The sequence below is a fragment of the Crassostrea angulata genome, chromosome 8 (genome assembly GCF_025612915.1).
Source record: "Crassostrea angulata isolate pt1a10 chromosome 8, ASM2561291v2, whole genome shotgun sequence".
Lineage (NCBI taxonomy): Eukaryota > Metazoa > Mollusca > Bivalvia > Ostreida > Ostreidae > Magallana > Magallana angulata.
The window spans coordinates 1,010,188-1,063,182 of record NC_069118.1 but is presented as its reverse complement, the minus strand read 5'-3'; the positions used below and the strand labels follow the sequence as shown (position 1 = coordinate 1,063,182).

At 31.8% G+C, this 52,995-nt stretch overlaps 1 long non-coding RNA gene and 1 pseudogene across 2 annotated transcripts; one reads left to right on the top strand and one right to left on the bottom strand.

The window, feature by feature from the left end:
* The first annotated feature begins 18,502 nt into the window (after window positions 1–18,502).
* Window positions 18,503–22,475, top strand: LOC128161463 (uncharacterized). Of its 2 annotated transcripts, none has more exons than XR_008240375.1 (3): window positions 18,503–18,814; window positions 20,903–21,101; window positions 21,365–22,475. It is a non-coding gene; the product is annotated as an uncharacterized LOC128161463 (long non-coding RNA). The 2 variants fall into 2 exon arrangements; XR_008240374.1 differs by having other exon boundaries at window positions 20,734–21,101.
* Window positions 22,476–42,398: 19,923 nt separating this feature from the next.
* Window positions 42,399–49,306, bottom strand: LOC128158741 (uncharacterized; annotated as a pseudogene).
* Between the last annotated feature and the right edge of the window lie 3,689 nt (window positions 49,307–52,995).

The window sequence follows — 52,995 nt, the reverse complement described above, 5'->3', positions numbered from 1 at the left end:
CTCAAATTGTCGTTTAACTGTATTCCACCTGTTTCTCAAGCGACTGTGTAGTGCACGGCCAGCGCGCTAGGTTCCATTCGTCATCGAACGCAAGATTTTTGTCTTGCCGAGATGGCCGAGTAAGTGGCGCGGTGGCCGCTCACTGCTTTGAGAATTGGTTCCAGAGGTCGTGAGTACAAGCCTCTGTCGGGGAGGAGGTGGAGCTCCAACAAAAGTGAATTTCCCTGTGCTTTATATATATATAATTTAATTATGGTTGTAACGCGGCATTTGATTGGATAGAAAAATTTAGTTAAATTTGTATAACCTGGTTTGCACGTCACAAGACACGTCACAATGCACCAACGTACTAATTCACTTGACGTTACGTTTGAATTTTGAACAGATTTATATCATTTTTAAAAGTAAAACGGACTCAATTTGTACAGCAAATTCCAGAAAATTAAATTATAAGGAATGAACTCAATATCTACCCAAGTTATACTCGTATAACCTGGGTTGGGGCAATTTACGCTATTTTATAATCCGCTTCATATTTTCTGATTGTTCTAATATTGGAAAAACTGTTAAACCAATCATCTTTCATAAACAGCAGACGACAAGCGCCGAATCTGAGGAAAATTCTCTCCAAAGCAAAGTTCTCGTCCAGCAATACTATTTCCATCAAAAAGTGCGGCGACCCCCGATGTGGAACATGTGACCTTATACAGGAGGGAGAAGGAATAATATTAAAAAGCGGCCAAATTTTAAAACCTAATGCCCCAAATGAACTGCAAATCGTCTAATTTGATATATTGTGCGACTTGTCCAACATGTGGAGAAAATTATATTGGCCAGACTAACCAGCTCAACGCCCGAGTGAGAGTCCACAAACAACAAATAAAGGACGAAACAGTGAGAAACACTCCATGTTCGGAACATTTTGCGAAGTGCGGAAAGGGAACATTTAAAATATTTCCGTTTTACAAAATGTGGAATTCAAATGAAATCGCCCGAACCACAAAAGAGGACTATTTTATTAAAATATTTAACCCGAAACTTAATCGAAAATAGATTTATCATATATATAATTTTTATATGTATTGTATTATATGTCTATGCATTGCTTAACGGCGTTGATAAAGTTCACGCCATCGCTACCTTGATGTACATTGTGACATCATAATGAACTTTAAAAACACGACGTCATTGACAACGTTACAAACAACGTCTTTAATTTTGTATAACTGTCTGAAGAGCCGACATGGCTGAAAGCGCTAACAGTAAACAATTTATTTAATTTGGACTGTCGCATTCTGTTTTATTTATTTAAGTATTTTTGCTGTACCAAGGCTTTATTAATCTACATATATATATATATATATATATATATATATATATATATATATATATATATATATATATATATATGAGATGGTTGACGGTTTGTTATTGTCAATTTTTCATCAGCCAATCAGAGAGCTAGAACTTAATCAATCATAAAAAAGCAAGTAGGCAGGAGGAAATAATATGACCATTCGATAAACAATAACCACTAAAATGTTTCATTTTTACTTCCGAATGTTAGAACATTAAAAGTCCTAATCTTAAAAGTAGTCAAAAGCTTCACTTAATCGGGGTCTAATTTCTGCTCACCTAGAATCAAAACAAAGTTGCAAAGTATGAAGTATTTTTAAACACAAACTTGTAATATATTTAAAAATATCTTGGAACAGAGTTAAAATACATCATTTAAGCCTACAGACATTAATCAATTAATGGGTCACAAAATCTACATATCCGAACAGTTATGACGCCTCTTTTATCATGTTTGGCCATAAAATGAGAATTGTTTGAAAAGAAGTTTCTGGGTAAATAAGAGTCATACAGAGGAGCATTTGAATTTCACAATAATTGAACATGTCTTTGTGTTTCAGTTAACAACGTAGCTTTCTATGCACAACTGACGAAATCCGTGACGGATGATTACGTCATATTACAGTTTGAATGTGTTTTTTTAAAACGAAACTATCATCATTTTAATTTTAAGAAAAATAAATAGTTCGTTGTTATGTATTGAAAGGTTATTGATTGGTATACAACATATGATTTGTTGGACGGAAGGCCGAAGGCAACATTTTTGTCTTCAGTTCCAACAAATCTTAGGTTGCACTTTTACTCAGTGAATACCTCTATAATGTAAACACGAATACTGTATAACGTGTTTTGAATTCAATTTGGGAAACCTCTGCTCAGTTACAGATAAATGTTTATTATACTTTTTCATATTTAATCATCGACAAAGTACCCAGTTAAGATCACATTTAGTAGTTTAAGTCTACCATTCTCAGACTTTCATTTTATGTAATACCCAAATTTACTAGCGGATAAATGTGCTTTATTTAATATATGAAAAAACATTTTAAAATTACAATGAACAAATTTTATTTTTGTAATACTGTTAACACTTGTATTCGTAACAACATCTCATAACACATAAATGTCAACGTCGAATAACGTCAATTTCAGCACACTCGAAAGCCACTGTTATTTGAAATTGAATTAACAAAATTAATAATGCGTGTGACCACCATATGCGTTCACGCATGCTTGACACCGACGCCTCATTGATGCCACTAAAGTGTTCAGAAATGCTGGAGGGATATTGTTCCAGATGTTGTTTAAGCCTGGCCTAAATCAGCCAATGTCACTGGCTGATTTGGTAAACGGCGTAAACGTCTTTCCATTTCATCCCAGACGTGCTCGATTGGTGACAAATCGGGGGAAACAGCTGGCCATGGCAAAACATCGACATTCTGTTGAACAAACAAGTACCTGACTACACGTGCAACGTCTGGCCTTGCGTTGTCTTGCTGCAGAGTGCTGTGATTTTGATGTCTCTGTATGAAGGGTATCACATGACGCTGAAAAATTTCATCTTGATAGCGTACGCCGGTTAGATTTCCATTGACAATTTGTAGAGGGGTCCTTCCACGTGTTGATATTCCACCTCACACCATAACGCTACCTCCACCAAATTGTTGACGTTGCCCAACACAAGCGTCCTGGTAACGATCCCCAACGCGACGTTACATCCTACTACGACCGTCACTGCTATCCAAATGAAATCTGGATTCATCAGTGAACAGAATATTGGCCCTGTCCTGTATTCTGAATCGCAGATATCGTGTGCATCACGCTAGTCTGGCGATAAGATGACGTTGAAGCAGTACTGGGTGCACCGCTGGACGTCTTGGTCTGATGTTTTGCTCGCACAGACGATTACCCACCATTCTAGTCATTATATTAATAGTGCCTGTTTGGGAAGGTAACAGTTGAAATTGACACCCCGAGAAAGCCATTGTCAACCGACGCGAAGCGGAGGTTGACAATGGTTTTCGAGGGGTGTCAATTTCAACTGTTATCCTCCCAAACAGGCACTATTTATTCTATTATACTGAATGTCTTAATTCTAAAGAAAACTAGACTGCTTTAACATAGGAATAACGCGCATAATTTTCGCGCATGTAACAATTTGTAATGTTACCCGTTGCTTAGTGTGTTGCTAACGCTGAGGGTAATAGAACGGATTATAAACTGCGTCTAAACCAATCAGATTTCAGTATTTAACATGAAAGTATAACAATATCAATTGTTTAAATTTTATGAATACAAACAATAAATATAGAAAAATTATACTAAATTTTATAATGCACAGTATCTTTTTCCCCTAGTATATATAACCATGAAATATGAGATTAATTAATCAGTTGAGTTAAAGAAAAACAACTTTCTCAGTCACTGCCGCATCTTAAACTTGAACATATCTTATAAAAGTCCTTTCAAAGGCTCTGCACTCCTCATTTAAGGATCCAGTCCACATTTGTTCCATTATGGTATATTAAGTCCATTCGAAAAGTATTAAATTCATATTGAATCTTAAAATTATATTTCAGAATTGTAATGATTAAACAGTTTTTACGACTAAAATAACCATGGTGGGCTTTTAAAACTAAGAATTTATCAATGAAATAAAACAAATAATTGAAAAAGTTATATATTTCAATAAACAACGTAGCTTTCCTTGCAAAACTGATAATACGTGCTATACGTGCGTTATATATGCTGTCACTTATGAAAGAAATACTATATGTTTCCCGGTACCCCGTCTTTTTATGCCAGAGCCTCCTGATTTCCGTGACAGCGGCTACAAATTTAGACCGTGTTGACCAACAACGAGGACGTTTATAATGCAGAAAATGGCGTATTTACCATCCAAGAGTCGGGGGGAATTTCGGCCCTAACAATCTGTGTGGAAGTCACTTATAGGTTTGATAACATCTATATAGGACGAACTGCTCATCCAACGGTGTCTTCATTTGGACATACAGATACGTCCTCTTTTTTATTGGTTCAGGCTTTTTCGTACGAAGACCGAAAGCTCTGGTTTTTTAATAATGACTGTTTATTTTTAGCCAAAATTTTCAAACAAATTTTCGTCAAAGATTTCTCATCAGCTATTTATCGCAGATGCTTGAAATTTTTACACAGTGTTTGTTAAGAAATGCCATATCGTGGGATATATTTTTGTACCAATCGGACGTCAACTTCTTGTTAAATGAGTACTATGTTTATTTTAGCCAAAATTTTCAAACAAATTTTCCTCAAAGATTTCTCAGCAGCTATTCATCGTGGTGCTTGAAATTTAAAAAAACTATTTGTTTAGGCATGCCATATTGTGCGATATATTTCTGTACCAATCGGATGCCAGCTTTCTGTTAAATGTCGACTTTGCTTATTCAGAGCAGGGGCATTACTAGTGAGCATTGGCTCACAGATATCTTGTTAGACCAGGTAAGTTTACTTTTAACAAAGGATCCATTTATTAATTTATTACACAAACCGAGGTCGCTAAAGCTGAATCGTACAAATGAAAAAATGACAATAACAAACTGTCAACCATCTAAAAGAAAAATGAAATACAGTGCTAATTGAGGTGTAACATAATAAGGAAATGGATGAAATTGTGGTAAGATATTTTGGAGACATGCATTTCTTTTTTGTACTTAGAGCAAACTCAGGAACGATAGGGATGCGGTCTATATTTAAAAACATTTTTTTAAAACGCTGATGCTTATTAAAAGATCAACCATTCTATTTCAGTCAACGTGAGGCCGACATTTATGGCATTATTACATTATGTACTTATTCATTTGATGTTCAAATTCCAACTAAACGTTTAAGAATACATTTCTTTTAAAGGGGGATAGTAAATACTAGTAAAAAGATAATCACTTCCTTCTTCAAAAAGTGTTTACAAAATAAATTATGAGAATGCATTTGTGTTAATGTATCAAAAATGTATCAATATAAAAATATCACTGCCGCGACAGGGCGTCTAATCAATGACATGCCAGATGTAAATCGCATGGCGCAACTACTTGACCAAGTGTAACTGATTTTATTACAGGTTATGTGTATATGGGCCATAAGTCAGTCGATGATTTAAATCAAAAATATTTCCTCAATATTTTTCAAGCAAAACAAATTTGAATGATAAGGATAAGATACCTATATTTTTTTTATATATAAATATTTTTAACTGATTAAGTAATATCAGTTTTTTCTTAGTTCTAAACTTTCGGTCACAAAACGACAAAGCCAATTAAGAAAAATCAATTTTAAACATGATATCTCATTTTGTATAATACAGAATTGTAGTACTTGCTTAAATAGGATGAAAGAGTTATATATTAAATTTTATATCTATGGAGTTATTGCTAAATACGAATACCTTATAAATGGATATTTTCATACTTAACTAGTGATAAGTTTACATGAATGAAATATTATAATACTATATGTATAATTGCAATTGGGAACACATATGGTAATAGTAACAACACATTTCTTCATATGAATAGTTTCTAAGACGAAGCAAGCTGCTGACAAACAAGTCGATAAAACAGGACTATCTACAGTCTCACTTTAAGTCATCTTTTCGTAAGTTCTATGGTCGATACAACGACCTTGTCAGCAGATACAATCTTCCACTGGGTCGCATGCTGACTGATGGTTAGACCATAATTAATCACCTTATTGTCTACGGACTTTTTCAATTGTTTTTCCCGATTACGACAAAGAGCAGACGGCGGATGTGACCGGTCAGCAGAGGATGATCACTCCTCCTAGGCACCTGATCCTACCTCTGTCTATTTGGAGGTCCGTGTTGCTCTGCTTTGAATTTGTATTTCGTTTTATGGATTTTTGAGATGGTTCACGGTTCGTTTTTATCATTTTTTCATGTGGACAATATTTCCTGAAACTGTAAAATCTTGTTGTTTACTAAGCGAAAAAAAAATGTTTATAATACAAGACAAAATAGAAAAATCTTAAACAATGAAAGGTATACTTAATATTTTCCTCGAGTTACAGATGTGCAATTGGGTGTAACGAAACTGAAGGGTGTAACGAAACTGAAGGGTTTATACACATTAAACGTGTGAGAAAGTGACCATTAATGCTGAAACCCGCTTATAAATAGGCATCGTCACGCATCGCAGCACTGCTAGTGCTTGCTGTTAAATTATCAGCAGATTTAAACGTTCTCAAAACGATGCATCTATTATTACAAAATATGTATAAAATGTTGTTTTATTGATATAAATTTGATATTAAAAGAAAAAGAGTAATAAATGCCACTTTGAATGACACTTAATAAGGTCCCCTGAATTAACAGTCACGTGATATATGTTGATAAGTTTCCCAAATAAAGGTTATAAACGAATTTAAATACCGCAAGAACATACAGTTATTTAAATTTCAAATTTAAATGATAATTAATTTTTCTTATTTTGAAGATTTTGAAAAGTGTTGCTGCTTTTGTGGAAGAGTTCGTCTTTAAATGGAATGAATATTAAAGAAATAGCTCTGGTTGAAATGTTTTACCTTCGCTTGATATTTCACGTATTTAATTCATGCTATATATTTCATCAAAGCAGCAGCACTCTCTAATAAATTGAGCATTTCAACATCTACATAAGAATTTTGAGGCTCTATAGCTATCTTGAAGACATTTGATCAGTTTAACTAACTTTTTAGCAAAAAAAAAAAAAAAAAAAAAAAAAAAAAGAGAAAAAAAATTTCAGAAAATTATTGCGGGGAATGCCTTATCATTGAATATTTATTCATTTGATGAGATAATGGCGCTTCTGATTGGTCAAAAAATTTCTTTAATACATGCATCTCTAAACTGTTCTGATCTAACACTATTTTTAGAACGGGAATTTCCAAAATTAACACTGTCAACAAAATGTAAAGTTGTGTCTGTTTTATTTTCAGCAAACAAAATACAACTTTATAAACATAAAAACTTGAAAGTTTAACCTTCAAAAATAAACAAAACACATTATTTGATTCACGAAATAGAAAATTAAGCGTCTTCTCACGAGTTCGTCTGCTTGAGATCAATCAACATTACTGCGAGGCTGGCTGTTCCTTTTCCAGAATGATTAAAACGAACATATAAGCGTTTTACACTTTCACGATAACACTGCTGTTCAAATTTGGTAACGATGATTTTTTATTTACACACGTACATGATCGGTCATCAGATTAAGCATCATTAAGCAAAGCTATGAGTAATGCATCAACTCCTTCGGCGCATTCCAAGCAGCAGATATACCATTTACTGTTGAAGTACATTACTGGCTATTTAGTTACCACAACGTTTACAAAAGTCGATTATACATACTATTCTTTGTCGACATATCAAATATTATCGTCCACGATCGCCTCTCCATGGATGGTTTTGTCCAGTTGCATATTCCATCTCACATGAAAACTAGATTTATTAAGAGTTTTTCTGCACAGTGAATAATATCAGAAGCTATCGCGTGTATTTTCCTTTCGTTTTAAATTCAGTCGGTTCAGATTTTAACTCACTAATCCATTAAATCCATTAAATTCAGCTCAAAAGCTCTGCATTAGCTGAAGGCGCTTCCATTTTGCGCCATAACTATATTGTTGCTGTTGTTGTTTTGTATTCATACGCGCCGCTTCATTTACATTATTTACATTTTTGACCAATGACGCTTCACATTTTTTGATTTGAAAATGTTTTATTAAATGATAAGAAATGAAGATATTAATTTTTCTATCGATCGACGTATCATAGAATCAAAGTACTGAGAGTACTGAAAGACGGAGTCTTGAAATTGTCCACGTTTTCCTCGAGTATGTTCCAAAATTTATGAGTTTGAATTAGTTGTTTCAATATAGTATGTTAAAATTCGGCTTTTCGCAGTTGCCTGATACTTTGTCTAAATTTTACTAAATCCTGGCCGGGCTGTTCTTCATAATTGTAGAAAATTGACACAACGGTATTTTATGTAAAATAAGACCCCCAGGGAAAATATTAAAAACTACAACTAACCGGAAAATCAAAACAACTATATATAGGTAGATGATATAAATCATTAGATTTATCTCGTTTTGTGATCCAAGGGAAAATCCACAAGTCGGATGGTATCTGTTATACAAGATTTATGAAAACTCCGAAAACTCTCAAAGTGCTGAGTTAACATTTGTATGCCGATAACAAACACAGGCACCTGACGTTAAAAATATATTTTTTTTACAATAAGATTATTCCAAGTCTTTAACAACAAAAAAAGTTTGTCACGGTAGCTATTTTGATTTTTTAGATTTATTTGTCACGATTATCTTGCAGCGATTCATATAAAATTGATAGATAAAAATAAATTCGTTCGTGACTTACTACTTTTTTGTGTAAACTCGTGCATCATCTTCACGAATTACAACCGTTTCTTTCAATAGAAATCAACCCCGAATCCAGTCAACTGCTATTAAAATCGATAAAACTAGAAAATGGAGACCAAACGTTAATGAATTATGTCATATTTTGAAACAGACCTTTCCTGATTGGCTGTTATATATGTCGTTGAATATAAGGCAACAGAATAATAAAGACATTAACTGATAAATGAACAGAGATAAGTCAGTTAAAGGACTGGTTAAAAAAGTAAGGAAAATTTCCAGATCAGTACTTAGTGCTAATGAAGGAGAGTTGGTTTCATGTCTAGGGAAAAATATTCACTTGGCGGTAATATGTCTTACTGACAATTGATAAAGCATTGTTTATTGTATGATAATTGTAAATTGTTAATTTTAGCTATTGATTCAGAATTATTTGATTTTTAAATATCTAATATCATAAAAAGTTAACGCTTTAAACAGCAAAATTAACAAATGTTGTAGGACATTGTCATTTCAGGGATTTGTGTCTTTTCAATACACTCTCTTTTATTAAGCGCACATTTTCATGCGTGTCTTGGAAAAAATGAACTTAATTTCGAAAGCGATTTAATTTCAATTTTTTCGAAGAGCTACAATAAAGAAATTGTAAATCAGATTTTAAAACTACGATAAAAACTTTTTAATCCTTATGATTAAATTTTTAAAAGTTTTTATATCCTTTTAAAATTGAGAGAAGTTTTATCTATTTACATGTACTACCACACGGTAAATTAAAAATTTAAAACATAACAACCATGCATTATCTCCTAATTCATAGGTCTAATATTGGTGCTAGATATTTACCGATGGGAGAAAGAACAGCTGAGGTTCTGATGAGAGACAATAAGATATTGATGAAGAATTCTTTTAAATCATGAATATGACTGGTTTTGTCCTTTAAAAGTATAGAAAATAGAGTGAACTTTTGTCTTATAACATTTAAAAAAAAAATTACATGATTATACCTGTATATTCCAATCGATAAGATTGTATATTTTATTTGATCTATTGGTCACCAAAAATGTATAAACTATATAGATTTTGCTTACAATGCATTGTTCAAAATTTAAATTCAGTTTATTTAACTAAAGAGTCAATGAAATTCCTTTAGAGATTCACAGCAGTCATACTGCAAGTAGACTCGAAGCCAATGAAACACCTATTTAATATGTATAAGACATCTGTGTATAACCCGTCCAGATTTTCACCTCGGCTCGCGCATGAAGTTCGTTTTTTTCAGGTGATAGATTGTTAAAATAGAATTCACAACTTTTCAAAAATGGCATATTGCAATTGGGAACTTTACTTTCGATTCAAACTTCATTACTTCTATTGATTAATGAGCTCGTCCTCCAACTGAATCATCGACGGCGTTGTGCATTCAGTTACGTAAATCATTCCACAAATCACTACAACTATTAAACCCGAGCAAGAATATTTTGATCAATAAAGCTATATTTGTTTTTTTTTCTTTATAGAATTTGGTTTATACATAGAGGACTTATTACGATTTAATGCGTGTTTTATATTATTTTTTTTACTGAAATGCATGAAAAGCTTCTGCACTATTTTCTTTTGCGTAGACTCAATTCATGTGTTCTGTGCGTGCCTTCCGGTTTGAGACTTCGACTGACAGTAAACTAATAGACGGGGTCACCTGACCCCGTCTAAAAAATTGACCGGAAAACTTTTTCATCGATGTGCTATGCGCATACGTCGATTAATAGAAAAATTATATTCTTCATTTCTTAAATACTACATGTAGTAGTGTTAAGCTTTAATAAGCGGTGTTTGTCTTCATTCGACTAACAGTGGAATGGGATATAAGTTCCTCATAGGAATGACTTTTAAAAAAATCTATTGAAATTTCTCAAGAACTACGATATTCGTCTGGTTTGGTGTAATTTCAAAATTTGAAAAAGGAGTTCTCAAAAACCAAAAGTAAGGAACCATATTTCTACAAATTTTTTCTCAAGAAATATAAAGATACAATATGTGAAAAGATATGATATGCTTATATGCATATGTTATATATTACGTTTTCAAATTTTACAACTTTTTATTCACTTTTTATTTACGAAAGCGATATGGCCTTTGAGCATATTGTTTTGCAAGCATCTTTGTAGTTTATGATAGTGTGGTATATTAACAAACTTGGATTACTGTGTCTCAAGAAAGAGATAAACTTTTTCAGGACTCTGCGGTATATATTACAAAATTGTAGAAACTAATCATGAGTGCGACTACTTTTCTTTCTTATATTACTTTAAATAAAAAGAGGCCTAACAAAGCTGACCCAAAATGAATCAAACTGATTGCATTAAAATGCACACAAACTTTTGTTATGTTACCTGAGTGTTTGTCTAATGTATCAACCCATTTATATCTGCCTTTGAGATTTACTGCAACATTATCCATTTTCAACGATTTTATCTTTTGTAATACATTAATGAATGTACTTGTATAATATCTTGTATCATATAGTACTTTAGATGCACAAGGAGCATATGATGGTTCTTAATATGCCTACGGAGGTCTCGTGTTTCCCCGAAGTATTCTTTCTGACAAAATTTACATTTACAATTGATGATATACATAGTTACATGTATAAGTGCGACAAAATGTATTACCAAATATTTGGCATGTCCAACCTTTAATTTTGAAAGCACTCAACTCAGTCCTCAACTCAAATTCTTATATGAAAAGTAAATTAATTTGAGGTCAAAACTCAGACTCGAGGCTGAGTATTGATCTGAGTAAAGTTGGTGACGGTCGGGCCGGTAAGGACTAGGGATTCTGTCTGCATTAGATCTGCGTTTACCCATCAGATAAAGTGTGTAAAAACAAATGTTTAAGCCATCGTTAGATAAGAAGGTTCTTTCATCTTCTTCCTACAATCATGTCCTTAAAGTTTCAATGGTGCCTGAAGGCTGCATTTGTAGCATTGGTGAAAACCTCAACCATATGGGGAAACAAGTAAGACTTTCTTCATTTTCTTCATTTTCAGATTTGTATTTACATAGGGATAATAAAAATCCCAATAAATGTTAAAAACCCATTTAATTTTTATGTCGTCTATGAAGCGTAACCAACTATGATGTTTGAAACTAGATCTCGTAGATTTCTTATAATATGTATGATTTTCAATCTATTTTCGTGAGAAAAAGAGGAGAAATTCTTTGTAGATGTAAATATATAGGGTTAGTGTGCAGTGTTGTCACATGATAACTCTGTTGTTAAAATCTTTAAATTTAGATTTTGAATGTTATGCCTTGATTTACTCGGGAAGACAATGCTATATGATACCCTCACAGAGCCGAAAGGCGATGTGTAATAAAATAAATATATTACTGATTCATATTTAGAAATATTTGAGAAAAAAGAGAGTAGGCCTAGTAAAGCGAATAGGAATTAAAATCATTCTTCACCCCTCAACGACAAAAACAGTGCGCGATCTTCTATAGTACAATTTGGATTTCATTCCAAGCATCATTCGTTGTGTGCAAAGATCTCTGACATTCGTACGACCATTATTTCTCATTTGTGCATTTTTACGTTTACGTGAATTTTTATTACATCAATGTACTATTATCATTTCTCATTACGTTACAAGAAAAGAATCTTGAGGAAAGCGACAAAGATATCGGGCCGCAAATCTTTTAAGGACTCTCAAAGCGCACGGACGCATACTGCAAAATCATGCTAGTATGATAAGTCTGCATGTAACTAAAACTTTTATGGTAAATAGGGTTTTAAATCTTGAATATTTTGTCGGGAGACAATTCATTAAAAAAGAAATTGCAACATAAAAATTGCAGCTCATATTGCTTTGACAAATACATTCATGTATATATTGATGTGACGACCTAACCAGTTTCATGCATTTTCGATGTAAATAGCACATCTATATGGACGCAGGTCTTATATCGGCGTGTCTTGGTTGTGATGAAATTATCAAATTTTACGCACTTGATTTAAAGTCAGGAGAAAAATGACAACAAAAGGTCAATGCACATACACGGAAATGCGCAAAAAGGTGTGCAATCGGGTGTAACGAACTTAAAAAGTTTTAGCCCAGTCCGGAGGATTATTTATAAATCATGTTCAACATTGACACAGACAATGCACGGTCTTCTATAGTATAGTTTGGATTTTTTTCCAATCAGCATCTGTTGTAAGCAATGGAACAACGCCCTATGGTCTACGTCTGACCAACGTTGCTCTTTTCTGCTTTTGTTGTAATGTTTTAAATGTTTATATTTTAAACATCATTGGTACTTGAATTTGTTTTTATTTTTTTTCTCAATAAAGCTTCGCTTATTATTAATTAACAAAAATTCCTTTTAAAAAATCCGGAAATCATCTGGATTTTTTGGATTTTACAATATTACGCATACGCAGTACATTCACGCTAAATCACAGGAGGTTCTTTAGTTTATGTTTCCACAATATCACATTTGTATGGATAAACTTAGAAACGATACTACAACCACGTGTAAATTTTTATTGAAAATTTGTAAAATTCTCTGTTCATCAAAGGAAATACTGGGGATAACCCAAACTCAGCGCATTTGATATAAAAAATTACGAGTGTTCCGAATGTCAATATGGTGTGTAAATTCGAAACAAGTAAAAAACGTTCGTAAAAAATGGTTGAATTCTTCATTATGAATCAAATTTTTAGATGAAAGGTATGTCCAGCCTCAGAATGATTTGACTGTTAATTTTAATGCAGCTTCATTAATTTTCTCCAAGCTCTATTCCGATCGATTCTGCAATTTTTTGCTACATTACGGGTATATGGGAGGCATTTTAACTGTGATGAAGGCCTGACTAAGCAGAGTAAAGTGAAATTAATAGCATTATTGTAGGCTTAAAGCTTGGTTATCTAAATGTCAGCAATACGGTGTGTCGATATATATATATATATATATATATATATATATATATATATATATATATATATATATATATATATATATATATATATATATATATATACATATATATTGTAAATGTCCGATATCATATGCAATGTCAACCCGTGAACGCACGCGTCAAAGTCTAGTGAACATATCCTCTAGATTCACCCATTACACACGTTTTTATCTTACTGAAAGATGATTTGTACAACGAAATATATGTATCACAAGAATTAAGATATAGAAACAACATTCAACTTTTTTTTTATAAAAGCAGAGTATATACAGTAATCTATGTTCTGGATAGTTAAGCAGTTAAAGTAATCACACAGAAAAAAAAAGATTCTGGCTTAGAGTAGATTGTAGAGTGCAGTTGTCGGGGTATCATTGGATATGCACTCAGATATCAACTGTATATAACCTTAACTTTACACAAGTGTCTAATATCTTCAAATGAGGATGCCATCAATGAATTGATTTATAAATATTTTTACGTTTGTATATTTTAGTGATTGTGAAAATGAGACGGATGATCCTCTATGCAAAATTCGACGACACTATAGAGTTAATGTGTTCAATACATCACAGAGGATACGAATAGTCCGCCGTCAACATCTTCCAGCAAAATACACCTGCTTCCGTTTCAGTTTTAAATGTATCCAGATTTTGAAAAGTGAAATCGAAGAACTTTAGAATCAATGGATCAATGACTGTAAGCGATGACATCATCAACGTGACTGTGTCCTTTGATGCAAGCCGCAGTACGGGGGTTTGTGAACTAAACCAAACCTAGTCTTGTAACATTCAACTTGTGGACCCGTCCATCAGCTCTAAGGTTGCAAACACTAAGTTAGTCTTGGAGAGTAAGTTCACATTAATTATAAAGTCTATTATTATATATAGTACGTTAATCATGGAGAATAAGAACACGCTTCGTATTTAATTATTTTTGTTGAATATCATGTATACAATTTTTTTTCTTAAATAACTTTTATAAAATATAACGCTTTGACTAAAATATAGTTTGTTGAATTTGTAAGAAAAAAACATTTCAGAACATATACAACAGTTAGTTGTGATAAACAATCTAAAAAAATTTCAGCGCCACCTTTAAACTTGACTGTAGAGACGATGCCTAATAGTTACGAATATAATGGAAACATTGGTGAGACCACTAACTGTTCTGCAACCGTGAACCCTAACACCACTGTATTGTCCTTGATTGGAAAGAAGACTATGTCAATGAATGAATTTGTTTTCGCCGAACGAAAATACGTACAAACATTTGTGGATTCTGAGAGAATAATCGACTGCTATCCGACTGTACGCACTGTTTTTGCGTTATTTTCTTGCAGGTAATAATTGGTTGGGTTGCCTAGCGAATGATACGGTATCTGGTCAAAGTTCGATAACAGAATTTAAATTCGTTAATGCGATAGTTATATCTAGGTAAGAAATGTGACTCGTAATTCTATGTTAAGCCTGACGTCAATTTGTTTTGATAGAGAGGTTTATGGAGATTTGATACTTTTTTCTTGTTTTACTTGTTCTACTCTACATCGTTTGACATCAAAATACATGTAAAAAAGAGATCTTGATATCAATTTTTAATAACATCATGCTATATAATTACTTTTTTGTTTGTTTGTTTTTTGTTGTTGTTTTTTTTTTTGTTGTTGTTGAAAAGAGGGCAGTTTTAAAGAGAGAGTGAAAATAAATATGAAACAAAGCAGTAAAGAGTTGATTTGACAGGCAATGATCATAAATTATCTTCAAAGCATTTACATGAACAAAAAGCGAAAACAGTTCGTTACTGAAAGTATGAACCTTACTTTTAGTGAACAATTTGTGTCATCTGTTAATTTATTAATAAAAGGATTGTTGAAGTAATTTGTAAACAATTATGCTAAGGTTAGAACAGTATACAATTTTTTGAAAAATGATTCAATCTGATCTTTGCAGCATCTAATGATATACAAATTGCAGATTCACTCATAAGAAAAAAAAACTTTGTTTTGTAGTTTTTTGTATTTGCATTGCCGAATTAATGTTGCATTATTAGCATTTTGAATGTGTATGTAAGATTCAAAGATTATTTTCATTACTAGAATGAAGTATAACTGGTTTTTATGAGACTTATAAATGTCCTTGTGGTAATTTACAGCTATTGCATTTTTTGATCATTTACCCATTTGGTGTATCTGTTTGTAAGTTATGTCTTTTTACTTATATGAATAAATTAATCAGAAAAACGAATACAATTTTCGTCTTCACTGCTCGATTACATTATCTAGCGTACAATAACTATATAATAAATTGACTGCAAGCAAATAGAATTTCAGTTGATAAAAAGTAAATAATGTTATATGTATGATTATTTTGTTAATTCATATTGTAATGGTAATTTGAGAGGAAGATTCCTGTTTCTTAGATAGCGTGCGAATTTGTAAAAAATATTTTGACGATTTTCTTAAATCTAAAAGTGACACCATCTACACTTCCCTGAGTTTTAAAATTTGTAGAATCCAAAAAGTGGTTTTTTTTTAGTACTTTGATTTTGATTTGAATTGTAATAAAATATTTTTTTAAAAAGACCTAATCACCAGAGGTGACAATTACTTTCTAAAAAAGAAAATAATAATCATAGCAATCAGAGTATGTTTTCATTTTTAAAAAAATCCCATTGTAGTAAGGCCGTTTGTAGCTATCTCATTAATATTTTTTAATGTTTCATGGGAAGTAACTCTTACTTTTCGGAACTATGAAATCCGGAGCATTCTGAATAATATGTGTGCCTGCTAAAAAAATGTTGAGCCTGACACTCTCCTCTGTTCTTTTTATGTAAGATCTTATATTATTATATATTTGCGTAGTACACCATTGCATTTTGTGTAATTTGACACGTGCCATTTGTTTGTGGTTGTGTTTGTATGCAAAGAAGCTTTAACTCGGTTATTTTATATTTTTTGGCGAGGCGCAGCCGGGTTACATGTTGGTATATATCGCCATAGTGGAATTGCATTAAGCTATTGACATGGTCATTGATTCAACATAATATTAATATATATGTTTTTTCTTCTAATGTAAACATTGAGAAACCAAGTAGTTAGCAGAATTCTATTGTTTTAACTTGCAGTAATTAGTTTTAATATTGCTTACCCATTATTTGGAATTCCAAGGCGTGGATTGTTGTTGGTTTTAAATTAAGTGTGCTTTTCGAATTTCCGGTTTGCGTTATAATGTAAACATTATCGTTTTAAGAACGTGTTGTAGTTTGCAATTGGTAAAATCATTATATCATTACACCATCATAACACCAAGTTTATTTAATTCCTTGTGAACATTCTAGTCAAAATCATCGTGTACGTTTTCGACAATTTCTTTTGTTTACCCCTAGACAAATTGATATTGAGCCAATGTTAATGTATGTTTACATATTTTTATACAGAATACTATTATTTTAGGGATAACACCATACCCAATTAAACAAACCATTGTGTATTTTCTACTTTATATGATAGAAACAATAAATTCTAACATCTGGAGATCATCTCAAGATGCATCAAATGATGATAATTTTCTGGAGTATTATTAGATTAGATTGACAAAATGATATCACCTAAAAATTGTAAATAATTACGGGCAGCATATTTCTGTAAGTAAAATGTCCAAGGCGGGCGTACTTTAATGTGAATTTTTATTACATCAACGTATTATTATCATAACGTTACAAGAATAGAATCTCGACGTAAGCGACAAAAATATCGGGTCGCAAATCTTCTAAGGACTTTCTAAACACTGATATTTTTTTAAACAGGACATTTCTATGTTACAGTTCGCACAAGGACATAACAGTTCACAGAGGAATCAGAGGTTCAGTTCACTGAAAATATAACAATATACAGTTCATGGTTTAGGCAGATCTGCAGTCAGGGCCAAATTTCTGGAGTACGTCTTATCGAGCGTCTTTCCTCCTCGAGGACCTAGCGTGTCTTTGGTCGCAGACGACACTTCCCATCCTTTCATGAGCGCTATGGCGTCACACATAAACAGCTATCATAAACGTTAGAATACTGTTTTCTTTAAAAAAAAAAAATTGTCTCTAAAAAATAAAATTGAAATAAAAAAGTTGAAGGCTTATATGAGCCATTTAATTTAAAATCTTTTATTAAAAGCAATAGGAGCTGTATTTTTTAAGAATTTTATTTTGTTGCAAAAACCTGCTTGTATGATATGTCTGCATGTAACCAAAAAATGTTTGGTAAGTATGGTTTAAAATCATGAATATTTTGTCGGGAGAAATACTTCTCTTATAAGAAATAAATAGCAAATCAATCTCTGCACAGACAACAATAAGTCAATTTTGCTCCAATTCAGGCTTTTTTCCCCACTAAAATATACCTAGTAATGATTTTTTGTCATTTTAGTAGAAAAACGCATTTTCATTAAGAAAGAAATTGCAACATAAAGATTGCAGCTCATGTTGCTTTAGCAAATACCTACATGTATATATTGGTGTGTCGGTCCACCTTACCAGCTTAATGCATTTCGCTGTATATATCACATCTTTGTGTACGCAGGTTTTATATCGACGTCTCCTGGTTCAAATGAATATATCATATTTTACGGACTTGATTTAAAGTCAGGAGAAAAATGACAACAAAAGGTCAAGGCACATACACAGAAATGTGCAAAAAGGTGTGCAATCGGGTGTAACGAACTTCAAAAGTTAATACCCCAGTACTGGCTCTTATTTTTAAGTCATTTTCAGTTTTAAGCAAAAAAGGAAGTAATTTTTTTCTACTCCACCAATGAAACACACATAGCGGGATCTTCTTTAGTACAGTTTGGATTACATTTTAAGCGTCATCTGTTGTAAGCAATGGAGCAAAGCCCTATGACCTTCGTCCGACCAACAATGATCCTCTCTGCTTTTGTTGTAATGTTCTCGGCAGCACAACCCATCTACCATACTCAGAGCGAGTGTTACAGTAAGGATTTAGAAAATGTTTACCAGGTTCTCAGAGAATTCAGGAGCGACATTGATGAACTGAAACAGTCAATCAAACAGTTGCAGAACAGAGAACAAGGATTGGGTGCGTATAGTTTTCATTTTCAAAACTACATAATGTTATATAATTATTTTACTTTCATTTACCTTTCATGTTAAACACCAAAATAAAAAAATTATTACTAAACTTAGAAATGAATAAATTTTCCCCATTAAACAACGAAATGCTTGTATAATAGTTATTGTGCACATCTTTTTAGAGATGGTGTCCGTATACAATATTTAAATTTTACCTGATCGGCAATCATTTTGATATTAACAAAAAAGACTACCACATAAAAAGTAAAAATGAGAATTTAAGTGGTGTGAACGCTTAAGTGTGGATCTAAGATACTAGGAGTTTGTATCAAAATGATAACTTGCACTGAAATAATATTAAATAATTCCGTGAATATTGTATATATACACCTAAATTTGATTTGAATAAAGTCGTGACAAATTTTAAAAAATTAAGGGTGCCTATTCTATGACAGACGTTTTGATGGAAAAAGATAACCGACAACATAATGACGGCAAGTTTATACAGTGTGTTGAATCCTATAATGAAACAAAATGTGCAAACTTTTTTTTAAATATTTTTTTTGAACCCCGTTAATTTAACAGTACATATCAAAGAGGCGGAAATAAAAAGAGAATGAATATGTTTATTTACCAGGCCAATCTGTGGTCCTCAGATTACATATACATTTAACCCAATATATAAGTAATTGTTATAGAGACAAACACATCTATACTACTATATTAAAATGATAGACTCGAATTTTTGGCCTTTAATAACGAGAAATTGGAAGAGTACTGTCTTTTGTTTTATATATTTTAAACATCATTGGTACTTGAAGATTACCAATTTATTTTAATTTTTTCTTAATCAAGCTCCGCTAATTATTAATCAACGAAAATTCCTTTAAAAAATCTGGATTTTCTGGATTTTACAATTTTGCGCATACGCATTACATTCACGCTAAATCACAGGTGGCTCTTTAGTTTATGTTTTCGCAATATCACATTTGCATGGATAAACTCAGAAACGATAATACAAATACGTGTAAATTTTTATTGAAAATTTGTCATATATTCTGTTGATCAAAGGACAAAAGGGAGATAACTCAAACTAAGCGCATATGATATAAATAATACCCTGTTTTCCGAGTGTCAATATGTTTTGTAAATTCGAAACGAGTAAAAAACGTTGGTAAAAAAGTGTTGAATTCTTCATTAATATCTAATATGAATTGAAATTTTAAGATGAAAGGCATATACAGCCTCAATATGATTTGACTGTTAATTTCGAAGCAGCTTCATTAATTTTCTCCAAAACCGTTTCGATGCGATTCTGCAATTGCTTGCTACATTACGGGTATATGGGAGGCATATTAACTGTAGTGAAGGCCTGTCCCGAGACACAGTTAGGTTAAGCAGAGTGAAGTGAAATAATAGCATTATTGTAGGCTTAAAGCTTGGTTATCTAAATGTCAACAATACGGTGTGTCGATGTATCTATTTTTTAAATGTCCGATATCATATGCAATGTCAACCCGTGAACGCACGGGTCAAAGTCAAGTGAATGCATAAGTAAACATATCCTCCAGATTCACACATTACACACGTTTTCAACTTACTGAAAGGTGATTTGTACAACGAAATATATGTATCACAAGAATTAAGATATAGAAACCACATAAAAAATAAATTATAAACAAAGAAGCATTCAGAGTATATAAAGTTATCAATGTTCTGGATAGTTAAGCAGTTTAGGTAATCACACAAAAAGAAAGATTCGGTCATAGTTTAGATATCCACAAGCCAAGTCGGGGTATCATTGGATATGCACTCGTCAGATATCAATTGTATATAACCTTAACTTTACACAAGTTTCTAATATCTTCAAATGAGGATGCCATCAATTGATTGATTTATACATATTTCTACGTTTGTATATTTTAGTGGTTGTAGAAATGAGACCGATGATCCTCTATGCAATATTTGACGACACTATAGAGTTAATGTGTTCAATACATCACAGAGGATACGAATGGTCCGCCGTCAACATCAACGTCAACATCTTCCAGCAAAATACATTTGGTTATTTTTTTTTCTTTTTTAATGTATCCAGAGGTGGAAAAGTGGAGTCAAAGAACGCTAGAATCAATGGATCCAAGACTGCAAGTGATAATATCATGAACGTGACTGTCTCCTTTGATGTAAGCCGTGGTTCGGGGTTTGTGAACTGAATCAAACCTATTCTCGTAACATTCAACTTGTGGACACGTCCATCAGCTCTAAGGCTGCAAACATTAAGTTAGTCTTGGAGAGTAAGTGCACATTGTTTTTAATATTATTATTTTCTTGTATTACCTTAATAATAGAGAGTAAGTACATGCTGATTATTTCACTATTTTTGTTGAATTGCATGTATAAAAAATATATATATTTATGAACTAAGACTAAAATGCCTATGATAAGTGATAAGGCTCTGACCAAAATATAGTTTCTTTAATTTGTAGAAAAAAGTGATGTTTTCAGATCACATACAACAGTAAATTGTGATTACCGATCCGGGTTTTTTTTTATTCAGCGCCACCCCTAAACTTGACTGTTAATACAATGCCTAATGGATATGCATTTCATGGCAACATTGGTGAGACCATCAACTGTACTGCAACCATGAACCCTAACACCACTGTATTGTCATTGATTGGAAAACATTTTCAGTCACTGAATGAATATTTCTTTGCAGAGAGAAAAAATGTACAAACATTTGTGGATTTAGAAAACAACATCGGTTGCTATCTGACTGTGCAAACTGTTTTTAGCAAACTTGGTGATTTTCTTGCAGATTATAATTGGGTAGGTTGCCTAGCAAATGATACGGTATCTGGTCAAAGTTCGACAACAGAATTTAAATTCGTTAATGCGATATTTATTTCTAGATGAGAAATGTGACTCCTAATTCTATGTTTAGCCTCACCTCGTATTGTTTTGACAGAGAGGCTTATTGAGATTTGATACTTTTGAAAACAGTTAGTTACTAAAAGTATGAACCTTACTTTTAGTAAAAAAAATTGTGGTATCTGTTAATTTACTAATAAAAAGATTGTTGAAGTAATTTGTAAACAATTATGCTTAGGTTAGAACAGTATACAATTATTAAAAAATATATCAATCTGATCTGTGCAGCATCTAATGATATGCAAATTGCAGATTCACTCATAAGAAAAAAAAACTTTTTTTGTAATTTATTTTATTTGCATTGCCGAATTAAAGTTGCATTATTAGTATTTTGAATGTATATGTAAGATTGAAAGATTATTTCTTTTACTAGAATAAATTTTAACCGTTTCTTATGAGACTTATAAATATGTCCTTGTGTTAACTTACAGCTATTGCATTTGTTGGTCATTTACTCTTTGGTGTATCATTTTGTCGGCCAATGTCTTTTTACTTATATTAATAAATAAATCAGAAAAACGAATACAATTTTCGTCTTCACTGCTCCATTACATTATCTAGCAAACAATAGCTGTAAGATAATTGACTTAAAGCAATTTTCAGTTGATAAAAAATAAATTATGTTTTATATATGATTATTTTGCTAATTAATATTGTTATGTTAATTTAAGAGAAAGATTACGGTTTCTTAGATAGCGTGCGAATATATAAAAAATATTTTGACGATTTTTTTTAAAATGACACCATCTACTCTTCATTGAGTTTTCATTTTTTTAGAATTAAAAAAGTGTATTTTTGTAAGTACTTTGACTTCAATTTGAATTGTAATAAAACATTTTTTTAAAAAGACCTTCGATCACCAGGGATGACATCTAAAATTTAAAAAAGAAGATAATAATCATAGCAGTCAGTGTATGTTTTATATGAAAGGTACCATTGTAGTTAGGCTGTTTGCAGGTACCCCATTATATTGTTTTAATGTTTCACGGGAGGTAACTATAACTCTCCGGATTTATGAAATCCGGAGCTTTTTGAATATTATGTGTGCTTGCTAAATAAACGTACCGAGCCTGTCACTCTCCTCTATTATTTTTAGGTAAGAACTCATATTATTATATATTTGCGTAGTACATCTATTGCATTTTGTGTAAGGTAACTTGTGCCATTTGTTTGTGGTTGTATTTGTATACAAAGAAGCTTAAACTCGGTTATTTTATATTTTTATGCAAGGCGCAGCCGGGTTACATGTTGGTATTTGCCGCCATAGTGGAAATGCATTAAGTTATTGACATGGTCATTGATTCAACATAATATTATGATATATTTATTTTCTTGTAATGTATATATTTAGAAACGAATTAGTCAGTAGAATTCTATTGTTTCAACTTGCAGTATTAGTTTTCATATTGCTTACTCATTATCCGCAATTCCAAGGTGCGGATCGTTGTGTATTTTAGATTTAGTGTGATCTTCAATTTTTCGGTTTGCGTTATAATGTAAACATTGTCATTTTAAGAACGTGTTGCAGTTTGTAATTGGTGAAATCAATGTATCATTACACCATTAAAAGATTAAGTTTATTTAATTCCTTGTGAACATTTTAGTCAACATTACCATGTACGTTTTCAAAAATTTCTTTTGTTTACCCCTAGACAAGCCAAGCTGATACTGAGCCAATGTGTTTGTAATGTTTACATATTATTATACAGAATAATATGTGTGCCTGCTAAATAAACGACATTTCCGCTCTGTTCTTTTTAGGGATGACACCATATTCATTTTATTAAACATTGTGTAGTTTTTTACTTTATATGATAGAAACACTGAATTCTAACATCTGGAGAATATCTCAAGATATCTGAATGCATCAAATGATGATAATTTTTTGGAATATCATTAGATTAGAATGACAAAATGATATCATCTGAAAATTCAAATCAAGGGCAGCATATTTCTGTAAGTAAGGTGTCCAAGGCGTGCAATTTAATGTGAATTTTTATTACATCAACGAACTATTATCATAACATTACAAGAAAAGAATCTTGACGGAAGCGACAAAGATTTCGGGCTGCAAAACTTTTAAGGACTTTCTGAACACTGTTAAAATTTTTTAAAACAGGACAGTTCTATGTTACAGTTCGCGCACACACACATAACAGTTCAAAAAGGGATCACAGGTTCAGTTCACTGAAAATATAACAATATCGATTCATAGTTTAGGCAGATCCGCATTAAGGGCCATATTACTGAAGTACGTTTTATCGAGCGTCTTTCCTCATCTATGACCCAGCGTCTTTTTGGTCGCAAACTACATTTCTATCCTTTTGTGAGCGCTATGTTCATAAAACATCTGACATAAACGTTAGAATACTCTTTTTTATGTAAAAAAAAAAAAAAACAGAAACAAGAAACAGAATTTTTTTTTTAAATCAGAAAATAAATTTCAAATAAAAAAGTTGAAGGCTTATATGAGCCTTTTAAAAGTAAACTCATTTATTAAAAGCAATATTAGCTGTACTTTCAAGAATTTGTTTTTGCTGCAAAAACCTGCTAGTATGATAAGTCTGCAAATAACGTAAACTTTTATGGTAAATAAGATTTAAAATCATGAATATTTTGTCGCGGGTAAGACTTCTCTTATAAGGAATAAATAGCAAAATAATTTCTGCACAGACAACAATAATTCATTTTTTGCCCCAATTAAGGCTTCTTAACGGTGTTTCTCACAAAAATACAGCCAACAAAAATTGGAAACAATGATTTTTGTCATTTCAGTAGAAAAACACATTTTCATTAAAAAAGAAATTGCAGCATAAAAAATGCAGCTCATATTGCTTTAACAAATACCTACATGTGCATATTGGTGTGTTGATCCAACTAATCAGTTTAATGCATTTCGCTGTATATATCATATCTTTGTGGACGCAGGTCTTACATGTATATCGCTGTGTCTTGGTTATGATGAAATTATCAAATATTACGCACTTGATTTAAAGTCAAGACGAAAATGACAACAAAAGGTAAAGACATATACACGGAAATGCGCAAAAAGGTGTGCAATCGGGTGTAACGAAATTAAAAAGTTTATACCTCAGTACTGGTGCTTATTAATTCAAGCCATGTTCAGTTTTTAGCAAAAAGGAAGTAAATTTTTCTATCCATCAATGACACAAACATAACGGGATCTTCATTGGTACAGTTTGGATTTCATTTTAAGCGTCATCTGTCGTAAGCAATAGAACAAAGCCCTATGGCCTACGTCCGACCAACGTTGCTCCTTTCCGCTTTTGTTGTGATGTTCTCGGCAACACAACCCATCTACCATACTCAGAACGAGTGCTATAGTAAGGATTTTGAAAATGTTTACCAGGTTCTCAGAGAATTCAGGAGCGAAATCGATGAACTGAAACACTCAATCAAACAGTTGCAGAACAGAGAACAAGGACTGAGTGCGTATAGTTTTCGTTTTCAAAATTATACAATGTTAAATATTTTTTTTTACTGTCATTTACCTTTATTAAAAACCAAAATAAAGAAATTATAACTATACTTAGAAATGAATGAATTTTTCCCATCTAACAACGAAATACTTGCATTATAGCTTTTATGTACACCTTTTAAGAGATGGTGTTCGTATACCATATTTAAATTTTACCTGATCAGCATTTATTGTGATATTGACAAAAAATCTACCTTCGTTTTTAGTAGGGATGTCAATTTTACCCGGTTGACTTAGTCGATTAATCGGAGCCTTTAGTCGAGCGATAGTCGAGTGTTCATTTATTTGAAACTGTGTGTCCTAATTCTACTGTCACATACACTGTATCTTAACCATCATCCATAGTAAACATAATGATTTAAAAACTTTTGATAATACGCACTATAGATGTATTTAAATTCAAATAAATTCAAAAACCTTTTATCTAGATATCCGTTAGCTAATGTCTTAGCTTTTCCTTTTTCTTGTGAAGCTTACACGTAATTGAGCTTAGGCAAATCAGATTTGACCTGTTTCATGTTAAGTCATTGTTTCGTGCCGTGCCAAATCAACAATCAAATTCATTGGCGGTATAAAAACAAACGCCTTGAGTTGATATGATTAAATTTTTGATTAATACAAACATCTAATCCAATTAATAACTGTAAAGGGGAACCACTAACTGATCTCTCTAAATACATATATGCATAAGTACTTCTATTCAAAACAATAATTTGCCCTACAAATTCAGAGATTAATTTGTAGCCGCTTTAAATTATACTAGGGACAACCGTTCGATTCAATAGAGTGTGATTAAAAATGCCGAAAAAACTCTTATTTTTATTGGAAGCCCGAAAACAGCGTCGTTATTAAGAAAAAAATGTTTCAAATTTATTTCTCACTTTATATCGATTAATCGACTAAGAAAATTTTAGTCGATGATCGGTGTGACCGAGCGATAGTCGAGTACTCGAGTACTCGTTGACATCGTAAGCGTGGATCTAAGTTACTTGGAGTTTGAATCAAAATGACAATGTATTGATATAATATTAAATAATTCCGTGAATATTGTATATATACACCTACATTTTATTTGAATAAAAAATACGAATGAAGACGTGACAGATTTTAAATAATTAAGGGTACCATTCGTGTTTGAAATCTATGACATTAGTTTTGTGGAAAAAAGGTAAGCGGCAACATAATGGCGGCAAGTTTATACCATGTGTTGAATCCTATAATGAAATCTTTTTAAAACAAAATGTGCAAACGTTTTTTCAACCCCCTTTCTTTTAACCGTACTTATCAAAGAGACGGGCGATGTTGAAAATAAAAAGAGAATGAATGTGTTTATTTACCAGGCCAATGCATGGTCCTTAGATTACATATACATTTAGCAAAAATAGATGAATGCATAAGTAAATATATCCTCCAAATTCGTGCACACATTACATACTCTTTTTTTTACCTGATGAAAGGTGATTTGTAAAAAGAAATATATGTATCACAAGAATTAAGATATGGAAACAACATAGTTAATAAATTTTAAACATTAAACAAAAATATATTAGTAATCGTTATAGTGACAAAAATATCTTTACAACTATATTAAAATGATAGACTCGAATTTTTTGACTTTAATACTGACAAATCAGAAGAGTACTGTCTTTTGTTTTATATATTTTAAACATCATTGGTACTTAAAGATTACTATATTGTATTATTTTTTTCTCAATCAAGCTTTGCTAATTATTTATCAACGAAAATTCGTCTTAAAAAATCCGGAAATCATCTGGAATTTTTCAATTTTGCAATTTTGCACATGCGCATTACATTCACGCTTAATCACGGGAGGCTCATTAGTTTATGTTTCCACAATATCACATTTGCATGGATAAACTCAGAAAGGATATTACAAATACGTTTACATTTTCATTGAAAATTTGTCATATATTTTGTTTATCAGAGGAAATACGGTGGATAACTTAAACTCATGATCAGTGCATTAAATATTAAAAAAAATACAGTGTTCCGAATGTCAATATGGTGTGCAAATTCTAAGCGAGTAAAAAAGGTTGGTGAAGAAGTGTTTAATTCTTCATTAATATGAATTAAGTTTTTAGAAGAAAGGTATATACAGCCTCAATATGATTTGACTGTTAATTTCAAAGCAGCTTCATTTATTTTCTCCAAAATCGTTTCGGAGCGATTCTGCAACTTTTTGCTACATTACGGGTATATGGGAAGCAGTTTTATTCTTACTAAGCAGAGTGAAGTTAATAGCATTATTGTAGGCTTAAAGCTTGGTTTTGAAATTTCAACAATACAGTGTGTCCATGTATCTATTTTGTAAATGTCCGATATCATATGCAATGTCAACTCGTGCACGCACGGGTCAAGTCAAGTGAATGCATAAGTAAACATATCCTCCAGATTCACACATTACACACGTACACGTACTTAACTTACTGAAAGATGCATCACAAGAATTTAGATATAGAAACAACAAAACAAATAAATCTATGCTATTATATTAAAATAATAGACTCGAATTTTGGGGCTTTAATACAGAGAAATCGGAAGAGTACCTTCATTTGTTTGATGTATTTTAAACATCATTGGTATTTGAAGATTACCAATTTGTTTTTATTTTTTCTAAAAAAAATCTTCGCTATTAAACAATCAAGGAAAATTCTTTTAAAAAATCCGGATATCATCTGGCTGGAATTTTGGATTTTACAATCTTGCGCATGTGCATTACATCCAAGCTAAATCACGGGAGGCTCTTTAGTTTATGTTTCCACAATATCATATTTGCATGGATTAACTCAGAAACGATAATACAATTCGTAAAAATTTTCATTGAAAAAGTGCGATACAATTCTGTTCATGAAAGAAAACAAGGGAGTTATTTCTAACTCAGTGCATTTAATTGGAAAAATCCCGTAATTCCTAATGTCAACATGGTGTGTAATAAAACGTTGTTAGAAAAGTGTTGAATCCTTTATTTATATGAATTGATTTTTTAGATGAAAGGTATTTACAGCCTCAAAATGGTTTTTTATGAATAATTTGACTGTTATTTTCATTCCCGCTTTATTAAATTTCTCCAAAATCGTTTCGGAGCAATTTTGCAATTTTTTGCTACATTACGGGTAAGTGAGAGTCATTTCACTGTGATGAAGGCCTGTCCTGAGACACAACTGGACGTATCCCAGTTAGATTATTCTAACTAAGCAGAGTGTAGTGAAATTTATAGTTTTTTTTGTAGGCTAAAAGATTAGTTTTGTAAATGTCATCAAAACGGTGCGTCGATGTATCTACTTATATAATAGTGTTGTTTTGTGCATGTACTATGCCTAAATAGTAGTTAGGGTTTGCTACATGGTGCACGAGCCGAAGGCGAGTACACTATGTATCAAACCCTGACTACTATTTAGGCATAGTACATGCACAATACAACACTTTTGTTAATATTATGCCGACTGTTGAATATACCGACGTGCTTTGCTATAAGTAGATGTGATGTTCGAGTGTTAACAAGTCCCTAAAAATAATCACCGGAAAAGCAAGCATTTGGGTTTTTTTTTTCAAATTAATCAATTGATTTGATTGTTTATTAAATCAACAAGTGGTTGTACAATAAAAAGTCAACAAAGGTTTAAGTTCTTTTCGAAAAATGAGAGACGTTTTGCCTTACCGAGAAAACTCGAAATGTTTAGTAGACGAAATCTCATTGAATTTTTTTCTTGTAAATTCTTTATCAAGCGTTATTTTAAAAACGTTTTTGTGATTCTCATGTAGACTTTCTTTGAAAAATGTTCAATCAATTTGTTCAAAAGTTTATAAGAAATTTTAGCTTTAGAATTACTGTCAATAATGAAATGTTTTTGGAAAAAGGAATGATTTTAATTGCTTGATATCAGCCGTATATATCTACGTTTTATATATATATATATATAAATACCGTTCATTAAAATAACGGCTAATTTAGCGTAGCGGTAACGCGTTGGGCTTAACGCTGGATTAATTTCAGCGTCGTGAGTTTGAATCTCGCTGTCGGCGCTTGAAAGATTTTCGATGAAAACAGTTGCCGTGCTCTATTTCGGCATAGTATGCTTTCGCTATATAAATCCTTTGATACCATGCGAAAAAAGACGAGTATTGAATACATAGTGACATACTGACAGAAGGCATAATAATTCGTAATAGTGCGATATCGTATGCAATGCCAACCCGTGCTTGCACGGGTCAAAGTCTAGTTATAAAAAAAGCATGCAGAGTACATACATTTATCAATAATAATAATAGTTAAACAGTTTAAGTAGTCACACAGAAAAAAATATCTGGCTCAGTGTAAATTTTGTCTAAGCCAGTTGTCGGGGTATGCACTCGTCAGATGTCAATTGTATATAACCTTAACCCTACACAAGTTTCTAATATCTTCAAATGAGGATGCCATCAATTAATTGATTTATAAATATTTTACGTTTGTATATTTTAGTGGTTGTAGAAATGAGACCGATGATCCTCTTTGGAGGATTCGACGACAATATACTGTTAACGTGTTCATTATATAACAGAGGATACGAATGGTCGGCCGTCAACATCTTCCAGCAAAATACATCTGGTTCCTTTTTCATTTTTAATGTATCCAGAGATGGAAAAGTGGAATCGAAGAACGCTAGAATCAATGGATCAATGGCTACAAGCGATGACATCATCAACGTGACTGTGTCTTTTGATGTGAGCCGTGATCTGGGGGGTTGTAACCTGAATCAAACCTATTCTTGTAACATTCAACTTGTGGACACGTCCATCTGCTCTAAGGCTGCAAACACTACGTTAGTCTTGGAGAGTAAGTGCACATTGCTTTTTATTATTATTATTTTTTCATAGAGAATGAGTACATGCTGATTACTTCACTATCTTTGTTGAATGTCATGCATAATATATATATATATATATATATATATATATATATATATATATATATATATATATATATATATATATATATATATATATATATATATATATATGTATATATATATATATATATATATATATATATATATATGTATGTAACAGATGTGTTTAAAAAATATTTATTTTTTTGTATCATTTTCAATTAGATTATAATAAAAAGTCACAGCCGTGACGGGGTGTCGAACCGCGGACCTATCGTGTGTGAATCGGGTGACTTACCCACTAGCCTATGTTTCGCACTTCTTAAATAAGTTTTTTAAAGATAGTCCTTTTGTGATCGATATTTTCATATAAATATTATTTCAATATTTTTCACACTAAACAAATTAAGATAGCTGTTTTATTGGATAAAACTCCGATTACTTATATTTTTCTTTAATATGTATAAATCATTTTTAGATTTCTTGGTGATATTAGATTTTCTTTGTTCTAAAATATTCCGGTCGCTAACTTACAGCCATTTGAAAATTGCTCTCGACCGGGACACATCATTTGAATGTAAGTAAGAATACAATTGAAATTTTATGTCTATATGTATGCATAACATGATTAGTTGTTAGAATAGCTTACACCTTTATATATGAATTATTTAGGAATGAATTTAGAAGATATAGTTATTTTAAATTGTATCACAGAACGTAAACCGGTTTGATCAATTTGTCAGATTTATAGAATAACATAAAAAGGATTATCTATGATTATTTATTTATTATTAATATGATACTTAAGAGTATATATGAACGTGGATATTGCATTTTATTTTTGAAATTTAGAAATATTTATGGTATTAGTACAAAACGATATTATTTATTAACAGGTGTGTGTAGCCTACATACATAGTATAACTACCTATATAAGGAGTTACTATACGCTCTGTCCCACCCTTACTTAGGGTATGTATATATTATCATTTGTACTAGCATATTATATTTGATAACTACTGTAAACTATGTCCATATTTATTTGATAATTTCAGTAGTATGGTACATAATACTTACATGAATAAGTAAAGAGAAAGAATTATATTTAAATGTTTGCATCTATTTAATTCTTGTTTAATACGAATATATTTTAACAGATAATTTTATACTTACCTAAATTTACGTGCTTATGAATGAAATGTTATATTACGACATGTATAATTACAGTTGAGTAATTATTTATATCATGTATTTGTAGGAACGACACATTTATATATAACACACTGGAATAAAGCGGAATCTCAAAAGACTGGTTGTTTACATATATATATATATATATATATATATATATATATATATATATATATATATATATATATATATATATATAGATATAGATATAGATATAGATATATATATATATATATATATATATATATATATATATATATAAACTAAGAGTTAAATGCCTATATTTACATTTGCAAACATGTTTCCTTATATTAACCTATATAGAATAGCTTGATGGATTATTGTATACTTAAAATTTCGGTACTTTTAACAGTTCTGAACGATGTTTATTTATTCAAACGTAAATATAAGTAAAAACCGTCAATGTTAAAAAGTTCACCGGGATATGAAGTTGGTTGGTACGTGATTAAATCTACTGAGAAGCCCTTCGGGCTTCACAGGATTTCAATACGTAATCAACCAACTTCATATCCCGGGGAACTTTTCAAATTGCTGTTTATTTCTTAAATAATAAGTGATAAAGCTCTGACCGAAATATAGTTCGTTTAAATTGTAGAAAAAAACTAATGTTTTCAGATCACATACAACAGTAAATTGTGATTACCAATATAGGTTTTTTTTTAATTCAGCGCCACCCCTAAACTTGACTGTTAATACGATGCCTGATGGATATGTATATAATGGGAACATTGATGAGACAATCAACTGTACAGCAACCATAAACCCTAACAACACCGTATTGTTTCTGATTGGAAAGAAGACTATGTCAATGAAAAATTATGTTTTTGCTGAGAGAAAAAACGTACAAACATTCGTAAATTCAGAAAACAGAGTCGGCTGCTATCAAACTGTGCGAACTGTTTTTAACAAAATTTATTTGTATATACTAAGTTATCCATGGATAGGTTGCGTAGCAAATGATACGGTATCTGGTCAAACTTCAATATCAGAATTCAAACATGTTGATATGTATGTTAACAGGTGAGCAAGTTACCAATAGGCTTCTATTTTCTCATACGTTAAATCGTTTTTTAAGGATGCGTTATGAGTTGTAATGTACTTTTTAGAATAACATTTTTTCTCGTTTTTTCTTTATTTTCTTTGGTTGTCGTATACTACTTTACATTTGACTAAAAACTGTTTTCTAGCAATGTGTCCACGGTTCTGAGTCTGTAGAATATACCTTGATATCAATCGAGACTTGATATCAATCGAGAAAAATAAGCAAAACTGTATGCAAATATATTTTTCTCTGTATCTAGGTAAAATGTAGTTTTTGGAGCCAAACTGCAAGTAGAGTATACCTTGAAATTAATCGAGAAAATAAAATAGGGGCAATTCTAAAGGGCCAGTCAAAGAAATTCAAATTTAACATACGAGAGATAAGCTATAATAGATAATGAAACATTTATAGTCCATTTGTGTATTCATATGTATCTGTTTCATCTTTTTTTTTATAGGACAAAGATTTACAGCGCAAGTTGATTGAGTTTATTTCTGTCTGTAAATTCGTTTAAATAAAACAAGTGTATAGTTATCTATACTACTATATTAAAATAATAGACTCGAATTTTTGGTCTTTAATACCGAGAAATCGGAAGAATACTGTCTTTTGTTTTTTTATTTTTTAAATATCATTGGTACTTGAAGATTAACAATTTGTTATAATATTAATAATGAACGAAAATTTCTCAAAAAATCCTGGAAATCACCTGAATATTTTGGATTTTACAATCTTGCGCTTGCGCAATACATTCTTGCTAACGGGATCTTTAGTTTATGTTTCCACAATATCACATCTGCATGAATAAACTAAGAAATGATAATACTTATACGGATAAATTTTCATTGGACTTTTGCTATTTATTCTGTTCATATATATTAATGATTTCTTATGAGAGAAAGTATAAAATAACAAATATACATTTCAACTAAGTACTCACTTTTGTCTTCGTGATGACAAAAAATATTTGATCACATGCAAAAAAGTTACACTATATTTGTTTGGAGAGTGAAGATAGAATGTTTCGGTAGAGATGTGTTCCTAACGAATATTAAATAAAGGAGCGGAGTTCATACTGCATGAAGGTTTATTCTATATTTTCAAAACACAGTGTCAAGACGCAATATTTTGACAATGATAATTCAACACACGCACGTTCTCGAATTCTCATCACCTTGCACTTCGCATTCCTTCATATACGTGAAACTATAATTAAATTAAGAATATAACTACTACCGTGCATTAATATAAACGTTACTGAATTATATAATAATAATATTTCATGTTAATATATCGATATATCTCTATATACCTCCTTGCGCCCACTTATAAATAAGGGAACACATACATGTTTCTTTCGCACTCGCACGATCAAAAATCTCCGACACAAAAGAGTTACAAACACTCGTACATATAATTATTCGTGAAATAACTTTAACCGTAACATAGAATATGTTTTATCGTAAAAATGAATAATGTCCCACGGATGCAGTTTTACAAAGAACATACGTGTACGTTGGTGAAAAGGTGTTGAATTCTTCCATTCTATGGATTAAAATTTTTAGTTAAAAGGTATTTGCGGTCTCAAAAAGATTTGTTGTGATGAATTTGACTGTTATTTTCTTCAAGGCAACTTCGTTAACTTTCTCCAAAACCGTTCCAGAGCGATTCTGCAATTTTCTGCTACATTACATATGAGAGAGGCATTCTAACTGTGGTGAGTGCCTTTCCCGAGACACAGTTAGATTTAATAAACTAAGGAAAGTATAGTGAAATTAATACCCTTATTGTAGGTTTATAGCTTTGTTATGTAATTGTCAATAATAAGGTGTGTCGATGTACCTATTTGTAAATGTCCGATATGCATTGTCTACCCGTGCACGCACGGTTGAAAGTCTAGTATGTATAAATTTGTAATGAATAATTTAAATTAGTTTTAACAGTTCATGTATACAGTTTTCAGAAGAATATATAGAACATTAATATATGGAGTATATTATGAAGTGTGAATTTCAAATTAACCTTTTGAGTAAAGCTATTTTTTTCTTATTAATTTGAATTGTGAATGCCTAAGTGAATTTTCACAGAAAAAGTTGTAACACTTTGAATGGGTCTAAAAATTGAAAAGTTAACTACAACGTATTGTAATTGATTTATTTTGGTTGGAATACGTATACTTTTTTCCATAGACAATTTTAGTTGTTGTCTTTTCTTTGTTTTTTGGTTTTTGGCATTTCTGTTAAATGATCTATTTCGTAGGTGAATGTCAATAGATAAAAAACACCATCTTCGTATTTTGAGCATTTGAAAATAAAAATGAAAACATTTATTAAACTGCCTTGTTTTTGTCCGAGACTGGCCAAAAATGTTGCCAAAAGAATTAAAAGCAATAAATATGAAGTCCAATATGAAAATTGAATGTTATTTTTTCTTGAAATGTATGCATGCAACAGGACAATGCATTTTTAATCACTCAGAATAGCTGTCGAAGTGCGCAGGTACAGACTTATTTTGAAGATTTAAAAAATCTGACAAAAATATGAATGGGGTTCATTGGGGTTCACTGGTGTCCTCTTTACAACCATTTGTTGAGAAAAGTCTGAATTTGGCTCATTACGCTTTCATCGTCATTGTCGCTTTCACTTAAGGTTTAGTGTTGTGATGCTTGTGTTTGCTTTTCTTAGAGTATTTGCTATATTTACATCTGCGTGTTCTGGTGGTTATTTACTTGCTTGCTGAACCCTGCTTGTCATTGGTTTGATGTCTTAACAGAACTAATGGCTTAAATTCCACAAAACTTTACACAAATCATTTAAAAAGGTTATTAATTTTATAGGCGTTGGTTTTGGAGTCGTATTCCGGTTTGAGAGGTCCAATTTGAAAGTTATAGCTGATAATATTTTCCTTAACATTCATGAATTGTGTATCCGGGAGTCCTGATAGACTTTTGATTTGAATCCATTCAAGTTAAGATTCTAATTTGTTGATCCTGAACCACGTTTTCTTTTTAAGCTACCCTGTGAAGGTCACGTCTACCTTACTATTTGTATTCTAGCCCTAAACCTAATCTAGCATAATTAATTATTCTAATACATTTGTTAAAGTTGTTGATAAAAATTTGAACTTGTTGATCCTTGAATATGTGTACGAGTTTGTGCCTTTTATATATACGTTATCAATTGTGCAGATTTCACCACATTAAGAGGATACATCGGGTTAATGTAACTTAATTTACTTAAGTTTTACTTTACTTAAAAAATTATTAATAATCTTTACTTAAGAAACCTAATTCGATTGGAACCAGCTACTTAATGCTAGAGGTTTAAGAGTTTGTTTGGAGGACGTAATTTTTTTAAAGAAGAAGCGAGCTATAAGATCAATTGCACGGGAAAAAGAACAAGCTTAACCTACAGATTTATCAAGAATATTGTTGGCAGCATCCCAGCAGTTGTCTACATGTCTAGAGTTATGTCCCTTTGCTTAGATTTGTCTGTCGCCAAACTTTGCTACTTATATTACCAAATGTATATCTTATTATGACTAGTTGAATTGAGTTGTACTCCTATATCTGATAGTGATACATTTCATCAATGTTATATTTGCAAGTGTCACATTAAATTCATCATTGTAAATATTTAGTTTCGTATTTTAACTTAACCACATATCCCTTGGTGAGCCCCTTAGTGTTTTAGTCTTACGTATTTGTAAATATTTATATTGAACCTCAGTTCACTGGGCCTTAAACCCGCCAGTCCGTGCAGTGTCAGTTCGGACGCGGCAATCTAGAGGGAAGGACGTACTAATACTTCTCTCGAGACAAACCATCCAGTATCTATGCATGTTGTTAAAGCTGACATGAATTCATAAAAGCATTTGGTCGCCATATTAGTTTCGATCGCTCCTCTTCTGCCACTGGGGTATATATACCGGTTGAGAAAGTTACGGTCGGTTACTTTCCGATCGAAGCATTCACGTTGCACGGACTTCTAAATGCATGAACTACACATTGTAGCAAAATGTAGTAATAGATAATAAAGAAAACAACAATCAATGTAATACAAAATATATTTATTCTTTGAAAAGATGTCCAATGTACCCGTATTATTTTGCACAGACCGTGCTGCCTTACTTCGCATGCACATCGAACACGTGTGTCGTTCATACAGAGTGCATAACGTCTGCATCTTCTTGAAAACCCCAGCACTACATCCAACACAGTAGCTAAATGATAGTAAATCCAAGAATGTAAGATCCCTTCCTACGCTCCCTTTCTAAAATCAATGCGATAATTCACCCCTGCGAATGTGTTCGGAATGTTTTTATTTATCGTTGCTTAGTACGTAATAAATCCAGAAGTGTTCGAATGAAAGTTCACGAGACTTCACCGAGATTTGTTCAGTTCCTGTGAAATTTCGAGCGGAAGAATAAGTGTTCGGTTAATATTCTCAAAATACCTAAGTACTGGTCGTTTTTCAAAAATCATATCCTACTTTGATTTATGTTAAAACGAGAAAAGCTTTCAAGATGTATGTCTTATTACACCATCTAGCAGTTATTTATATTAAACGATAATATTCAGAACAGAGTTATCGTTCGTGTTCAACCACGTGTAGAGTGGTTGAAAATATCAACACTGGGTTGCTTAATAAAATCATAGCCATGTTTGATGTTTGTGGTGTGCAATACCATGTTTTAAAAAAAATACTGGGTGTTGTTTTGCATTAAAACTTAATATATCGAGCCATTTTCAAGAAACATTCTGCATAAAATGGTAGAGTCTGTTTCACTATTGATGTTATAACTAGGTCAGGCGCGGATCGAAAATCCTCGGGAGGGATCTCTGTTAAGCATGCAAGTTGTAGCAACAGCAGACAAAACTAATTTTTGTATTGTCACATTTATTTATAGAACACATTTTATTCACCAATTAATGAAGATAAAGTTTAAAATCAATAAACCTCTAGATTTTATATTTAACCACAAGAACCTAGATACTGTGAAATAGACTTTATACACGAGGTACGATTTTTACTGCGAAACTGAAAGGGTCAAATAAAATCACGTGGTCTAAAATTTGAATGACAATAACATTCGCAGGGGTGTAATTGACATTGCTCGATCTGACATTGTGAGTGGTTTGCGCATGTGCGATGTTATAACATACACAGGAAAACGGTGTACAATTATCGAGAAATTTTTGAAGTATCTGCGCCTGGATTTCAGCCTTGTTTCGTCGTTTATTGGATATATCTTAGCAGTGCAGTGGTTGTCATATTATTTTTGTTCGAAACGCGTTTATATACGTCTTTTCGTCCAAGGTAACGTGTTCGGGTGTATGAAATTCCTGAATGCGGTGAAGCATGAATAACGCTCTCAGCCTTATATGGGGGGTGTGAAGCGATGAGCAGGACAATAGAAATCGAGAACTAATATGGCGGTAGTCGGAGATAAAAGGGAAATAATGCGTATTTATAAATTCATGTCAGCTTTAATATAAATAGCTGTGTGCTAACTCTGGTGTGAACCTGGTACCGGTTTTTTTTCTGAGGTGAGGTTTATTAATTGTAGATTTTATCGTCATTTCGTACATTACTGTTCTAAAACACCCAGTCATGGTATTCCAATCGTTTTTATGCTTATTTGTTACGTTTGAATTTAAGTGTCTATGTTTAGATATACGTGTTTGGATCTATCATAAGTATGGCGGACTATTATAGTCATATTCCTTTTGTAGTAATGATTAGTATTATGCAACACTGCATTTAAGTAATTATGAGTTAGTATTTTGTGAGTGTAAAAGCTAACATGCTTTATAGTAAGTCTGTATATCAGTGTTCTGTGTGTAATAAGCGTCTATGCTAAGTGTGTCATTCATGACCATATAGCCTGTAAGTAAAGTATGGTGCGTTTTGGTGTAAAAGCCACAGTTGCTTTTGTCATGTACTTAATGTGTTTGTGTACTATGTTGGCGCAGGTCCATTATTCCAGCCATTGTGTAAACCACTTTCATCGATGATGGTGCTCATTGCCGAATATTGGTGAAGTCTTGTGTAGACTAAGTGGCCAGTGGAGAATATTGTCCATTGGAGGACCTTACCAGTCTATTCTTGTTTAGGCCAAGTGGCAATAGACTACAGTGGAGAACCTTACCAGTTCCCATACTAGGACAACTACTTTCAAGATGTATCGATTCAAACTATATTAAATATGTAAAAACATTGTAAAAATATCGTCTTAATCTTTGTCTTAAAGTAAATATAAATTTTAAATAATTCCGCTCGAAAAACTGTGACAGCAAGGATGATTAAGTGTGTGTTCTGGGGTTTAGTTTATTTAAAATACTTTTTCTCTTTTTTTGTAGCAATTCGTCTTATGTCTTACGCCATTGATCTATCATCTAACGTTTATAGTCTATGTCTATCATCTACATATATTTTCATCTATATATCATCAATCCAATGCTCCACCATTCCTCCACCGTGCGTTTTGTCAAACTCCGAAACAATAACGAATTTGGAAGAGTACACAATTATCTTTTCAATAGCGAGTACCGTCATCAAATGTTTACACCAGAGGCAATCGTAATCCAAAGTCCGATAACTCTAATTTGTTTATCATCAAGAAAATCTGCTTAGCCGACAAAGTAATCTTCAGTATAACAAAATACAAATTTACTGATATTCGAACGATAGCAAGTTTATTGTCCTCCTCGATATGACCAGTAATAAATTCAATATGATTATCGAAGGGCACCTGCTCCAAACCCTTACCGTCCTAATTATCTAAAATTTATGGCTCAGATTCAGCATCCAATTTTATTTTGTCTTTGAATATCCCTTAAATCACTATTCAAGCATGTTGAGTGAAATTATGACCAGTAATATCTACAAAATGGGGCACGCTCTAAAACTTTAACTGAGTATAGCATAAGCTCCTCATATTTTTCTCAAAGAACTTAAAAGGACAAATGCATGTAAAAATATCATTACATTTATTTCTCAAAATATTGACAAGTTTATCATTGCACTTGTAAGCAAAGATTAACAATATAGGGCTCTCATTTTAAAAGAAAAGTCTGTGACGCCCCTGCTTACGAACACTTTATACTACTAGTAGTAGGATAGTAGTATATATATATATATATATATATATATATATATATATATATATATATATATATATATATATATATATATATATATAAATTAAGATCAAATGTATTCCACACAAAAAAAATGTTATTTAAAGGGGGAATAATCAAGATTTTGGACGAAATGTATTTTTTTCCGTTATTAATGTTTACAATGTTTCAGTAAAACATTTCTGATTGTCAGCCAATCGTTAAGTGCCAGTCGTCGAGTAATAAGCCAGAAACAGAGCTCACAATCTTTTGCTCAGGTCATGGTTTTATTTACATTTGGAATACTGGGGAAAAAATTATAGATAAAGACATAAAAAAGAATGAGACAAAGGCTCGAAATTGTTTATGTTAAAAAAGAAAGTTAGAAATGTAATATCCTCTAATATTAATTTCACTGTGTATATAAAGATTCTTAATACTGATTTTTATCAAAGTCAACAGCTGCGCTGCTAGTTTTTTTCCCCAAAAATTAATTAAGTCTCTATGTATGACATGTAGAAAATTATGTGAATAGAAAAATCAAAGGTTTTGCCATCGCAATATACAATTAAAAGTATAAATGAACTAATATATTTGAAAAAATATATAGTATTATATTATGCCTATTCAAAAAAAACATTTTTAGTGGTGCTGTTTAGTACAAAATGACATTTTGTTGTATCGGTTTGTAACAAAAGCTACCTCAATCAGCAAAAGATCTTTTTATCAGTTCATTTTTTCCAGTTTTACAACAATACCCATTTACAAATGCCAGACATCTAGGGTATTAGAAAAGCTAACAACATTATTCCTTTATTGAGCTGATGAATAACGGTAGACCATAATATGAGTTATATAATTTGTTAAGTTTTGATTTAGTGAAGAGAATCAAACTCCAATTGATGAAGATATATAAGTATTATCTATTTTAGATTTCATCATTTGTCGAGAGTTTTTCGTTAAAACGTATATATTGAAAACATGCATAAACTATGTTTATAGTCGTCGCTCTGTGTTAAGCATTATTTGCGATATGGAGAACAAACTTACATCCAAGAATACCAGTATGCACCACAAGCAAAAGACAATAACTTAAACTTTAGACCCTATAAAGATTTCTTTATTCTGAATATGAATATTTCCTGTTACCAATATTCATATTCCCCCATACGTAATGCAAATAATATGTAGCTTTTGTTATCTTTTTTTTTGATCATATACCACTCCTAGAAAATAATCACTGTCTGATTCTCAAATAAATGTTTATATAATAAATTTTAGTTCTAATTTCTAAGGTATGTAGATTATTCTTAGTCTTCTGTTGGGTAAAGTGATATTTATTAAGTTTTGTTTCATAGCAACACTGTCTACTTTCAAACTAATTTGAAATGGGGTGGAGTTTAAAGTCTCCCAATCAATATATTTAATTTCCAAACAATGTTTCACTCTCCTACTTTAACAGAGCTCGGTCGTGCTATTGTGTTGTAGATTTCATAACAAAAACCCGCATAGATCCAATATTATAATCTTTGATTTTAGGAAAGCTCTTTAACTGGATCTACCCTGGAATCTTAGCCATGTTTTGCAATAATAACTTAGTCATATAAATCAATAACAATTTATTTTTAAAATAAGAATATTTTCCTTTATCTTTATACAAAACTCGTCCTCCAAAGAAAATAAATAATCATCAAATTCTCTCTAATATAACACTTTGAATAGTAAGACATTTGGTAGATTTATAGCAGTCCTTGGTAATAAGCGGATGAAATGCAAGACAATGCGAACATAAATGGACAAGTCTTTTGAAATAAGCAATTTTATTATTTTTTGTTTCCAGCCATCCATAGTCTTAATTCTTGTCAAATTCTCCACAAAATGCATTAATATATACACGTAATATTATTTCCCGTCTTTTTATGTTCCTTTTAACCTCGTTGTCAGCGGGCAATTCTAAATGTGGACTTATTCAAAACAATCTTATACAATCTTATGTCAGTATTATATTGTGTTTATTTAAAGGAGTATTTATTCTAGACAAAAAAAAAACATTGCAAGTGTAGAAGGGTAAAAGAACATGGGGTGAAAATTCTTGACCTCAAAGTACACTAACGTACGTAATACCGAAACATACAAGTTTGTGATATTTCATCATTTCCATCGATGAAAAATATTTATGTTAGCTCACATAGTTTAGACCCATGGGCAACATTACTCACCTTAGCATTTACAGATAATTTATATTGAGACCCGTAATTGATAAATATAGGACGATTTATAAATTGGAATAGTGATATTTCATTTCATGAATGTATTGATATGCATTAATAAGTTGAGTGTAAACCCATATGCTTCTTTCATGAGTATTTTTAATAGAACACTGCAATCCTCTAATGGCCCCGTTTTCTGTTTAGAGATCTTATACTTAACAAATTCATTTACTTTACATTTAATTAAGAAGCCAGCGTTGTTATTTTATAAATTGCAAAATTGTAGCTACGCAGAGGATCTCAAAAGATTTCGGGCATTTTTTTTTCAACTTTGCACCCCAAACTATCTGCTTCTAGCTGTTAAGAATGCTTTAAATGGTTCTTCAACTTTTCTAATTTAGAGCTTTTCTCCCATTTTTGGGCTCAAATATTAAATATTTGAGCAGCAGTTATGCTGTCAATGAATTTGACTCTCGACTCTTCAGTTAAAAGTCAAGAAGTTGACACAGTAATACAATTGTTACTTTGATTTTTATCTCTATTTAGTAATTGTGTACCCTTCCTGTAAATCCTAGTTTGAGTAATCATTTATCATAACTATTTAAAGAGTTTTAATGTAAATATTAGATGTATATATGTAAATATCAAACAGTTCCACAAAAAAGATTTCAAGTTGATACCACCGAAGTCAACAGCAACAGATCCTAAATAAATGTTGATCAAAACAGCTGATTTAGCTTTTTGCTCACGTAAAAAAGAAAAGAAACAACTTTGTTTTAAATAAATAACTCCATTTAACATTAAAATAACACGAGTTCTATACACTGTGTGATATGAAGCACTGAAATAACATTCAAAAATGTACAACAATGGATACCACAAACACATCGATACCTTACATCACCATGGTTACAACACATAGACTCCACGTATCACAATATGCACCAGGGTATGTTAAGGTTTCCTGATTAATTTTTGTCTGCACATTACACAATATGACGTCAGAATCAATTTTGACATCATAAAATGCATTTAATTCGATAATTACTAAGGAAGGCATCATTACAATTAAAGTGAATTATATTAAAAAAGCAAAAAGAAAGTTTGTTTTCTTTAGATGGATGGTGTCTTTTATATTAATAGTACTAACAACATTCATTTATATCAAAATTCATATCAAATAAACAGCAGCTTTAAAGCGTCTTTTAAGTAAATTACTATTTAAATGATCGTATGGAGACTCTCCCTGCTACGTTTAAAGCTGAGTAAAGAGATGTTAATGCATGTCAACAGCTTGGCGTAGGTGAAAAATCAATACAAAATCAGAATATATATTTGACGTTAAGTTGGTAGAGCATATAAGTATCCTTGAGAATAATGCTGAAGAAACCTACGCATTGACATAAATTTTATATGAATAACTTTCGATTAGTAAAATGTGCCTCACGTTGGCGATTTTGCGAAATGTTATCACAATATGTTGAAAAAAACAAAATGTTAATTGGAAGCCCAAGCAAGAACTTCAAAGCATATAAGAACAATATCACTTTAGAAAAAAAAATTAAAATTTAAAGTCATTTATTATCCGCACAGATGCGATTTCATTAAATAATTTGCAATGTTAGGATACTTATGTCGCGTGACTACCAAAACATATGAACACAAAAATACATCAGATATAACGTTGAACATCGTTTTCAATTATGTAATTATTATTCATTAACACTCCCCTCTGTCGATCCACAAGATTGACTCAGAGGGGAATGTGACATGGCAATGTATGGTCCAACAAAATTGACCGGGATGCTGATGAGATGAGATATAGAGTGCATTTTAACCTTTTTCTTGCGTAAAATATTGTCCAGAAAGAGGAATGTATGTATATTGGAAAATAGTGTGTGCCGTCAGGGTTCAACACAAACGCTGGCAACGGAACGTTACTTAATCTCTGTGTTTCGCTAGCAGGGGAACTACTTTCGACGGAACTACTTTCACTGCTGTGAGGGCGTACATTATGGCGAGGGGGCTTCCTTTTCATTTTGTCCTTATCTTCTTCTCTTGAGCTGCTAGAGGAAGTGTCGCTAGAGGGCACCGATAAGTGAAGCTTTCGTTTCTCCTCCTGTGAAAACCGCTTCATGATGTTGTGCTTGAGTTTATATGCGTGATTTTCCTTTGAACTCCTTCCATTACAACTGTCCCTATCAGAATCCGTGGACTGATTCATCTTCTCTGTAAAATGACTACTGACCGAGCTACAACCTTCTGTCTCCTCCCGCCCGGACATCTGATGTCCGTCCGGATTCCTCATTGACTTTGGATACAGGTAGAATTCAGATGAACTGGACCCACCAAAAGAGCTGACAGATCCACTGATGGACCCACTGACGGATCCACTAAGTGAACTTGTGGACGCTTCTTCCGATACAAGTAAAGTTTTCAGGAACGGGTCCAGGATGGTGGCAGTTGTCACCCCCTGATGTAAGGAGGGCGGTGGCACATGTGTATCCTGTATCATAGCCCTTCCAATACCCAGACTTTTGTTTGTGTCCTCCATCGTCATGTTAGCAGACTTCCTGGGATGATAGTGACCTGAAATCACATAATTTTAATATTAATTTTACTGATCATATATAAACCACATTAGGTCAACTACTTACAATGTTACTAATAATATCATACAAATAAACTTAATTTCATTTAAAAATAAAACATTACCATTCTTGACACAAAACAATCTATATTGTGTGACTATGACATTGGCATTTGAAGACACCTTTTTATTTACCCTGGTACCTAGCAAGAAACGTTGATTTCATATGTTTAAAACAACAGGGAGAAACGCAGATTTTTTTTATGACGTAACATCAGCTACCCTTTATTGTTGATAATGTTGTGTTATGTTGTTCACCCTGAAATAGCAACAGAACATAAGAATTTTTTTTTTATTTATTTTAACAACAAACAATGTCTGCAGAATAAGTAAGGAATAGATTTTTAAACACACCAGATTGCATCTATATACTTCAATCATTTTTCATGAAATTTGTAGATTTGTCTTGACTAGTTTTAATCACCAAAACATTGGCACGATTACTTTAAAATTTTGTTGGTTTATAACCAATTACATAGGAGTATTTAACATACTCAATTATTATTTGACTACATTCTTCTGTGATCGAGTAGAACCGATTTTTTCTCTTACCGATTGTTTTAAATATGCAATCGATTATTAATCGATTACTTTAATATATATATATATATATATATATATATATATATATATATATATATATATATATATATATATATATATATATATTCAATAAAATGTTAATGACACTTCTTATGAAAATATTGTATGCACTATAAAAGTTGAAATAGATTCAGAGTAAAAGAGTTTTAATTTTTTCATTATGTATAACATGAGAATTTCAAACGTTTGATAATTTATCCTGCTTAAACAAATTCTATTGTAAAACTAGAGGTACTGTGGGCAAGCTCACAATTGATACCCCCGCTAAGAAAAAAATCATAACACGTGTATTTTTGCTATTATATGTATAGAAAATATTGGATGAATCTATTTCACTGTCCATTTTTTTAAAATAACAACTGTTCTGTTTTTTAAAACTGTTAATGCTAATATGAGAACACAAACCAATTGTTATCCTTTAATTCCATTTTATTTTAAGTTAACTGTTAATGCATGAGGACATTTGCATCCTTACGTTAACAACCATTACTCGAATCAAAAGAAATCCATATGTCAAGCAGCCATTTTTACCTATTTAACAGTTTTAATTATTGGTATACAGAGCCCGATTTTTTCACAATTTTTTTCCACAAATTGTTCTTTTAGAAAAAAAAAATCATCTGGGCAGGCCATTTTCAGAGAGACGGGGATGAGAATCTAAAAATTATTTTATGTGGCCTAAGACTATCAAGCTTTGTGTCAAATTTGAGCTTCTAATATTTCCATTAATGCATGACATGACACAAAGAGGAATTAAGCATTTTTGAAACAAATGACCTTGAACTTCCTCAATTGACTTTGAAGGTAATGACACACCCTTAGGTTATAAGCAATCTTTATGTGAATAAAGAACTTTAATATTTTTCCATAAGAAAGATATGGAAAGTACATGAATTTTGCACTTTTCTTGCAGTGACCTTGACCTTGCCCAAATGACTTAAGATCAAGGTAATGACACACCCTTTGGTCATAAGCAATCTTTGTGTGAAGTACGAACTTCCAGTGTTTCTCGATAAAAAAGATATGGACCGGACACGAATTTTGCACTTTTTTGCCAGTGACTTTGACCTTGCCCAAATGACCTTAGGTCAAGGTCATAACACACCCTTAGGCAATAAGCAATCTTTGTGTGAAGTAAGAACTTTTAATGTTTCTCCATAAGAAAGATGTGGACCGGACACTAATTATGCACTTTTTTGGCCAGTGACCTTGACCTTGCCCAAATGACCTTGGGTCAAGGTCATGACACACTCTTAGGTCATAAGCAATCTTTGTATGAAGTAAGAACTTCCAATGTTTTTCCATAAGAAAGATATGGACAGGACAAGAATTTTGCACTTTTTTGCCAGTGACCTTGACCATGCCCAAATGACCTTGGTTCAAAGTCATGACGCACCCTAAGGTCATAAGCAATCTTTGTATGAAGTAAGAACTTTTAATGTTTATCCATAAGAAAGATATGGACAGGACAAGAATTTTGCACTTTTTTGCCAGTGACCTTGACCATGCCCAAATGACCTTGGCTCAAGGTCATGACAAACCCTTAGGTAATAAGCAATCTTTGTGTGAAGTAAGAACTTCCAATGTTTTTCCATAAGAAAGATATAAACCGGACACGATTGCACAGACAGACGGACAGACGGACAAGGTGTTTCCTATATAACCCCCCCCCCCAAACTTCGTTCGTGAAGAGTAATCGAAAGTAATTGAAAAAAGTAATTACAGGTATTCTGATATTTAGCTGTAATCATCTTACATTTCTTTGATTGTTGATTTTATTGATTAATTGAAAAAAGGGTATTCAATACAATTTATTACAATTACCTAAATACTATTACCCTTAACTCGCTGTTTTCAGTAACATGATAGAATGTTTTGGCTTTTATTCTGTTTTATTCTACTAGACTTTGACCCGACGGTGCACGGGTTGATTTTGCATATGATATCGGACATTTACGAAATCGACACATAGACACCGTATTGTTGACATTTACATAACCCAACTTTAAGCCTACAATCAGGCAGGTAGCATCAGCCCCCCCCCCCCCAAACACTTTTTCTAACAGCAACAACATTTTCTCAAATTTACATTTAAAAATTACGTTACTATGAAGATGACCCCCGCTTCTCGGGGAGTACGTAAAGAATTGGAATTATTATAAGGAAGTGAAGAGCGAAATTGAAGTTATCAATATACTATCATATTATTGAATAATTCAACACTCTAAATCGTTTCTTCACACACCAATTTGACTTTCAGAACTTTCTGGATTTTTCATAGTTAAAGCACTGTGTTAGAGTTATCTCCCGTAATTTCTTTGAAGAACAGAATATATAGCTTTCCAATGAAAATTAACACGTATTTGAATTATCGTTTCTGTGTTTATCCATGCAAATGTGATATTGTGGAAACATAAACTAAAAAGCCTTCCGTAATTTAGCGTGAATGTAATGCGCATGTGCATGATTGTAAAATCTAAAAAATCCAGATTTTTTTTTGAAATTTTCGTTGATTTTTAATAAGCGAGGCTTGATTAAGAAAAACTAAAAACAAATTGGTAATCTTCAAGTACCAATGATGTTTAAAATATGTAAAAGAAAAGACAGCACTCTTCCGATTTATCGGTATTAAAGCTCAAAACTTCGAGTCTATTTTTTAATGTAGTAGTATATATTTTAGAATAATTTAATAGTGATTTTAAAAATTAAACTATTAACGCGATATATAACGGCAATTTAACCTTATAAGAATGATCAAATGAATGAAATAATGAAAGTTGACGTTACCGCCTCATAAACCGGCTTATGGAAAATAATTTGACTTTTATAATAACAGAAAACATTCTATAGTTAACAAAATGATAGTAAACTTTACTTCATTTTAACAAAATGGAAAGAAAAGGCAAGTAACAAACTACATTCTCCGATTTAACTGATTGAAGTGTTTTTTGTAGATTTTATTACCTATTCTTAGGAACTTTTGATTGTTTTTTACTAGCTTTATTTACTGTTACGTATCAATAATTGACTACATTATGATTAGCGTACCAGTGCTTCGGAACTTTAGACTGATCTGTTCCAGGTGCTTGCCGATGTTGACACAGACTGGGTCTTTGATGTCCCTTCCCTCAAACTCCACGTAGTACCGCATCACCTCATCCTGACACTCCTTAAAGCCCATGTAGAACTTGTCCTCACAGCACGGCCGCCCCGCCCCGTCTGCCTGGAAGTTCTCCATGTGTCCACCTGTAATCAATACATAATAAAGTCAATAAGTCAACCAACTAGATGTATAGTAAATTAATACCTTATCAACCCAATCGAGCACCTGAAAAACTTAATTCACATTGATCAATTTTATCAACCATCTGTACAACAGTAAGTACATTATCATTTCACTGCTTAAGGAAAGTCAAAGCTTAGGTAATAAATCACCTGTACAAAGTTAAATGGACAACCAGTTCACTACCTGTTAAAGACCACTTCACAACGAAACAGCACATCCATTATTGACAGTATTGTAGAAATTTAAGTACTGGAAAATTGTTTCTTCGTTTGATAGATAGAATTCTGTTTATTTAATGATTCTTTATAAAATAAATGGAAGACAACTCTTTAATTTGTGTTTGGTAACAAGCTGTGTACGTACCGTGGGAATTGTTCAGATTCTGTAGGTGACGGATGTGCTTGGAGGCCATTTCTATAATCTCAGTCTTTTCTATTCTTCCCTGACCCTTGAAAAACAAGCAAACTGTTTCATTTAAGCTAGATTCTATACAACAGACACCATTTGGACTATTTCAACAAGTGATGTCTTAATTATCATGACAAATATCATTAAATGATGTCATAATGTCCTGTCATATATCCGAAAGGTATAACATTACCATCTCGGTATATTTCAAAAACTGAATCCGTTTTAACTTTACCTGCTTGACATAATTTGCCGGTATAAGTCCACTAAGCTCTGCCAAGGAGTCGTTCATTCGATCTCTACGGCGCTTCTCTTTAATTCGATGGGCCGTTGGATCCTGTTCATTTGGGAAATAATTGTTGTAAATCAAAACAAATTTAAGAATTGTATAAATTAAATACAAGAACTTGCTCAAAACAACAACCAACAACCAACTTAGAGGTGAACGTTACAACAAAAGTTAATTAAGAACTTTCTAGAAAATATAAAAAATCTTTTTACCCGTGGAACTTTTGGCTTTTTCACGTGATGAAAGTGAAACTCATCGGAATGAATTGAAAAATTCATCGGTTTGGATACGAAAACTCCAACCTACTGTTAGATACAATATGCACTGCTAGGAACATATACACAGGAAAGTTGTTTTCAATGTGGTGAGATGAACTCAACAGGAATGATGCAAACAATTGATTAACAACTATGAAAATTTATTTATATTAGAAATTAATCCGTCCAGGATATTAATTTACTTGAAAAAAGGATGTTTACCTTATACTGTTGCTTTAAAATACCATCGATTATTCCTCTAGGTGAGAGCGTTGTTTTAGTCATCAGCTCTTTAAAGTCATTAATTAAAAACTATTTTAATGAACACTGATTGGAGAGCAGACACAGCCAATGTATATCTTCTCCTTGTATGTCAAGTAAATAATCATTTACAGGTGCTAGAGGGGAGTAATCAATACCCGACAAGTCGCACCCGCCTTGTGTTCATTTTCAAGATAATAAAAAAAGAAAGGAACCGTTGTCATTCTAGTGTATTTCTAATGGTGTAACGAGTATGAAAAACGTCGTTTAACTAGTCAGCTTTTTTATGATTTACTGTTTTTGTTCAATACATATTAATGTTGACATGAATAAATTCAGTTATTATAAATTTTATACACATGCATACTCACTCACACACAATTATATTTACATTTTTTGATATAAGTGGTAAATGGTTATTTTGCTAAAAAAAAAAAAAAAAAAAAAAAAAAAAATTAATTTAGAATTTTCAAAAATTTAAAATTCATCCAATCATTTCTAGAAAGATGTCATTAGACGCAGAATTCCAGGCGCAACTTAGATATAATGTTTGAAAATTAGTCTAAAGTCATTTAAACACCATTAATTAAATTTAATTTTTTTTTAAATTTAAACTTCATCAAATCAATTCGACAAAGTTGTCATTAGACGCAAAACTCTAAGCGCAACTTAGATATCATGTTTGAAAATTAGTCTCATGTCATTTAAACACGATTTGATTAAATTTAAAATTAAAAAAAAAAAATCATCCAATCAACGCGACAAAGGTGTCATTAGACGCAGAATTGTAAGTGCAACTTAAATATTATGGTTGAGAATTAGTCTGAGCTCATTTTAACGCGATTTAAATGAGTTGAAAATTTTTAAAAAATTTAAACTTCATCCATTGGAGGAAGATGTCATCAGACGCAGAATTGTAACTGAAACCTAAATATAATGTTTTGAAATTAGTCTGAGGTCATTTTTTAACACGAGTTACTTAAATTTAAAATTTTTAAAAATATTTTTTTAAAAATATTAAAAAATCATCCAATCATTTCGACAAAGATGTCATTAGACGCGGATTTGTAAGTGCAACTTAGATAGCATGTTTTAAAATTAGTCTGAGGTCATTTTAACGCGATTTAAATGAGTTGAAAATTTTTGAAAAATATAGAATTCATCCAATCAATTCGAAAAGATGTCATCAGACGCAGAATTGTAAGCGTAACCTACATATTATGTTCTAAAATTAGTCTCAGCTCATTTTAACATGATTTTATTATATTTAAAATTTTCTAAAAATTTAAAATTCATCCAGTCAATTTGAGAAAGATGTCATTAGACGCAGAAGTCTTAGCGCAACCTAAACATCTTGTTTAAAAATTAGTCTGATGTCATTTAAACACAATTTAATTAAATCTAAAATCTTTAAAAAATTGAAAAACATCCAAACAATTCGACAAAGATCTCATTAAACGCGGAATTGTAAGCGCAACTGAGATGTCATGTTTTGAAATAAGTCTGAGGTCATTTTAACACGATTTAAATGAGTTTAAAATTTTCTAAAAATTTTACATATATCCAATCAACTCAAGAAAGATGTCATTAGACGCGGAATTTAAAGCACAACTTAGATATTATGTTTCAAAATTAGTCTGAGGTAGTTTTAACCCGATTTAATTAAATCTAATTTTTTTTCAAATTTAGAATTCATCCAATCAATTTGAGAAAGATGTCATCTGACGCAGAATTGTAAGCGAAACTTAGATATTTTGTTTTAAAATTAAATTTAAAATTTTCAAAAAAAATAATTTCATCTCATCAATTTCAAATAGAATTTATTAGATGCAGAATTGTAAGTGAAACTTAGATATTATGTTTTAAAGTTAGTCTGATGTCATTATAACACATTTGATATGAGTTTAAAAATTTAGCTTCCCTACTCGTTATTTCCAGACAAGACTATCATGTCTTCTATCATCTCTGAAAATTTCAGCTTTCTATCTTTTTAGCTTTAAAATAGATGTGTGGACAATGAATACTCATCCAAAGGGTGCCCTATATTTTGATCTTTACTCGTTTTTAAGGAGATGCGTGGACAAAAAGAATTCGTCAAAAACCTGTCCTATATCTTGACCCCGGCTAGCTTCCGTACTCGGATTTTCCGGACAATGATTTTCCTCGTGAGGCTAGATGTTTATGTCATCTATTATTTCTGACAATTTCAGCTTCCTATCTTTGCTCGTTTTTGAGGAAATGTGTGGACAAGGAGTATTCGTCAAAAACGTGTCCTAAATTTAACCCCAGCTAGCTTCCGTACTCGGATTTTTCGGATAATGATTTTCCTCGTGAGGCTAGATGTTTATGTCATCTATCATTTCTGAAAATTTCAGCTTCCTATCTTTGCTCGTTTTTGAGGAAATGTGTGGACAAGGAGTATTCGTCAAAAACGTGTCCTAAATTTAACCCCAGCTAGCTTCCGTACTCGGATTTTGCAGACAATGATTTTCCTCGTGAGGCTAGATGTTTATGTCATCTATCATTTCTGAAAATTTCAGCTTCCTATCTTTGCTCGTTTTTGAGGAAAGATGTAGACAAGGAGTATTCGTCAAAAACGTGTCCTATATTGTGACCCCAGCTAGCTTCCGTACTCGGATTTTCCGGACAATCATTTTCCTCGTGAGGCTAGATGTTCATGTCATTTATTATTTCTGAAAATTTCAGCTTCCTATCTTTGATCGTTTTTGAGAAAATGTGTGGACAAGAACTTTTTAAAAAAATGACAAAATGGCGGATTAGTCCGAACCAGAAATGATTTTTATAAAATAAAAAAGTATATAAACTTTAGATAATAATATATCGATGCTGAAAATTTGACAAAAATCGGACTACCCATCTTCGAGAAATCTTCTGCACAAAAATTGTAAAGAAAGAAACAATAGAAAAATAGAAGGGTCTTCCGCTGAAGACGGAATAACAAAAAACAAATAATAATAATAAGAAGAATAGTAATAATAATAATTAATATCAAAAACTAATCTAAAATATTTTTCCATGTAAGCCACAATTTTTCAAAATTGCGCAGCTTTTGATTTTGAATAGCAGCATATTTTTCTATATGATATTTTTTTCTTAAGTGACTGAGTAATCTAAAAAAAAATTGGCATTTTTTTGCATAAAATATATAAATATATTTTGTTCGTATAAAATTATGAAATTTATAACCCTATTATTGTTTGACATTGGTAGCTTACCAAGAATAATATTCGAAACATTAAAACCAATCTTTCATTAGTCTTTCTGTATATATGAAGACTTGAATAACTCCAGAGTGTTTGTACTTTATTACAAGAAATGAAATCATGCAATTTTGTTTCAACGTTTTCCATACAAAAACACAGCATTCAGAAGTTTTAATGTTAATTTTCTTAAGGTATTTTCCTACAGGAACAATTCTGTGCAAAATTCGATATTGTAACCACTGGGCAGAAGAATCACTAGTGGTTTTATAACAAATTTTAAAAACATCTTGCACTGATATTGTGTGTA